Consider the following 72,089-nt stretch of genomic DNA (forward strand, 5'->3'; position numbering starts at 1 on the left):
CCAGCTTTTACAGATGCACCATAGAAAGCATTCTTTCTGGTTGTATCATAGATTGGTATGGGCTCCTGCTCTGCCCAAGACCACAAGAAAGGTCGTGAATGTCACCCAATCCATCATGCAAACCACTGACTCCCATCCATTGACTTTGTCTATGCTTCCCGCTGCCTTGGCAAAGCAGCCAGCATAATTAAGGACCCCACGCACCTTGGACATTCTCTCTTGCACCTTCTTCCTTCAGAAAAACGTTACAGAAGTCAGAGGTCACGTACCAACGAACTCAAGAACAGCTTCTTCCCTGTTGCTGTCAGACTTTTTGAATGGACCTACCTCTGCACAGACAGTAACCCAAGCCAGGAATGGAACCCAGATCCCTGGTGTTGAGGCAGCAGTGTTAACCATTGTGCTACGGTGAGGTGGAGGGTCACTGAATATCTTTAAGGTAGAGGTAGATAGATTCCTGTTAGGCGAGGGAATCGCAGGCTGTCAGGGCTACAGGCTAATGGGGAATTTCATCCATCAGGTCACTCACCTGATGGAGGGGCAGCACTCCGAAAACTCATGCTACCAAATAAACCTGTTGGACTTTAACTTGGTGTTGTGAGACTGCTGACGAGGGGAGAGAAAGCACAGGATGAGACTGGTTTCGGATGCTCCCTGCCGATGCTCACTCATGGTTTACACTGGAACAACATCCATCTCGTGAGAGCTCTGAGAGTTGTCGTCACCCATGGAGCTGCATACAAACAAGGCATTAGGGCCTTGCGAGGAGAGGGGAAATGTAAAACACAGCGCTGCTTAATGAGGAGAAGCCACTTGCGAGGTTTGCTTCCTGCTTTTACTAATTTGCCACCGATGGGTGCGTGTGAAGACTCGTCTAAGTCACAGCATGCTCATTTACAAGACGGTCATGTCGAACAGAGGAAATCGGCTCCTAATCGAACAAGCCATTTTCTGTTATTAAGATGCTAAATCGGAGCCTGGGTGCAGATATTTGTGAACAAGTATTGAGTCTTAACGTGCCAATCATGCAGAGAAGCTGCCTCTGAATAAGACAGGGAAGCGCAAAGTAAAGCGATGCACTTGTCTAAGGGAATCGGCTCCGTGTTTATTCTCTTCTGTTCAAGGTTATCATCCAGCGAGCGTTTTCTCGGGACGAGAAGATAAATGTTAAGATGTTTTCGGTCTATTGAGAAGCAGCAAAGGCGTTTTGCTCCTGTGCTCCGGTGGTTACAGATCTCTCTGTGCACTAACAGTCTGTCCACCCATGCACAAATGGGAACTTAACCGAGATCCCATGAGCTTTGGGAAACATGTCAGCAGAGGGTAAAATGCCGATTAATAGGGCCAGTTAATTACCTCAAATGAACACCCACCTCTGAATTGACAGGCAGCTGAGTCACTGCCGCTCCCATCTTTTCAGAGAATTCAGTGCAGAAGGAGGCCATTTGGCCCATCGAGTCTGCACTGACTCTCTGACAGAGAGCATCCCCCCACACTATCCTCATAATCCCATATATTCACCCCATTAATCCCCCAAACTGGCACAGCTTTGGACACTAAGAGACAATTTAGCAAGATCAATCCACCTAACTTGCACATCTTTGGACTATGGGAAGAAACCGGAGGAAACCCACACAGACATGGGGAGAATGTGCCTCAAGACATCGCCCTAGTCCAGAATTGAACCCAGGTCGCTGGCACTGTGAGGCAGCAGTGTGAACCACTGTGCCAGCGTGTTGTCCCTGGTGGGACGGTTCTTGCAATATTCCATGGCAGGTTAGATGGTGTCAATCTTCCTTCCAGACGTCTTCTCCCATTCTACCTGCCCTCTGTCCTCCCAGAGGATTGGTAAAACCCCTGCCTCAAGCTCTTTGCAGCACCAATAATTTCCCTCTCACCACAATAAGGGTTTCTACCCCTCCAAGATTGTCCGCAAGTCTCTAGAGATGAAAGGTGAATCCCCTGGAGACGCTCTGCTGAATAAAAGGCTGTTCAACATTTGTTTTTGTTTATTCTTTGATGGGAATGCGTGGATCACTGGCAAGGCCTGTATTTGCTGCCCATTCCTTTGAACACTGTGGTTTTCTAGGCCATTTCAGAGTCCACCATCTTGCTGTGCCTCTGGAATCACATATAGGCCAGACTGGGTAAGGGAGGCAGATTTCCTTCCCTAAAGGACATTAGTGAATGGGATGAGTTTTTGGAACAAAAAATTAAAGCTGACATGGTCACCATTACTCATAGAATCCCTACCATATAGAAGAAGGCCAGTCAGCCCATTGAGCCTGTACTGACCACTGGTGAGATAGGTTTACTAATTCCAACAGCTGTCACAGTGGGAGTTGAACCCCCATCCCTGAAGCATTAGTCTGGATTACCAGTCAGTCATGATGTGGGTATGCCGGTGTTGGACTGGTGTAAACACAGTAAAAAGTCTGACAACACCAGGTTTTAGTCCAACCTATTTATTTGATAATATACTCGCAAGCTTTCGGGTTAGCCCCTTCGTCAGGTGAATGGAGAGTTCTCCATTCACCTGACGAAGGGGCTAACCCGAAAGCTTGCGAGTATATTATCAAATAAATAGGTTGGACTAAAACCTGGTGTTGTCAGACTTTTTACTGTGTTTACCAGTCAGTGACATTATTAATACGTCACTATCTTGTTGATGAGCTAAGGGCGACACGGTAGCACAGTGGTTAGCACTGCTGCTTCACAGCACCAGGGACCCGGGTTCGATTCCCGGCTGGGGTCACTGTCTGTGTGGAGTTTGCACATTCTCCTCGTGTCTGGGTGGGTTTTCTCCGGGTACTCTGGTGTCCTCCCACAGTCCAAAGATGTGCTGGTTAGGTTGATTGGCCATGCTAAACTTGTCCTGAGATGCGTAGGTTAGAGAGATTAACGGGTAAATTTGTAGGGATACGGAGGTAGGGCCTGCGTGGGATTGTGGTTGGTGCAGACTCGATGGGCCGAAGGGCCTGTTTCTGCACTGTAGAGTCTCTATGATTTGTATGGTGTGAGGAGATGGTGTACTTGGTGAAGATGAATGTGGCCATTGACCAATCGAGGGAATACTTGCGGTTGCGCGTAACCTTGGCCAAGTCACAAAGCCTCCAGGGATACCTCTAACCAGAGAAGTTAACCATTTAGCCATGACCAACATGGCTGAACAGAGACTCTTTCCAAAGTTCATTTATTAGTGTCACAAGTCGGCTTACATTAACACTGCAATGAAGTTACTGCGAAAATCCCCTAGTCACCACACTCCAGTGCCTGTTTGGGAGAATTTAGCATGGCCGATCCACTTAACCAGCGCGCCTTTCGGACAAGGGAGCGCGTGGAGGAAACCCACGCAGACACGGGGAGAACGTGCAGATTCCCGCGCAGCCAACGACCCAAGCCGGGAATCGGACCCGGATCCCTAGCGCTGTGAGGCAGCAGCGCCAACCACTGTGCCACCGCGCCGCCCATTCCACCGCGGCTGGGATTCTCTGGTCGTTCACGCCCCACCACCGACGACAGAGAACCCGGCGGTTAGCCAAGCCACGGCGGGGTGGGGGAGAACCCTGGCCACGGGCGAGGTGGGAGAATCCGGCTCTGTGACCCGGAGATGGGTAACTGTCATCGAGCAACGGCCGAAAGGAACTAAACTCAAGCGATGAAAGTGGAGTAGCAACAGTAGATTGTCACTCCAACGGCTCGTAATTTTCTTCAGGGCACCGTCTGGAGTGTATCATTTTGCAGTGAAATCGCTATTGAATGAATCAGTCGCTTGTTCCACTTGCTGATAATGCGGTTTTTGTGGAGAATTTCATTATTCTAACTGTTCATGGGACACTGCTACTAAATTTATCTGACTGCGAGGAACATGAAAATGATCAAGTGCTTCAGTCTATGATCTCTTTAGCACTGATGGATTGTGACAATAGGTAGACGTTTCAAATAAATAGTCGCATTGCTGGTTGGAAATAAATGGGAGCCACCGCAATGAATTGTGAATGTAAAAAGCCGGAGGGGTGATAAAAGATGACAATCAGCAAACAACTATTTATCTAATGAGGTACAAGTTGAGAAGTTCTCCAAATATTTGCAGAGGATTCTTGGTGACGTATTGAACAACCCCTGGTTGTGTGCAGAAGCGATCTGAGGGAATGCTGTACAGTTTCTGATCTCTATCACGGCCCATCCACGTGCGAAAGGTGGCAGCAATTTACCCATGTCTCCAATGCAACAATAACCTGCATTGACCTAGCGTCTTCAGCATGGTAAAATGTCCCAAAAGTAGTTAAAAAGCAGTCCGCAGCAATGGGATTCGAACCCTTGTCCCTGAAAGGGATTAATCCACGGCCGTTAACCAATCGTAGCTACCTTATAAAAAATGTTTATGATTATAGAATCCTTACAGAGTAGAAGGAGGCCATTCAGTCCATCGAGCCAGCACTGACAACAACCCCACCCAGTCCCTATCCCTGTAACCCCATACATTTATCTTGGTAATCCGTCTAATTTAAGGGTAAATTTATCATGGCTAATCAACCTAACTCGCACATCTTTGGACCTTGGGAAGAAACTGGAGCACGCAGAGGAAACCCATGCAGATATGGGGAGAACGTGCAAACTCCACACACAGACAGTGAGCCGAGGTCGGAATTGGACCCGGGTCCCTGGCGCTGTGAGGCAGCAGTGATAACCACTTTGCCACCGTGCTGCCCACTATAGAAACCCTACCGTGCAGAAGGAGGCAACCCAGCCCATCAAGTCGGCATCGACTCTCTGACGGAGCACCTTACACAGTTCTTCTGCCCCACCCTATCCCCGTAATCCCACACATCTCATCCCCATAACCTACACATCTTGAAACACGAAGGGGCAATTTAGCACGGCCAATCAACCCAACCTGCACATTTTTGGACTGTGGGAAGAAACCGGAGCACCTGGAGGAAACCCACGCAGACACGGGGAGAATGTGCAGAATCCACACAGTGGCTGGAATTGAACCAGGATCCTTGGTGCTGTGAGGCAGCAGTGCTAACCACTGTGCCACCGTGCCTCCCCTTGTCAATGGGAACATTGGCATGGACATATCAAAACTCTAACTCCACTTTGAATGTATTCAATGACCCAGCCTTCACTACTTTCTTGGGAATCAGAGAACCCTACAGGTTCGGCCCATCGAGTCTGCACTGACCACAATCCCACCCAGGCCCTACGCCAATATCCCTACATATTATACCCACTAATCCCTCTAACCTACACATCCCTGGACACTAAGGGGCAATTTCTTAGCATGGCCAATCAACCTAACCCGCACATCTTTGGACTGTGGGAGGAAACTGGAGCACCCGGAGGAAACCCACGCAGACCCGAGGAGAACATGCAAATTCCACACAGACAGAGACCCGAGCCGGGAATCGAACCTGGAGCTGTGAAACAGCATTGCTAACCACTGTGCTACCATACCATGGGAAGAGGATTCCACAGAGAATGTTATCTTCTGAGAGAAAAAAAACCTCCTTATCACCATCCTAAAAGGAAAACCTCTTATTCTGAAACTCTGACCCCCTATTCTAACCTCCTCCACACCCTCCTGGTATCTACCCTGCCAAATCCCTTTAGGATTTTATATGTTACTTGCAACTGTGCAGCAAGTTAACTGAATCAATGCACCCCATGGGTGACCAGGAATGAATATATTATTGAACTAATTGATACAGAAAGGCACAGAGTCAATATAATAAAGTCAAAGACAACTTTGGCTTCAAGTAATAATTAAGTAATAATTAAGTAAGAAAGGCTTCAAGTAATAATTGATTTATTAACAATAATATATATGCAGAAGATGAGGGTCTGACAGAATCGCAACACTCTCTACTCTCTTCTCCTCCCTGGCTCCAGTTAAGTTCTTCCCCATTCTGGGAAACGTGTCAAAGAACAAAGAACAGTACAGCACAGGAAACAGGCCCTTCGGCCCTCCAAGCCTGTGCCACTCATTGGTCCAACTAGACCATTCGTTTGTATCCTTCCATTTCCAGTTTGTTCATGTGACTATCCAGATAAGTCTTAAACCATCCCAGTGTGTCCGCCTCCGCCACCCTGCTTGGCAGTGCATTCCAGGCCCCCACCACCCTCTACGTAAATACGTCCCTCTGACATCTGTGTTAAACCTCGCCCCCCTCACCTTGAACATGTGACCCCTCGTGTTCGTCACCTCCAACCTGGGAAAAAGCTTCCCACTGCTCACCCTATCTATAACCCTCATAATTTTACACTCCCCTATTAGGTCTCCCCTCATCCTCTGTCTTTCCAGAGAGAACAACCCCAGATTATCCAATCTCTCCTCATAGCTAAGACCCTCCATAACAGGCAACATCGTGGTAAACCTTCTCTGTACTCTCTCCAAAGCTTCCACGTCCTTCTTGTAGTATGGTGACCAGAACTGGACACAGTACTCCAAATGTGGCCTAACCAACGTTCTATACAGCTGTAACACCAGGCACCAATTTTTATACTCTACACTCTGTCCTATAAAAGCAAGCATGCCATATGCCTTCTTCACCACCTTCTCCACCTATACTGCTACCTTCAAGGACCTGTGGACTTGCACGCCCAGGTCCCTCCGTGCATCTATACTTTTGATGGTTCTTGTTCCCAATTGGCTCGCCTTCCCATGCGACCTCTCCATAGGGTCCTTCCCAATCATGTGACCCACAAAAGCTCGGTCCCTTAAAGGAACCATGTTACCACAGTCAAGAATCAGCTTAAAAACCAAGCAACATCTATTTGAAAAGTTGCTCTGATCTTTGGACCTGGAGTAGGCCCAAGCTGTCCATAAGCAGCGTCCAAACTGGCTCACCTTGTGGACCGGTATCCCTTTTTTTCGAAGGAAGATGGTTGTCCATCTGGTAACCGTCCTCACCCTCCATTCCCTGACCCGCTGTGAATTGTTTCCTGTGTCACAGGGTTTACAGAGTTCTCATTTGCCTGGCTGTCAGGCCATGGAAGCAAAGTCTGAGACTTTTGAATTCTTTCTGGCATTGCCTGCCTGCCCCAGAGGAAACCCATCCACTGTACATTCCCCAGAGCACCCCTTTAGCTCCCTCTTCGTATTTTTGCTCAATGCTGTCCATCATTACACAACAAAAACAGAAATTGCTGGAAAATCCCCTGAGTCATTGTTTTTTGCAGACACACTGCGGACAATCTTATGTAAAAATTCTAAGTCCAGAATGAATATGAAAACAGGACAGTTCAGGTCTGTTTTTCTTTTGGGTGAGTTGGTATCTTATGCACTTAATGCATGAAAAAGCCTGAATTCAGCTTTCCGCCTGTAGGGGAAGGTGGGTGGGACTTAAATTGCTAAAAGCTGGTTGATAGCAGCAGAGGGCACAATTGTGCATGTGCAGGTCTCCCTGCAGTGAGAGCAACAGAGAGACCTGTCACACAGCGTCTGCTGGTTTCAGCTGGCCTCTGTGGCCTAAACCTGGCACCCCCACTGCCCTACTGCAGGACCCCATGGCCGACAATGAGCCCCCACCCCCCCCTTCCCAACACCCCAGATTGACTTGCCCTGATTAGGCCCCTCCCCCAATAGACCCTGTCCCCTCAGGCCCCACTCTCTTGGCACTCCACAGAACCCAATGGGCAGTGCCAGGCTGACACTGCTCAAGGGGCAACCCCTTTTCCTCTGACCTCTCGGGGGTGGGGACCACAATAGCCTCTGGTTCTACTGGCAAGGCCTTCATGACTAACCCCCATTGCAGGGGTCCAGCTGTGATTCTCACCAGAGAGAACCTCCCATGGCAAGGTCACAGAGGCAGATGAGCCTAGACCATTGAGTCCTGGGCTCACTAATTTCATTGACAACTTATTTCAACTTAATTAACTTATTCAGCCTTGTACAGGACATGGGTGCGAGGCTGATCACACCAAATGCCAGGTAAGATCGCAAGAAGTGAGAAATTGGGCGCAAAGCTGATTTCTCAGCTCTCTTGTGATATTACTAGCTCACCCTGCCTAATAGCCAATGGGGAAGATCACCCCCACAGACTCTGCTAGCAAATGTAGCTCATCCAATGCGAAAGGCCCACCAGTAGCTCCCTTTCAGATTGGGATGTACAGTCCCCAGCTGATCTGGTAGAAGCTCCTTAGTCATAATGAGCTGTGACATTCCCGAGAGTGAGGTGTGAATTCTCTTGTTCTGGGGTTGGGTCACTGATGATAACTCGCATACAGAGGGTCAGCCATCTTCATCGCTTTCCCTCAGCCAAGAAATCCAATTAAAAATAAGGAATAGCAATAAGAATGACTTTTTAAAAATGTATATACCGTGTTGGGTTCAGTTCTGTAGCAATGGGGTGGATACAAGGAGGCTATTTCCACTTGTAGAGGAGAGTAGCACAAGTGGACACAGTTTCAATAGCTGGTGGCCGGACAAGGAAAACTTTTATATCAATCTGGCAGTTTCATGTGCCAGAATTTTACCACCTAAGACATGCTGAATGACATTCCATTGGCTTTGGACAGGATCTTACAGGATGGACAAGGGGGACGGTAAAGCTCCCGCAATGGTCTCCAAGAGTCTCATTTTTTAATTGGAACATTTAGGAAATCTGGGTGGGTTTTAACAAAACCTTGGCATGCTCAGATCATTGGTGGATCCTTTGAAGGTCCTGCAGTATATCAGGGGAGGCAGTGTGGGAATTAAGTTACAACTGCCAAGGCAGGCAACTCTGTCAACAAGAATGCAAAAAGCTTATCATCAGACAAGACCCCACTGAGGTCAGGAAAGAGACTAATCTAACCTTGTGTCAGTTTCATAAACACTGCACTCCTGGCCTTGGCCACAGGACGAAACAAAGACAAGTTACCATGACAAATGCCAAAGAACAAAATGTATTGACATATTATGCTAATGATGGAGAGAGCTTTCTATTTGATAAGAAAGGGCAAAAAGCTATGCTGTGATTGGTAAGCTATGTATGTAAATGAAATGGGCAATGCCAAAGCACCCACAGGGCAGTGCCAAGGTGCCAGGCTGGTACTATCAATATGGTACTGCCCAAGGAGTACCCCCACCCTTGTGCTCAACTTCTCCGGGCGCCTCAATGGCCTTCAGTTCTACCGGCATCTCCACATCATCTTTGGTCTTGATTCTCATTTGGTGTAATTAACTGTAACTGTTAATTATCTGTATCAATTGACAGAACACCTAACAGTGCACTGCGTTGAATTTGTGTTCTCCTTGCTAGCACATAATAAAGCTCGGGAGATTAAGTACTCATCGTGCGTTGTCTGGTTAATCCTCAACAGCAGTGGTATTCTCTCTGGATTAGTAACCTAATAATCAAGGGTAATATTCCAGGCACCGGGGTTCAAATCCCACTGTGACAAAAGGCAAAATTTAATTCAGTCAAAAACTCTGGAATTAACAGCCTAATGATGACCATAAAACAATTGTCATAAAAAAGTATTAATTCCTCGAATGAATAAAGAAAACAATGGGAGGTCTAAGCTGGAGATGAGGGGAAATATTTCCTCCCAGGGTCATTAGAATGTGCAATTCTCCTCAGAAGGCAGTGAGTCAGTGCATTTATTCAATATTGAATTAGACAGAGTTTTGACAGACAAGGGACGTTGGGCAGACAGCAGAGTGGGACTGAGACACAGTCACGTCACCCATGATCTTATTGAACAGTAGAGCAGGCTCGATGACCTGCATGGGAGCTCGATGGGCAGCATGATGGTTAGCACTGCTGCCTCATAGCGCCAGGGACCCGGGTTCAATTCCAACCTCAGGTCACTCTCTGTGCTGAGTCTGTACATTCTCCCTGTGCCCGCGTGGGTTTTCTCCGGGTGCTCCGGTTTCCTGCCACAGTCCAAATGTGATGTGGAGATGCCGGCATTGGGTTGGGGTGGGCACAGCAAGAAGTCTCACAACACCAGGTTAAAGTTCTATTTGGAATCACGAGCTTTCGGAGCGCCGTTCCTTCCTCAGGTAAGTGGCTCACCTTGTTCTATCCGGCGAGGAAGAAACCTCTTCCCCATTAATGGGGAACAGTCGTGTTGGTTTTGCCAGTAGGACTGAAGGCCGTTAAGGTCCCCCCAGCGAGGTCGAGCACAAGGGTGGGGCAGTCCCAGCTTGGCAATGCCAGCCAGCACCTTGGCATTGCCCTAGGGGTGCTTGCCCACTTGCCTGAAGGCATCAGGGCCTGAAAGGAGCAGGTGCAGGCCAGTGCAATTGGTATGGGAAGAGAGGGGAGGGGGCCCCATTGCTGCTGTGCTTGTGATTGGCATGGGGAAGGAAAGGGGGCCCACTGTCATTCTGCAGGAGATCTGTGGGTGGGGAACAGGGTACGTTTGGTCTGTGCAGCAGGGTCAAAGAAGGTCATGGGGGCAATATTTCCAAGTGGCGTGGGGCTCATGGTTGGCCGTGGTAGCTGTGGGCACTGCGTTGAAGATGGCTGCAACAGCAGAGGTCTGATAGCTCTCTCTCTCTATCAGACTTCTGCTGTTGCAATTGCGCATGTGCAGACATAGAGGTCAGCACATGTGCAATAGCTCCCTCTGCTGCTACAGGAGTGTTGCTGGCACGCTAAGCCCTGCCCACTCGATCTAGTAGCTGGACTATGAAAAGCACCACACCTTAGGCAGGCTGGTGAAATGGACAGTCACACAGTGGAGTAAAGATTTGCCCAAAAATCGGATCTGAAACTCTCCCATGTTCACACCAGCTGGACACTTCAAATTTTTCTCTTAAAATCATTCCTGATTTGTTTTAGTGCATTATAAATCAAAGGACCTTGCGTTCTTTCATAGGATCCCAACAGTACAGAAGGAGGCCATTCAGCTCATCAAGTCTGTGCTGACTCCACTACAGAGTATCTTACCCAGGCCCCATGCCTGTAACCCCACATATTTACCTCACTGACCCCCTGAACCTACACATTTTTGGACACTAAGGGATGATTTAGCACGGCCACTCCACCTAACCTGCACATCTTTGGAGGAAACCGGGGCACCCAGAAGAAACCCACACAAGACACAGAGAGAACAGGGTCATAGACAATGACTCAAGCTGGGAATCGAACCCAGGTCTCCGGCGCTGTGAGGCAGCAGTGCTGACCACTGTGTCACCATAACTTTATGAGCAGCCTGAGCGACTATCTTCGAAGCGTTGCCTGTGTGAACCTCCTCAGGCCTCACTGTCCCTGCAAACATTCCAAAATTGTGCCATGTTGCATTTCTTTGTTTTCAAAATGCATCACTTCACACATCTCAGCATTAAAATCCATCCACCATGTGATCACCCGCTTTACCAGCCTGCCTGAGATCTGGTGTAATCGCCTCACTATTTCCTACTTTTCCAAACGACCTGTTGTCACTGATGCCTCCTCTATCCAAGTCCATGTCATTCACGTATATCAGAAAATATAGTCATCCTCATAATGATCCCTGCTAGACAGCACTTTACACTTCATCCCACTATACAGGGAGCCAGTGGACTAGTGGTGTTATCACCAGAAACTCAGGTAATATTCTGGGGACCCAGGCTCGAATCCCAACACAGGTGATGGTGGAATTTGAATTCAATTTTTAAAAAAATCTGAAATTAAGATTCCACTGATGACTATGAAACTGTGGTCGATGGTCAGAAAAACCCACCCGTTTCAATAATGTCCTTTAGGGCAGGAGATTATAGAACCTGCCGTGCAGAAAGAGGCCATTCAGCCCATCAAGCCTGCACCAACTACAATCCCACGCAGGTCCTATTCCCATAGCTCCCCATACCCTCCTAATCTCCCTGACACTAAGGGTCAATTTAGCATGGCTAATCCACCTAACTCACGCATCTTTGGAGTGTGGGAGGAAACCGGAGCACCGAAACCCATGCAGACACGGGGAGAACGTGCAAAGCCCACACACCATACACACAAGGCTGGAATTGAACCCGGTTCCCTGGCATTGTGAGGCAGCAGCACTAGCCACTGTGCCACCGTGCCACCCTATCTGCCATCCTTACCCAGTCTGGCCTACATGTGACTCCAGAGCCACAGCAATGTGGTTGACTCTCAACTGCCCTCGGGCAACTAGGGATGGGCAATAAATGCTGGCCTGGTAGCGACACCCACGTCCCATGAATGAATTTAAAAAAAACTTGTTTATGAACAATGAGATAAAAAGAATCAAATTTACTCTTTACAAACCAACAAATGAAAGACTGCGATAGAGCAGGAGTTACACAAATCTTGCAGTTTAATACAATCTGCTAATGAAATGCTTTAAATGAAAAAAACTTTTCTCATCTGAGACGAATCTACACTCTGAAACTTATTTGAAAGTAAATACACTGTCAACAATAATTTTCAATGACCTTTGGATTCTTTTTTCGATAAGATGAGATACTGTGACCATGGAAATTCCTATCAAAACCTTTGCTTAAATCTATAAATCCAATGTCTGCTGGGTTTTATCTTCTTGAGAGAGCTTTCCAGTTAGACATCCCTTGTCATTCCTAACTCTCTTTCTATTCCTCTTACTTTCTCTGCTTTTCTGTTTCCTTGACTTTCTTTCTGTTTCATTTCTCCTCCTGGGTCTTGACGTTAAGCTCCCACTGCACTGGGAATGGGGTAGGAAGGAGTAAAACTAGGACATCAGAACAATGTGCCTGTCATTGGTTATTCACCTAGATCCTGTGGATATCCCCCTGTTACCAAAAGATTACCATTAGTGGGTGTTAGAAAAACGTAAGTAATAGGAGCAGGAGTTGGGCCCTCGAGCCTTGTCAATAAGATCATGGCTAACCTGATGTGGTCTTATTTCCACTTTCCTATCTGTCCCCCATAACCACTGACCCTCCCTTGTCTGTTGTGTGTGTATGTATGGTGGGAGCATTTTTTGTGTCGGTATACGGTGAGCGTATGTGCTATGAGTGTGTGTAACTGGTGAGTGTATATGGTGTGAGCATGTATTTGTGTGTGTATATGGTGTGAACTTGTATTCGTGTGAGCATGTGGTGTGTGTATATGAAATGAGCATGTATTTGTGTGTTTATACACTGTATATGATGTGAGCTTGAATTTGTGTCTGTATCTGGTGAATGTATATGGTGTAAGTGTGTATTTGTATGTGTATATGGTGTGTATATAAGGTGTGAGTGTGTAATTGTGTGTTTATATGCTATATATGGTATGAGCATGTGTTTGTGTGTGTATATGGTATATGTATCTGTGTACATATAAGGTGTGTGTATGTTGTATATATGGTGTGTGTATGTGGTGTGACTGTGTAGATATTGTGTGCATATGGTGCGAGTGAATGTACATACTGTGTGCATATGGTGTGAGTGTGGATATACTGTGTGTATATGGTGTGGGTGTGGATATACTGTGTATATATGGTGTGAGTGTGGATATACTGTGTGTATATAGTATGAGTGTGGGTATACTGTATATGTATGGTGTGAGTGTGGATATATTGTGTGTGTATGGTGTGACTATGGATTTACTGTGTATATATGGTATGAGTGTGGATATACTGTGTATATATGGTGTGAGCGTGGATACACAGAGTAGGGAAGGTGGAAGAGAAAATACACGTTCAATTTGTTCAATATTTTTGATAATCAGTAGCTCCCCTTCAGCAAGAGTGAATGAAAAATCACACAATACTGGAAACATTTATGTTCTTCCTGGTTAGGTTTACAATTACTCGATACTAAAGAGTCTGACCTTGGCTATCAACCTCTTTAATGTATCGAGTGAGAGGAAAGAAAGGTAGTTTGAGCGGCGAGGTTATTCAGTGCTGTAATTACATACAGACCTCTGGCATGCCGGTCACATCCAGACGCACTGAATGAAAGCGGCTAATGAAGGGGCAATGCTTGATTCAACTACTTTGTCCCTCACTCCCGGGGAAGCTCATTTGTGCCTCCGAATAAGTAAACTATGAGTTAATGGAGTCTGTGTGCGTGTGAGAAGCGACAGTATTTGGTCAGAACATTGAATACAGGAGCTGGGACGTCTTGTTGAAGTTGTACAAGGCATTGGTAAGGCCACACTTACCATAGAAATCATAGAAACCCTACAGTACAGAAAGAGACCATTTGGCCCATCGAGTCTGCACCGACCACAATCCCATCCAGGCCCTACCCCCATATCCCTACATATTTACCCACCAATCCCTCTAACCTACACACCTCAGGACACTAAGGGCAATTTATTTTTTAAGCATGGCCAATCAACCGAACCCGCACATCCTTGGATACTTGAAATATTGTGTACAGTTCTGGTCACCCTATTATAGAAAGGATATTATTATAGGTAAGGATGACAGATCTCATTTCCTATTGGACATTAGTGAAGCAGATGGGTTTTTGGCCTGACTAATCCAACACCTTCCTGGCCAATCTCTCACGTCCTCCCCTCAGAAAAATTGAGATCATCAAAACTCAGCTGCCTGTGTTTTAACTCTCACCAATTCCCAACCTCCTCCAACCCTCCCATGTTGGCTGAACCCAAATGGTTCCTGGTTGAATAATAGCTCAGTCTTAAAATTCTCATTCTTGTTTTTAACTATGGCCTTGTCCTTCCTTATCTCCATACTCCCCTCCAACCCTCCCAAGAATCTGCACCCCTCCATTTCCAGCCTGTTCCAATGGTGGGCCATGCCTTGCCTAGACCCTAGAAACTCCAGAATTCCTTCATTCAACCTCTCCGCCTCTCCCTTCTTTCATCCTTTAATTCACTCCTTAAAGCCTACCTCATTAATCAAACATTTGGTTTGGTAACACTCTGGAAAAACGACTTGAGACATGACTTATAAGTGCCACAATTAGGCTTACATTAACACTGCAATGAAGTTACTGTGAAAACCCCCTAGTCGCCACACTCCGACGCCTGTTCGGGTACACTGAGGGAGAATTTAGTATGGCCAGTGCAGCTAACCAGCACGTCTTTTGGACTGTGGGAGGAAACCGGAACACCCGGAGAAAACCCATGCAGATACGGGAAGAACATGCAGACTCTTCACAGGCTGGGAATTGAACACGGATCCCTGATGCTGAGATACAGCAGTGCTAACCACTGTGCCACTGTTCCGATGTTAAAACTTATTGATGGTATTTTAACACGTCCCTTTTGATTATCGGTCTAATTTGATATGAATTCCACTCTGTGGTTAAGCCTCAGGGACACATAGTTCCCCAAAATAACATAGACTAAGGGTAGCATGGTGGTGCAGTGGTTAGCACTGCTGCCTCAAAGCACCAGTGACCTGGGTTCAATTCCAGTCCTGAGTGACTGTCTGTGTGGAGTTTGATGTGGAGATGCTGGGGTAAACACAGTAAAAAGTCTGACAACACCAGGTTTAAGTCCAACTGATTTATTTGAGAGTAAACTCACAAGCTTTCAGGGTTTGCCCCTTCGTCAGGTGAATGGAGAGTTCTGGCCTCAGACAGAGCATATAACAGCACAGACAGTTTACAGATTACTGATTAGAATGCGAGTCTTTACAACTAACCTGCTATTCAAGTCTTAAAGAGGCCGACAATGTGAGTGGAAGGAGCACTGATCACAGGTTAAAGAGATGTGTATTGTCTCCAGACAGTACAGTAAGTGAGGTTTAGCAAACCCAGGCAAGTCATGGGGGTTACAGATAGTGCGACATGAATCTTACCAACCCCGAAAGCTTGCGAGTTTACTATCAAATAAATCGGTTGGACTTAAACCTGGTGTTGTCAGACTTCTTACTGTGTGGAGTTTGTACATTCTCCCCATGTCTGCGTGAGTTTCTGTGTATCTCTCATGTAGAATGGGGTTGCATTAAAAAAGTTCAGCAAGAACACATGACAATATAACTTCTCTCTTTTTTTTGTTAATGTGATATGGGTGTCGCTGACTGGGCCAACATTTATTATCCATCCCTGACAGCGACTACACTGGTTCAAGAAGGCAGCATATCACCACTTTGTCAAGGGCAACTAGGGACGGGCAATAAATGCTGCTGTGGCCAGCGATGCCGTCATCCCATGAATGAATTTTTAAACAATCACTCTGGTAAAACCCCAATACATCCTTGTCAATGACACCTAGGGTGGCACGGTGGTTAGAACATAACATAAGAAATAGGAGCAGGAGTAGGCCATCTAGCCCTTCGAGCCTGCCCTGCCATTCAATAAGATCATGGCTGATCTGTCGTGGCTCAGTTCCACATTCCCGCCCTCTCCCCATAACCCTTAATCCCCTCTCTTATCAAAAACCCAACAACCCGCGTCTTAAAAATATTTAGCGAGGCAGCCTCCACCACCTCAACGGGCAGAGAATTCCAGAGATTCACCACCCTTTGAGTGAAGAAGTTCCTCCTCAACTCCGTTCTAAACCTCCCCCCCCTTTATCTTGAGGCTGTGCCCCCTAGTCCTATTATCCTTTCTGAGCGGGAAGAGTCTCTCCACCTCTATCCTATCCATCCCATTCATCATCTTATACGTCTCAATGAGATCTCCCCTCATTCTTCTAAACTCTAACGAGTACAAGCCTAGTTTATTCAGCCTCTCCTCATAGCTCAACCCCCTCAACTCCGGCATCAGCCTAGTAAACCTCCTCTGCACTCCCTCCAAGGCCAAAATATCCTTGCGTAAGTACGGCGCCCAAAACTGCACACAGTACTCCAGCTGCGGCCTCACCAATGCCCTATACAGCTGCAGCAAGACCTCCCTACTTTTATATTCAATCCCCCTCGCTATGAAGGCCAGCATCCCATTCGCCTTCCTGATCACCTGCTGCACATGCAAGCTGGGTTTTTGCGACTCATGCACAAGGACCCCGAGGTCCCTCTGCACCGTCGCCTGCTGCAGTTTTTCGCCCCGTAAGTAATAGTCCTTCCTACCATTATTCCTACCAAAGTGGACCACCTCGCACTTGCCAACATTAAATTCCATTTTCCATTTCCTGGCCCATTCGCCCAGCCTATCTAGATCCTTCTGTAGACTCTCCACACCCTCCGCACAATTTGCCTTTCCTCCAATCTTGGTGTCATCAGCAAATTTCGACACCCTACACTCGGTTCCCTCCTCCAGATCATCTATATAAATGGTAAATAGCTGAGGCCCCAGCACTGACCCCTGAGGCACTCCACTAGTCACCATCCGCCAATCCGAATAGCACCCATTGACCCCCACTCTCTGCCTCCTATTTGACAACCAATCCTCTATCCACGCTAACACCCTACCCCCAACTCCCTGTCCCCTGACCTTCTGCAATAACCTCTTGTGAGGTACCTTGTCAAACGCCTTCTGAAAATCCAGAAAGACCACATCCACCGGCTCTCCTCTATCCACCACCCTAGACACATCCTCATAGAACTCCAGTAAATTTGTCAGACACGGCTTCCCTTTAACAAAACCGTGCTGCGTCTGCTCTATCAAGCAATTCCCCTCAAGATGCCTCGCTATTTCCTCCTTGATGACGGATTCTAACATTTTACCTACCACAGACGTTAAACTAACCAGCCTATAATTCCCTGCCTTTTGCCTGGCACCCTTCTTAAACAACGGCGTAACATTAGCCGCTTTCCAATCTTCCGGCACTTCCCCGGAATCCAGCGAGGTCTGGAAAATAACCACCAAGGCATCCAGTATCACCTCCGCCATTTCTTTCAGGACCCTCGGTGATCCGGTCCTGGCGATCCGGTCCTTCCATCCATCCTTAGCACTGCTGCCTCACAGTGCCAGGAACCCTGGTTCAATTTCAGCCTTGGGTCACTGTGTGGATTCTGCTCGTTCTCCCTGTGTCTGCGTGGGTTTGCTCCGGATCCTCTGCTTTCCTCCCACAGTCCGAAAGACGTGCTGGTTAAATGCCTTGGCCGTGCTAAATTCTCACTCAGTGTACCCAAACAGGTGCCGGAGGGTGCCGACAAGGGGATTTTCACAGTAACTTCATTGCATTAATGTGTGACTAATAACTAAAAAAATAAATAAACTGAAGCAAAGTCTGTGTGAGAGAAAAGTGCAGCTAATTTTCCATGAGATGGAAGAAATAAAAGACAAACTTAGGAAGAGTGGATGGATGGATTGGAGGCTCAGGAAGTGGTATGGTGTGATAACTCGGAGAGTTATATCAAATGAAAGCAAATAGTGGAAATGACAAGTGAAATGTTACATTATCGTTGCAGTTTAAGGTATTGGACTATGAATAGAACACTGCACATCAACCTGATGAATGAGATGAACGAGCTATTGGGTTCACTGCCAACTGCCAACTCCTTCAAAACGCATCTTCAAACCACCAAACGGCCCAACTAGGGTCAAGATTGGAAAGGCTACATTCTGCCTGAAAAAACTTCAACCATCATTTGCAGTCAAAAAGAAAATTGAAGGGGATCGAGTGCCGCCTCGTTGATGTTGATAGACAATGAAAGGTAGTTGCTGGTAGGAATGAAGGTTTAATAACACACACCATGGCAGTAAGGAACCTCAGAAAACCCTGACAACCAACATTGAAATGCTCCAAATTGAACAGCACTTTGATCGCCTTGGGGGGGGGGGGCGGGGGGGGGTGTAGCAGGAGCAAATCGCTCTGTAAATGCCGGGGGGGGGGCGGATTTATTGATTTATGAACATTCGCCTCAGGAATGTAATGATTAAATAGCTTCAAAATAATATGGCATTAGTAACTGCCGGAGCACTCAATGTTGGGCGAGTTTTGGCTTTGGGGCTTCCAGTTGCAGTGTCTGTGCATGAGGCCCACACGAACAGGCCACAAAGAGGTGTTTTATTTCATGGGATATGGGTCCCACTGACAAAACCAACACTTACTGCTCATTCTTGATACCCCCTTGGCAAGTTGATGGAGAACCACCTTCTTGAACCACCACCATCAGAGTGGTGAAGATACCCCCTCGGTGATGTTAGGAAGAGAGTTCCTGGATTTTGGCACAGCGATGGTGAGGAAACTGAGACATATTTCCACGTGGGGATGTGGTGTATGATTTAAAGGGGAGCTTGTAGGTTAGTGGTGGTCCCAAGAACCCCCTAGTATTATCCTCCTAGGTGGTAGAGGTCATGGGTTTGGAAGTTGTTGTTGAAGGAGGATTAGTGGACTGCTCCTGTCTATCTTGTAGGCGAAGCACGGGGCTGCCACTGGTACAGGGGGAGTCAGTGTTTAAATTGATGGCTCGAGCATTAATCAAGCTTTGATTTGTTTTGTCTTGAAGGGCGCCGCATTTCTTCAGTGCTGGGGGAGTCGCCCAGGCAAACAGAGTGTGAGAGTATTCCATCATAGTCCTGACTCCAAAGTGTGCTTTGGAGAGTCAGGAGATGCATTACTCATTGCAGAATTCCCAGCCTCTGATCTGTCCTTGTATTTATGGGGCTGGTCCAGTTCGGTGTCAAGCCAATGACAATGTCCAGAATGCTGATGGTGTGAGGGGTTGCTCAGTGCTTGTCACGCCATTGAAGGTATGGGGAGATTCTTTCTTGTTGGAAATGGCTATTGTCTGACACTTATCTGCTGCAGCCATGTCTGAACTGTACCATGATCTTGCTGTAGACTACTTCAGTATCTGAGAGCATACTTCTTTTTATATTCATTCATGGGATATGGGCGTCCAGCATTTATTGCCCATCCCAAGTTACCCCGAGGGCAGTTGAGAGTCAACCACATTGCTGTGGCTCTGGAGTCACATGTAGGCCAGGCCAGGTAAGGATGGCAGATTTCCTTCTACAAAGGACATTAGTGAACCAAATGGGTTTTTCTGACAATAGACAATGGTTTCATGGTCATCAGTAGATTCTTAATTCCAGATTTTATTTTATTGAATTCAAATTTGACCATCTGCCATGGTGGGATTTGAACCCAGAGTTCTAGCTGAGTTTTTGGATTAATAGTCTAGCCATAATTCCACTAGGCCGTCGCCTCCCCTTCTGATTACCGTGTCAGGATGGTGAGTGCTGTTAGCCTCCTGCCTATTCACACTCGCCATTATTCTTAGCATAAAATTGGTTCCATTGTGCCTGGACAGGAAACAGGTCTACATTTGATTTGCTTCACAACTGTGGAGAGTGAGCGGATTCGGTTAGAGAGCGTTGACAGAAGCAAAACAATTTGTCTTGTTGTAACAGTGTTGGCAATCTGGCCTCAGTGTGACAGAAGCTTAACAAGTCCTAATCCCAAAGAGATTCACAGACATGGTTGATTTACAGGACTTGTATTCAGACTGCTGCTGAAATCAATAATGTCAGTAATTACCCAACTCCAGTCCAAGTCTGTTTGAGCCTTTCTTTGCTCTCAGTTTTGATTTGATTCCATTTTTACCTTTATTATTATCTTTCAATCATATCCAGTCCCAGTTTCATTCTAAACCACCTCATGCTGCCCCTGCTGTATTCCTGTTCACTGCCAGGATGTACACTTAAATATTAATCGTTTCTACGTAACCAGACCACGCAACACAAGATCTCCCTGCCTCCCTTTGCTTACACGTTTTGGATGTCGCTCCAAACCATCTATTCAGGATCATAGATTCCGTACAGCGCCATTCAGTCCATCGAGCCTGCACCAACAATGATCCCACCCCGGGCCTATCGCTGTAATCCCACATATTTACCCTGCTAATCCCCCTGACACTAAGGGGCAATTTCGCATGGCCAATTAACCTAACCCATACATCTTTGGAGTATGGGGGGAAACCGGAGCACCCGGAGGAAACCCATGCAGACACGGGGAGAATGTGTAAACTCTACACAGACAGTGACCTAAGACGGAAATCAAATCCAGGTCTGTGGTGTGTGAGGCAGCAGTGCTAACCACTGTGCCACCATTTTGATTCTTTTTACCTTTTTTATTTATTTGTCAGTCCTAGGGCCCTGTCTCTCATCATCATGCCTCCTCTTCACTCAGGTACTCTGAGTGCACTCATGACCAACGCACCTTACCAGCGCGTCTTTTGGACTGTGAGAAGAAACTGGACCTCCCGGAGGAAACCCATGCCGTGAGTTGGAAAGACTTTCCAAGAATAGTAGAATGTACGACTGGAATCTAACCAGGAACCCAGACACAGAATAAACAACCAAGCCCATTAGGGAAATATATTCCAGAAGCTCTTGTCAGCAGGTCAAACCAGAGTACTTGTGGTTATCTCACTGAAAGGGAAAAACTGTCAATGGAGCTGAAGGCAAGACTTTGTCAAAGGACAAATTCATAAAAAAGTACACAAAACTTTGACATAAATAGGAAGAAGAAGCTTGTGAATAAGAATATGTTGATGTGGCAATAAGGCCATCAGATGTCTCCTCACGATCTATAACACCGTGATAGATTCCTTGGCTTCTGGAATTCAGTGTCTCTATGGAGTCCCATGTCACCATTAACGTCAAGTAGATTGTCTGTGTTACAACTGCAGTTGTAGGTTTTTGATTTGGCTCTGGCATCTGAAGGCAAGCTTGTGTGTTAGAATTGTTCCACCGTTCTGTTCTGTGAGGGACAGAGGGCTAAGACTGTTAACACAGAAGCAAGCAATGTCAACAAAAATATATTATTTTGTCTTTTCCAATTGCAAGGAGGCATTCTAAAGCATTATAGTCACATCTATGTTCTAATGACTTTGTACTGAAAATGACAGTGTTTACAGGAGAGATGTGATAGACTCTGTCACTTTAACAGATAAATGTACAAGTTTTCATCGCTCTTGCCTATTGCCAGGTTTATATGGAGATAAAATATATATGGCGCATGTCCTCACTTACAAATTCCACACAGATAGTGACCCAAGCCAGGAATCGAACCCAGGTCCCTGGTGCTGTGAGACAGCAGTCCTAATCACTGTGCCACCGTGCCGTCTTAAAGGTAAAGTCACCATTGTCTCAGATGACCATGGACTGACTGGTGGTGGTGTAACCTGATCACACCTCAGGCAAGGGACAAGATTGAGAAGACAAGGCTTTCATGAATGATCTCAGTCAAAACAGGAACTGGATCCATGCTGTTGGCTTCACAAATCAGCTGTCCAGTCAACTGAGCTAAACCAACTGGGTGAAAATAATGGCTTACCACATGGACTTGTAACAATCATTGGGCGCTATCTCATGAAAAGAGTTTTAAGCAATGAATGAGCGAGAAAAATGGGAAGAATGGAACTGGGTTTTTGGTGAGCAGTGATTCACAATCTTATGGCATTTCGTGTAAGAAAAAAGCCAGGATGCAATTCCCGCCAGTGGCAAAGGGAGGGGGCACGAAGGCGATTTCGCTGGCAGAACGAGGCTGGTAAGATCGGGTGAAGTGGGAAGCCAGGCACAGACCCCTCACCCAATCTCACCCAGTCTTACCACCTTGCCGAATGATGATCAGGACAAGGTCATGAGGTCTCGCCCAATATTTTATTCACTAGGTGAGCTTTGCTTGTGCTCCAGAGGAACTCCCGCGCTCCCAAAATGTGACCTTACCTGGAGTCACATCATCATGTGATCATTCGGTCCACAAAATGGTCAACGACTCTCTTGCTGATATTATCTTACACCAGTTAAGTTCAATCTTTAAATTGTGTAGTTTGTTTTATCCCCCCACTGGCTGGTAAAGTAGACATTTATAGACAAATCCTCCCTGAATAATTGTACGTGATAACATGAGGACATGCGCCATATATATTTTATCTCCATATAAACCTGGCAATAGGCAAGAGCGATGAAAACTTGTACATTTATCTGTTAAAGTGACAGTCTCCTGAAAACACTGTCATTGTCAGTACAAAGTCATTAGAACATAGATGTGATTATAATGCTTTAGAATGCCTCCTTGCAATCGGAAAAGGCAAAATAATATCTTTTTGTTGACATTGCTTGCTTCTGTGTTAACAGTCTTAGCCCTCTACCCCTCACCGAACAGAACGGTGAAACAATTCTGACACACAAGCTTGCCTTCAGATACCAGAGCCATATCAAAAACCTACAACTGCAGTTATAACACGGCCAATCTACTTGACGTTAATGGTGACATGGGACTCCATAGAGACACTGAATTCCAGAAGCCAAGGAATCTATCACAGTGTTATAGATCGTGAGGAGACATCTGATTGCCACATCAACATGTTCTTATTCGCAAGCTTCTTCGTCCTATTTATGTCAAAGTTTTGTGTACTTTTTTATGAATTTGTCCTTTGACAAAGTCTTGCTCCATCGACAGTTTTTCCCTTTCAGTGAAATAACAAGTACTCTGGTTTGACCTGTTGACGAGAGCTCCTGGAATATATTTCCCCAAGGGGTTTGGTTGTTTATTCTGTGTCTGGGTTCCTGGTTAGATTCCAGTCGTACATTCAATGATCCTTGGAAAGTTTTTATTACTCACCATGCCATATTTTGAGTCTCTGGCCCAACTTGCTCTAAACATCCCCCCCACTAACACCCCCAAACCCCCAACCCCATCCCTCCCCCCACCCACCCCCACTCAATCATTCAACATCAACATGGGTGATCACTTTGCGGAACACCTTCACTCAGTCTGCAGCCTTTCAGTCGCTCTTCAGTTCAAATGAGAATCTCGCTCCCATGTCTGTCCTTGGACTGCTGCAATGTTCCAGTGAAGCCCAACGTAAACTGGAGGAGTAGCACCTCATCTTCCGATGAGGCACGTTAAAGCCATCAGGACTCGACGTCGAGTTCAACAACTTCACACTCTGAGCTTTCTCTTCCATCTAAATCCCTTTTTTCAAAAATATCCCATTTGTGTATTGTCTCAGTGTAATCATCCCGCCTCCCTCCGCGCCCCCCCACCTCCCTCCCCTCCCCCACCTCCAGCACTTCCTCCCACACCAGGCCATCTGTCTCTTGTTCTTAAGGTTGATATATCTTCTTGCAATCTCTCCCAGCTACAGTTTGATATCCTCACCACATCTTCCTTCTCTTTAGTTCTGATGAAGAGTCAGACTGGATCTTACCAGCTCACCACACCGGTTGACAAATGAGGGGAGCCGGTAAGATAGGGCGAGAGGTGGAAAATCAGGTTCACCCCAGTTTCTCACCTTTCCCGATCACACTAGCACTGTTTTGCCGGTAAAATCAGTTTTGCGCAATATTAACTTAAATGCCATTAGTGAGTGCCAGACCTTATTGTCCAGGCTCACTTGTATTTAAACCCTCACCAGTTGATGTCCTCACCAGTGGGAATCACAGATGGTCCCCACTAACAAAGACCTGACATGATGTCCTTACTAATGGGACCGCAGGCCTTTAAAGACCCCTGAGTGGTCAAGGCAGGGCCAGACAGTGCCCATCGAGCAGTGCCAGCTGAGCACCCTGGCACTGCCCACCAGGCACCCTGGCAGCGCCTGGGACAGTGCCAAGGGGGACATGGCCTGAGGGGGCTTGGGGCCTGAGAAGGGATTAGAGCTGAGAAAGTTTTGAGCTATGATAGAGGATGTGGGGGGAAGCTCCACAGGTCGGAGGGAAGGGGGGAACTCTGCAGGGGTAGGGTGTTGATCTGAGCGATTGTGGGGTGGAGAAATTCTGCACGGCGGTGAGTGTTGGTGGGGGTAATATCCAGGGCGCGGGGTTGGGGGGGTGGGGTGCAAAGACAAAATTGGCTAAATGCTGAGTAATTGGTGGATTTCCACTTTGGGACCTGCTTCCAGGGCTATCCAACCTGTGCGTGCAGAGTTACTGACAGACCAGATGATGAAGATGTTCCTATGAGTACGTTCCTCCCCATTACACCAACTGCGATCGTAATCATCCCTTCCTTCTAATCTGTGCACAAAAGCGATTCACAAAGAGACAGGACGGAGGCTGTACGGTTAACTCCAAATCCAAGTGGCATTTAGAATGTCAATTGCCTCTCTCAGACTCCAATTAAAAGAGACCTGACACTGACCCACAGGTTAAACCAGCTGACCCAGAAGCAGCCAGTTGACGCCCCAGTGTTATGTTGGTGCCTGGCCCACTTACTAACTAATTTACATTCCAATGGAAAGATCACTCACGCTCAATGAACTTTATTCTTAATGTGTCTCTGCCAGAAATCTTATTAACACACTCGTTAGCACCAATCTCCAAACCAGGCTATTTTAAATTCTTTACTCCAGTCATCCTTTCCCTCCGCCTCGCAGTCTGGCACTTCCTGAGGTACAGTTCCACTGGTGTGAAAAGCTCTGATGGGGAAACTGTTTCCATTGGCAATCAAAGCAAACTGACTTCAGATAATCAGCCGAATCATAGAATCCCGGCACTGCAGAAGGAGGCCATTCAGCCCATCGTGCCTGCACTGACAACAATCCCACCCAGGCCCTATCCCCATAGCCCCACATACTTACCCTGCTAACTCCCCTGACACTAAGGGGCAATTTAGCATTGGCCAATCCACCATAGCTTGGGACTGTGGGAGGAAACTGGCGCACCCGGTGGAAACCCACGCATAAGAAATAGGAGCAGGAGTAGGCCATCTAGCCCTTCGAGCCTGCCCCGCCATTCAACAAGATCATGGCTGATCTGAAGTGGATCAGTTCCACTTGCCCGCTTTCTCCCCATAACCCTTAATTCCCTTGTCTATTCGAAACATATCTATCCGTGACTTAAATATATTTAGCGAGGTAGCCTCCACCACTTCAATGGGCAGAGAATTCCAGAGACTCACCACCCTTTGAGTGAAGAAGTTCCTCCTCAACTCTGATCTAAACTGCGCCCCCCTTTATTTTGAGGCTGTGCCCTCTAGTCCTGCTATCCTTTCTAAGCAGGAAGAATCTCTCTACCTCTACCCTATCCATCCCCTTCATTATCTTACATGTCTCTTTAAGATCCCCCCTCAGCCTTCTAAACTCTAACAAGTACAGACTCAGTCTATTCAATCTCTCCTCATAAGCTGACCCCCTCATCTCCGGTATCAGCCTGGTGAACCTTCTCTGCACTCCCTCCAAGGCCAATATATCCTTTCGCACGTGATGAGAGACATGGTGAGAGCGTGCAAACTCCACACAGGCAATGACCTGAGGCCGGGAAGCAAAGCCGGGTCCCTGGCGCTGTGAGGCAGCGCTGTGCCACCGTGCTGCCCTCTGATAAGCAGAGAGAAGATGAGCCTGTTTTTGGTTTTACACAGTGAGTTATTGCAATCTGGAATGAACTGAGTGAAAGAGAGTTGAAAACAGATACGACAGTAACTTCCAAAACTGGAATTGGATATATACTCCCCCTCCAGGTCCCAGGGTGACATCTGTGGACTTCCATTGGATTTGAAATAACTCCTGAGAGGCCGGTGTCCCTTCACACATTCCCTTTATTTACAAATTCCATACTTAAAGTGCTTCAGGTACTCAGTCGGAATACTCCCATATGGATTCCCAGGAATACCTCAGTAGATTCAGTGGAACCAAGATCTGTTCAACCAGTAAGAACATGCCTGATCCTTTTATAAAGACAACCAGCTACTTCATCAGATGAATCCATCAATGAAAAAGATGAATGACTCCCTAAGACCTCAACACCCGAGAGATCACTCAGAACTGCGAGGGATTCTTCCTCATCACTCTCTAGGACGTGCTCATTCAGGTCCAGCAGATCCTCGTGGGGTGGTCATACTGTATTCACCCCCTCTGGACGCAGTGGTTAGCACTGCTGCCTCATAGCGCCAGAAACCCGGGTTCGATTCCTGGCTTGGGTCACTGTCTGTTCGGAGTCTGCACATTTTCCATGTGTCTGTGTGGGTTTCCTCCGGGTGCTCCGGTTTCCTCCCACAGTCTGAAAGACGTGCTTGTTAGATGTATTGACCATGCTAAGTTCTCCTTCAGTGTTCCCAAACAGGCGCCGGAGTGTGGAGACTCAGGGATTTTCAGGCTCCCTGATTAGACTGGCAATTATGACCTCAATTTGGGACATCTTTTGGAGTCCAACCAAATAAACGAAATCAAACGAACTTCAGAACAACTCAAACAGGAATAGCTCCCTAAAAGAAGAGGAACCACCCCCCACACAAAAGACAAATCAGAAAGGAAACTTAAAATGTGATTAAAGGGGGTCCCCGTGGGTGCCCAGTGGGCACAGAAGGCATTAACAGTGCCCTTAGACACCACATGTTCCCCATCCAGGGACACCTGGCCGCGAATGTAGCCAGGTAGAGGGGCAGACAGTCAGGTTGGACGACCCCCCTCGATCGCCTGAACTTGTCGATGGGACCTCAATCAGGGAGTTCATACTCCAAAAGGCCAACTTCATGGGCCTGGTCGAAGTCATTGCAGGACTGGTCCATGATTAAAGTACAGCAGTGGCCTTCTGCAGTCGAGCTGACCAGGAAATACTCCCACTCATATCAGGCAGACTTACAGACTATTAATCAACCCTTCCGGCCACTTTCTGAATGCACTTACCTTGGCCTAGAGTGGGACTTAAACCAGGAACATCACTCCCAAGACTATCAGCTGCAACACAAGACCACTGGGGTGCAGACTAGAACAAGTAAAAAGAACAGTGGAATGTGCTCAATTGGGTAGCTCCTTCAAAGAGCTAGCATAGATGCAACAGGCTGAATGGCCTCCTTGACTTATTGGGTCAAATTGGATTCAACCTGAAAGTAAATATTGTGTTGCAGGCAGCACAGTATTTTGTGTTGCTGGCTATTTTACATGAACTTTTCTGCACACGGGCTGTATTACTTGGCCTGTTTATGGACAGCACCCAGCAGCAAGGGAGCTGCCATTGTGAGTGGCTAGCATTACTTAAAGGCATCCTTAAAGGGGAGGTGCATCGTAGTGGAATAGGCGGGGGGGAATAAGTGTTGTGAGAGACTGTAAGAAGTCTCACAACAGCAGGTTAAAGTCCAACAGGTTTATTTAGTAGCAAAAGCCACTAGCTTTTGGAGCACTTGCTGACCCTTCGTCATCTGATGAAGGAGCAGCACTCCGAAAGCTAGTGGCTTTTGCTACTAAATAAACCTGTTGGACTTTAACCTGCTGTTGTGAGACTTCTTACTGTGGCTACCCCAGTCCAACGCTGGCATCTCCACATTGTAAGAGACTGAGCAGTTCTAGGTGAGAAAGACCATGTTTAAATCATATACTGGAAAACCTTGGTGGAAAGGTGAAGAGATGCCCTTTATCCATAGTGGACTAGAGGCATCCCTGCCATGTATTCAGGACACAGCCAGAACAAATAGCGGTGTGGTCAGCGCCAGGAGTATTTGCTCCTCAAACTTTGAGCACTAAAATGTTTAATGGTCACACAAGAATGTTCAAGGTAAGTGAGTTCATCTTTAAGTTCCATATCCTACCCACTGCACTATGAGCCTCATCTACTTCTTAATTCACTAAACCCTCAACACTCAACTACCAGCAATATCTAACAATCAGCACTCAATTGTTCACACACTTCACATTGCTGCAAACCTCCTACTGCTACCTTACGGTTCACGCATACACACCAACGACTCAGCCATGACAACCGCATTACCAAACACTTCCCTCTTCCTTGCAACAGAAGGTGACACGTAACAAGAAGCAACGGGGAGTTGGATAAACCTGCCAGCATATTTTAATCCCCAAAGATTAAATTAATTCCATCATGGGAAGGGACATCACTGAAAGTGTAGCCGTTGACGGTGCTGATGTAATCAATGATGAGGATATCTGCACAACTGATCCTGTTTCTCTCGTCCCCCCTTCCCCCTCATCCAACCATGCCTGAGCTCGTCTTCTGCTGAGACATTGATCCGTGCCTTCTAGGCTTCACCATTCCAAACCTCGCCCGGCCAGAGTCCCACCTTCCAGCTGATCTGTATTTTCACTCATCCAAACTTCCTGTCCATATCTTAAGCCACATCAAGCCCTGTTCAGCCATCGTTCCTGTGCCTGTAGACTTCCCGGTCCGACAACAACCCCATTTGAAAAACTTTGCCATTGTTTTCAACACCAATCCACCATTAGCCCCCCCACCCCCACTGGTCTACTCTCTGTGCTAAGCTAAACATGGAAGTGATGAATCTCCCAGTTCTTCACCAAGTTTAAAGTTTATTTATTAGTGTCACAAGTAGGCTTACATTAACACTGCAATGAAGTTACTGTGAAAATCCCCGAGTCGTCACACACTGGCGCCTGTTCGGGCACACTGAAGGAGAACTTAGCATGGTCAATACATCTAACCAGCATGTCTTTCAGACTGTGGGAGGACACCGGAGCACCCGGAGGAAGCCCACGCAGATACGTGGAGAATGTGCGCAGACTGTGACCCAAGCCAGGAATCGAACCCGGGTTTTTGGCACTACGAGGCAGCGGTACTAACCACTGCGCCCAGAGGTGGTGAATACAGTATGACCACCCCACGAGGATCTGCTGGACCTGAATGAGCGCGTCCGAGAGAGTGATGAGGAAGAATCCCTCGCAGTTCTGAGTGATCTCTCGGGTGCTGAGGTCTTAGAGAGTCATTCATCTTTTTCATTGATGGATTCATCTGATGAAGCAGTTGGTTGTCTTTATAAAAGGATCAGCCATGTTCTTACTGGTTGAACAGATCTTGGTTCCACTGAATCTATTGATGCATTCCTGGGAGCCCATAAGAGCTAGGAGCAGGAGTAGAGAATGTTGTTCACTGTCTGAATTGGTGATCGAGGCTAAAACACTCGACTCACTTTGAAGGTACCTGGATCTGAATCTGAGCACTGGAACCTGCGAGGCTATGAACCAAGTGGTGAAAAGTGGAATTAAAATGAGCAGTTAGTTTCTTTTATCTCATTTTTGGTCAGTGCAGACATGATGGGCTGAATGGCCTCTTTCTGTCCCATAACTTTTCCATGATTCTATGAGTCTCTGTTCTTTTTTCCCTTCTTGAGGAATCCAGTTTGCTTTGCTGGACTTTTTTTCCGCCACTTAGGGTGGCACAGTGGTTAGAACTGCTGTCTCACACTTCCAGGGACCCGGGTTCAATTCCAGCCTCGGATCACTGTCTGTGCGGAGTCCGCACGTTCTCCCCGTGTCTGTGTCAGTTTCTTCTGGATGCTCCGTTTTTCTCCAAAGATGCGCAGGTTAGGTGGATTGGCCATGCCAAATCACCCTTTAGTGTCCAAAGCTGCGTAGGTTAGATGGAATAGCCATGGGAAATGTGTGAGGCTAATGGGAATATGGCAGGAGAGAGGGCCTTGGTGAGCTCCTCTGTCAGAGAGCTAGTGCAGACTCAATGGGCCAAAGGGCCTCTTCAACACTTTAGGATTCTATGGCTTCTCAATATTCCTTTGCTCTTCCAATAATGTGTCAAGGGTTAATTCTGACTGCCCCCATCTGGTATTAACTGGGCAGCAACAGTCTGGGAACGGGATGGGTTAGAATTCCCACCCTGTACCTAGCAACAGGCGCCATGAAATGGACCCCCCCGTCAGGTGTCCAGGCAGCCTGCCTGATCAGGAGACGGGCTGTGTTTAATACAGAATCCTAGAAATTCCCGCTTGAAATTCAAAATTAATTTTGTCGAACGGAGCAGAAGTTAAAATATTTTTGAGGAAATTGCTGCGTTTGTAAAATCTTTAAAATATACCCGTGGAGACTTACCCGAAGGCTGGTACCTCTGAATAATGACCTGGTGGTTTGGCCAAATAAGAGGTGAACAGGGGTCAAAAATTAGTGGAGCGACACCGCGTGGTTTCGAAATTCGGAAACCGTTAAAATTCAGTCTCTTCCGTCTGAAGCAAACGTATTTATTAGCTGCGCGAAAATGGAAAACCTTATTTGGAGATCTGCTGTGCATGGGAGTTAGACCGTAAATTGTGTGAGAGTGTAAAATGGGTCATTGCCAATTAACAGTCCATTTTGCAGCTTTCCGACATTTATTCCTATTAAAGGGAAGGGAAATAATAATAAGTGGAAGAGACGGAAAATGGGCTCTCCGTTCACCAGCCCCTTCCGCACCACGATGCAGAGTTGAAGTGAATCTCCCTCCTGTGGAAGGAACAGGTTCTGGTTTTTTTTAATCATGTGTCTGGGTTCATCAAGGCTAGCACCTTCCCTCCTCCACTGCCCAAGAGTGTGAACATGGGACGTAAAGCGTGCTCACTATTTGGCTGCAGAGGGCATCGCGGCCCAACCTGAAACTGTTAAGTCTGCGGACGCACGCTTGTCGGCAAGGGAAGTAGGATCCATGCAGAAGGAGGCCATTCGGCCCATCGCGTCTGCACTGACTCTCTGACAGAGTACCTTACTCAGTTCCTCTCCCCCCACCCTATCCCTGTGACCCCACACATTCACCATGGCCAATCTTTCTAACCTGCACGTCTTTGGATGATAAGGGGCAATTTAATTTGCCCAATCTTCCTAACCTGCACATTGTTGGGCACTAAGGGGTAACATGGCATGGCCAATGCACCTAACCTGCACATCTTTGGACTGTGGGAGGAGCACTCGGAGGAAACCCATGCAGACACGGGGAGATCAAGGAGGAGACTCCGCATAGACAGTCACTCGAGGTGGGAAATGAACCCGGGTGTCCAGTGCTGTGATGCAGTAGTGCTAAACACTGTGCCACGGTGCTGCCCACACTGGATAGCAGTTAGTATTCGGAATAAGAGGGGCCAATGATTGCCCATTGCCCAAATACAGAGCATTGGCATCAGTAACTCTCCAATCCCTGCGTTGGCTGATCCTAGTTAACGCTGTCAAATGAACCCACAGCTGAAATCAAAGCTGGGACCATTATTCAAACTGACTTAATAGCAGGATGACAAATGCCTCTTACCTACTAAACTAGTGGGTTAATCCCAAGTGACAAAAGGAACACTGACAGGGAGACTATGTTTTGCCTTTCAACATCAGGCGTCCCGAGGGAAGACGTAACCTTTGGCCCTGAATAATGAGATTTCTTCGCTAATTGGGATGATTTCCATGAGTAGCTTTTTCTGTTCCAAGGGAACAGTTGCTGAGTGGTCTGCCCACTTTGCCATGTCCTCCCTGAACAGCACTAATCACATTTTAATTAGTGAATGTGGTCATGTCATATGCAGTCCCCACTGCCAATGTTCAGCCAATGTTACTGTCAAGATGCCCTGAGGCAGCACTGGAGGTGGCAAGAGTGGGAAGTACACAGGGATGTTGCTTTGTGCAAATTCTCTCTCTGAGAATTGCCAGAGCTGGACTAGCTCCAAATGTATAATTTGGATATCATTATCTCCTCACACCTCAAAGCTTCACCGGTGTCAGACAACAAGGCAGATTCCAGGTCCTCAACTATCATTAAACACTTTCAGCAATGCATAAACCCTTCCATTTTAACCCATTACTAACCGAATGCTCAAACATGGTGTGTTTATAGAATAAAACTGAAGAGAAATCCTATATATGCAGTCTATATATGATGTGCTCTTAGGCTGATTGGTGTAACAAATTGTCCCTAAATTAGTCTCCCCTCAATCTGGTTTCCAATGTGGAGTGCCATAAGCGTAGACAAGGGTCATGGGTTGAGAGGGGACTCACAATGTTAAAATGGTGGCGCAGGCTCGTTGGGCCAAAGGGCCTGTTTCCCGTGCTGTGTTGTTCTTTGTTCTTTGTATAAACTGGCAGGGAAGATGCCATTTATTGGGACATGTAGACCAGAGTGCATTTGGGTGTTTGCGAGTTCGGTGAGGAAGGGAGTTTGGTGGATATGATATGGAGATGCCAGCGTTGGACTGGGGTGAAAACAGAAAGAAGTCTCACAACATCAGCTTAAAGCTTTCGGGACAGGCTTTCCCTTCGTCGGAGGGGGGGTGGTGAGAACTCCCACCCACCTGACAAAGGGACAGCCTGTTCCAAAAGCTTGTGGCGTTTGCTACAAATAAACCTGTTGGACTTTAAGCCAGAATTGTGAGACTTCTTTACGATCACAGATAGAGTGCTTTTGTTAGAGAAGGATCATGGGGGAATCTTCCCATTCTATCTGCCACAGGAATCGAGCGGGAAGGGTTGGGGGAGGGGTGGGGGTGGGGGGAGGTGGACAACGCAAAGGTCCATTAACCTTAGGCAGGATTCTCCAGTTTTGGGGAAGAGTGTGGCCAGACAGTCCCAACCTACATCTGAGTAACTTAATCAAATTTTTTGAGGGAGTACTAAGGAGGATTGATGAGGGTAGTGAGGTGGATGTTGTCTACATAGATTTCAGTAAGGAATTTGACAAGGTCCCACATGGCAGACTGGTCGGAATAGTCAGATCCCATGGGATACAGGGGAAGGTGTAAATCGTAAATTGGTTCCGTCACAGGTAAGGAAGACCAATGGTGGATGGATATTTCCGTGAATGGAAAATGTTTTCCAATGACTTTACGCAGGGGTTCAGTCTGTGCCCTTGTTGTATATTTTAATGATTGAAGCTTATATGTGGGAGGTATGCTCAGGAAATTTGCAATGACGTATGAATTGGCTGTGGGTGGTGGTGAAGAGGATATCGGTCAACTCCAGAATGATGTCAATGTTTTGGTTGCAGAGAAGTGGCAAATGGAATTCAATTCAGGAAAGTGTGAGCAATGTAGTTGGGAAGGGTAAACAAAGCAAGGGAATTCTCAATAAACAGGAAAATATCGAGCGGGGTTGAGGAAGTGAGAGACCTTGAAGTGCATGTCCACAGGTTCCTGAATGTGACAGGATAGAGAGATGAAGCAGTAAAGAAAGTGAAATAGCATCCACCAGACCGGTGTCCCTTCACCCAAGTCCAGATTTATTTACCAGTGTTAGTAATACTCAGCCAGGTATTTCTTGGTACAGGGTATACACCCTGAATGCCAGTATCATAGAAAGCCTACAGTGCAGAAAAAGACCATTTGGCTCATCAAGTCTGCACCAACCACAGTCCCAAGCCCCATATCCCTACATAGTTACCTGCTAATCTTTCTAACCTACACATCTCAGGACTCTAAGGGACAACTTTTAGCATGGCCAATCAATCTAACCCACACATCTTTGCAGTGTGGGAGGAAACCGGAGCACACAGAGGAAACCCACACAGACACAAAGAGAATGTGCAAACGCCACACAGACTGTGGACCCAAGCCAGGAATCAAACCCAGGTCCCTGGAGCTGTGAAGCAGCAGTGCTAACCACTGTGCTACCGTGCCATGCCGGACACTCCACCTTATGGAGCTCTGCATGACTCCCAGTATTTACTGCCTGAATAAGGGAGCTCATCTTCTAACAGGTCCACCTAGTGGTCCTTATTAGAGTCACCACAAGAAAGCATGTGAGTGCTTTCATTCATTGGGTGAGGTATTGAATACAAAAGCAGGGATATAATGATGGAACTGTATTGAACACTGGTTAGGCCACTGCTGGAATTTTGTGTACAGTTCTAGGTCACCCCATTATAGGAAAGGTATCATTGCTCTGGAGAGAGTGCAGAGGAGATTAACAAGAATGTTACCAGGGCTTGAAAATTGCAGCTCTGTGGAGACAATGGATGGGTTTCCCTGAGTATAGAGGAGGCTGAGGAGGAGACCTCATTGAGTTGTATAAAATTCTAAGGATCAATTAATAAGATAGACAGAAAAGAGGTGTTTCCCCTCACTGAGATGTCAGGTAACAGAGGGCATAGATTGAAGGAGAATTAGGGGGGACATGAGGAAAAGATAGTCACCCAGAGGGTGGTGGGCGTCTGGAATTCACTGCCTCAGTTAGTGCTTGAGGCTGATACGTTCAAATCATATAAAAGGTGTTTGAAATGCTAAACCCTGCAAGACTATGGGCAAGTTGGTGAAAAGTATGATTAAAAAGAGCGGTTAGTTTCTTTTCTCATCTCTTTTGGCTGGCACAAGCATGATGGGCTGACTGGCCTCCTCCTGTGCCATAATCCTTTTATAGTTCCATGGTACCTTTACTGTTCCTGTCTTGTGTGGGTGCTCCACATACAGTGAGACTGCGGAATTATTGGACAAAGGAAAACTAAAGTTTAACTAGCATCCTGGTAATTGCTATGATCACCTTAGAATTATTTATTAGTGTCACGAGTAGGCTTACATTAACACTGCAATGAAGTTACTGTGAAAAATCCCCTAGTCGCCACACTCTGGCGCCTGTTCGGGTACACTGAGGGAAAATTTAAGTAGTAAACCTTAAGTAGAACCTTCCACACACCTGACAAAGGAACAGCGTTTCCGAAAGCTTGTGAGATTTCTATCAAATAAACCGGTTGGACTCTAACCTGGTGTTGTGAGACTTCTTACTGTGCTTACCCCAGTCCAACGCCGGCATCTCCACACCACGGAAAATTTAAGCACAGCCAATGCACTTAACCAGCACATTTTTTGGACTGTGGGAGGAAACTGGAGCATCCAGAGGAAACCCACGCAGACAACATGCATGCTCTGCAACGACACTGACCCAAGCCAGGAATCAAACCCGGGTGCCTGGCATTATGAGGCTGTAGCGCTAACCACTGTGCCACCGTGCCACCCCCAAATATTTAATGTTTTGTCTTCAGTCTGTTGAGTATCCATATGATTATATTGATGCTTAGCCAAGGCGATAGTTCTCATTCATATTGTTTCTTAGTGATTGTTTCTGGCAAGGCTTTCCAGGTAGATCAGCTTCATTTAGTGGCATTGAAATGCAGAATGTTCAGCGATGCAAATATGTAGCCACCTTGGATTTCAAATCAGTGAAAAGAGGCTTTAGTCTTCCTAAACATTAGTCTAGCAGCAATACCACTAGGATACCGCTTCCCATGTCTTATGTCATGCCTGGTTCTGCTGCAGACTAATTGGTGGAGATTGATCGCTGAGTAATAAATAACTCCACGATCCTTGTTCAGTTCAGAGACATTACTCTACTCATGAAAGAGATTTGCCCAGACATGATCTAATCCTGTAAGCCAGGCAGCTGGAATTTCCTGAATGGGTAAACTGGTCAGTTAGAGGGAGATGGAATTATGGGCAAGCTCACCCTCTTCTGTGTTTAAGAAACTGTTTTTTTTTGTCAGAACATAGTGTGCAAGCACATGCGGCAGTGAAGAAGCAAGACCCCTGTGTGGGTCTCCCCCTCTCTCTCTCTCTCTCTCTCCCCCTCTCCTGACGACCTTTTGAATCCTGTCTGCTGTGTTTTTGACACTCGATGTGCTTGAGATTCTTAAAAAGGAGATCAATCCTGCAGTTGCTATCTTCAGAACAACAGATGAATTGACCATTTACATTTTAAACACCTCAACACCAACCCAAAAAGGAACGGGTGAGACTATACTGGCTGCTTTTCAAAGGTAGTGGGAAGTGTGGATAATCAATGGATGGTTGTCTTTCTTATTAATCTGTGACGCTCCTTCTGTGTCTCTGCCCCTCTCAGATCCCTTTGTTCCTTGACCCTTTTCAGACTCTTCCAAAAAGAAAGCAGCTTCCTTATTCTGCACATTCCACCAACTCACACTTAAGTACATTTTCATTTGCCAATTAAACACCCACGCTGCAAGTTTATCGACACTTTCTTCCGTCGCATTGTGCCTCGACATTAACTACCTGTTCCAACTTGATGTCAATGGGACAATTGCACTTTGCACTAATTTAGTAATTCTACTTCTGTCTCCTGAGACCAGTTTGTCAACATGAATTGGGAACTCAATCTCTGCCACAAATCTGGCACTTGTGGTGAAATCAGATCTTAGGAGAGAGGATGTCAAACACTGCTCACTGTACTTAGAGAGAGCCCAAGGAGAAATTAGAACCTCCAGTTACAAAAGAGGCTTTTAATTTGGCTGATTCTCACTAGTGATTAAACAAAAAGTTTTTCTTGTGTTTTGATGGCCCATTCTAGATTCTGATGAAGTGAGTCAGTTCTATATTTCAGCGTGCTGCCTGAAGTGTTTCCTCCCTTGTTGGTATTCACAACTAGTCACAACCACCAGTGCAGAAGTTTCCAGGTTGATTGTTTTTTACATTGATTTTTTTGGCATTTTGGCATCTCCCGTTGTCCTGAGAAGGTGGGGTATTGATGGTAAACCATCTTCTTAGATCATAGAATCCCTACTGTGCAGAAAGAGACCATTCAGCCCATTGGATCTGTACTGACTCTCCAAGAGAGCATTCCACCCGGGCCCTCCCCTCTGCCCTCTCTTCATCCCCCCTTGCATTTACCATGGCTAATCCATCTATGTATCTTTGGACACTAAGGGACAATTTATCATGGCCAATCCACCTAACCTGCACATCTTTGAACTGTGGGAGGAAACCGGAGCTACCGGAGGATTTTGATTTGATTTTTGATTTGATTTATTATTGTCACATGTATTAACATACTGTGAAAAGTATTGTTCCTCGCGCGCTACGCAGACAAAACATGCCGTTCATAGAGAAGGAAATAAGGGAGTGCAGAATGTGGTGTTACAGTCAAACTCTGCACAGACATCACCCAGGGCCAGAATTGAACCCGGGTCCCTTGCACTGTGAGGCAGCAGTGCTAACCAGTGTGGTACCATGGCGCGGTTTTATAAAAATGAAATGAATGCAGGGCCACTTCAGAAGGCAATTAAGAGGTATCCCCAATAGTGTGGGACTAGAGGTCACATACAGGCCATATCAGTTGCGAACGGCACATTTCCTTCCCTGAATTACATTAAAGTTTAAACTTTATTTATTAGTCACAAGTAGGCTTACATTAACACTGCGATGAAGTTACTGTGAAAATCCCCCCTAGTCGCCACACTCTAGCCCCTATTCAGGTACACTGAGAGAGAACTTAGCATGGCCAATGCACCTAACCAGCACGTCTTTTGGACTGTGGGAGGAAACCAGAGCACCTGGAGGAAACCCAAATTTACCCAGCTGGATTTTTAACACAATCCGACAACCCTATTTTTAAAAGCTAATCAATTACCTTGGAAAGCACAATGTAGGAAACGCTGTGATCTACAAAGCGAAACATCAATCCAATCATGACCAAATAATTGGTATCAGTATTTCTGAGAGATATTGGCTGACATGAGAGTTAGGTGGATTGGCCATGCTAGATTGATTAGATTTGATTTATTATCGTCACACGCATTAGCATACAGTGAAAAGTATTGTTTCTTCCGCGCTATACAGATAGAGCATACCGTTCATGGAGAAGGAAGTGAGAGAGTGCAGAATGTGGTGTCATAGCTAGGATGTAGAGAAAGATCAACTTACTGCAAGGTAGGTCCATTCAAAAGTCTGACGGCAGCAAGGAAGAAACTGTTCTTAAGTCACTTGGTACGTGACCTCAGACCTTTGTATCTCTTTCCTGACGGAAGAAGATGGAAGAGAGAATGTCCAGGGTACATGGAGCCCTTAGTTATGTTTTGCCGAGGCAGTGGGAAGCGTAGACAGAGTCAATGGATGGGAGGCTGGTTTGCGAGATGGATTGGGCTACATTCATCACCTTTTGTAGTTCCTTGCAGTCTTGGGCAGAGCAGGAGCCCATACCAAGCTGTGATACAACCAGAAAAAATGCTTCCTATGGTGCATCTGTAAAAGTTGGTGAGAGTCATTGCTGACAGGAGACTAGCAAGGGTAAATGCATGGGGTTACAGGTGAAGGGTCTAGGTGGGATTGTGGTTGGTGCAGTCTCGATGGGCTGAATGGCCTCCTTCTGCATTGTAAGATTCTATGAGAGAGCCTTTTATCCTCTTCAACTCATACTTGCGTGGGTTTCCTCCAAGTGCTCCAATTTCCTCATATAGTCTGAAAGATGTGCAGGTTAGGTGGATTGGTCATGTTAGATTACCCCTTACTGTTCTACACTATGTCAGTAGTCGGACTGGCCTTAATCAACGTGCGGGGTTACTGGTTTAGAGCAGGGGATTAGGCTTGGGTGATCTGTACTTTCTGAGAGCTGGTGCAGATTTGATGGGCCGAATGGCCTCTTCTGCACTGTAGGGACTCTATGATTCTAATCGTATGCAATGCATTGGATGTAATGCAATCCTTTTCCAGAGAGAGCAGATGATGCTTCACACTGGACAATATGGGAAAAATAACACTTCTGACAGTGCGGCACGGTGGCACAGTGGTTAGCAATGACGCCTCATAGCGCCGGAGACCTGAGTTCGATTCATGGCTTGGGTCACTGTCTGTGTGGAATCTGCACATTCTCCCCGTATCCGTGTGGGTTTCCTCCAGGCGCTCCGGTTTCCTCCACATTCTAAAGATGTGCGGGTTAGGTTGATTGGCCATGCTAAAATTGCCCCTTAGTGTCCTGGGGTGCAAAGGTTAGAGGGATTAACGGATAAATATGTGGGGATAGGGCCTGGGTGGGATTGTGGTCGGTGCAGACTCGATGGGCCGAAGGGCCTCTTTCTGCACTGTAGGGCTCTATGATTCTGAAATACTCGCTGGTTAGGGTGCATTGACCCGAACAGGCACCGGACTGCGGCAACTAGGGGAATTTCACAGAAACTTCATTGTGGCGTTAATGTAAGCCTTACTTGAGACTAATGAATAAATTTTGAAAATGTGCAGCACTCTTTCTGTCCTGCTGCATAGTATGAGCCTGGATTATGTACGGGGGTCTCTGGAGTGGGCTTTGAACCCATGAACCTTCGAATTCAAAGGCTCAGGCGTCACCCAGCAAGCATTGGGTCATGCCTGACACTCGGAAGGTGACCAAAAACAAGACACAAGACGTAGATTTCAAACGCTTTTCAAAGCCAGGAGGTAACAAGATCAAAGGCAGGGGAGCAGGGCAGGGGATTGGGGAAGGCGGGAATGTGGGCTGCAGAGGGGAGTGCGGAGGAGAGGGATGTGACTGTAGAGGGGAGTAGGATGTGTGGGAGGGGGATGTAGGGCAGTGGGCTGTGATATGGAGGGGAGGTGGTGCAGGGGTGGGGTGCATGGCCTTTGGGGAGGAGGGTGTATAGGGGAGGGAATGAAGGGGAGGGGAGGGGGAGAGGGGAGTGTGGGTGCAGAGCAGTGTGGGGGGGGTGCAGGAGAGGGGGACATGGTTTACAGAGGAGAAGGGGGTGTGCAAGGGAGAGGGGTGTGCGGGGGAGAGGGGCGTAGGCTGTAGAAGGGGATTGGTGGTAGAGACAGTTCCACAGTTTAAGACTGAGAAAGCCACACATGTCCAACTCCAATAATCAAAGAAGCTGAGAAATATTGTGCAGCGAAAATTCAAGTTGAATAAATATATCAGATCAAGGCCGTTGCTTCAAGGTGACTGAATATATTAAATCCCTCGAGTTTATATTGGATCTGTGGATGCTTATTAATGTTTCAAAATCCCAGCCTGAGATATGGTTTGCTTTTCCATGGAAACTAAAGCCCAATTGTCTCACATAAGATTTAAAAAACAAATAGCTACAACAGGAGTGTACTCGTCACAAACAAGGTGCTTTTGGACTTAATATTCCATCCTTTTGACTTTTAGAGGGTATAAAGGACAGAGGGATACGGAAAGACATTTTCAGCAATATTGGATTTCGAATCTTTATGTGGGTGGAGATTTTAATCACTTGTATTTTTTGTGGGCTTATTTCCAACATTTTGAATTGTGATATAATTCCAAGTGCTCAGGAGAGGGACGGTGAGAAAGAGGAAGCGAGCGAGGGAGCGAGCGGGGTGGCAAGTTAGAGGGGTCAGGGAGGGAAACGGTGAGTGGGAGGGGGACGTGGCAAGTGGAGGGGTGGGGGGAGGGGGGAGTGAGAGTTGCCGAGGGTGAGAGTCAGCGAGCTGGAGATCCAGCGGCAGGGGGGGATGGCGAGTGTAAGGCTCAGTACACGGGCTGCAGGACAGAACGCACGTGGCTGGAATGGACCCAAGGGCTGTGTGGTGAATCCCATTGCTATCGATAGGGCACAATGCTGCCACGATGTGCCTGGGGAGGTCAGAGTGAATATTTAATATGGTGGATGGGATGCTGATCAAGTGGGCGGATTTGCCCTGGATATTGTTGAACTTTTCAAGTGTTGTTGGAGCTGTGTTAATCCAAACAAAGAGTATTCCATCACACTTCTAACTTGTACCTTATTACAATGGTTAGCACTGCTGCCTCACAGCACCAGGGATCCAGCTTTGATTCCTGATTTGGGTCACTACCTATGCGCAATCTGCACATTCTCCCCGTGCCTGCATGGGTTTCCTCCAGGCGCTCTGGTTTCCTCCCACAGTCCGAAAGACGTGCTGGTTAGGTGCATTGGCCAAGCTAAATTCTCCCTCAGTGTATCTGAACAGGTGCCGGAGTGTGGCGACTGGGCAATTTTCACAGTAACTTCATTACAGTATTAATGTAAGCCTACTTGTGACACATAAATAAACTTGGGATGTCATGGTGGCGCAGTGGTTAGCCCTGCTGCTTCACAGCGACAGAGACCTGGGTTCGATTCCCGACTTGGGTCGCTGTCTGTGTGGAGTTTGCACATTCTCCCCATATCTACATGGTTTCCTCCGGGTACTCTGGTTTCCTTCCACAGTCCAAAGATGTGTAGGTTCAGTTGATTGGCCATACTAAATTGACCTTAGTGTCAATGGATTTGCAGGGTAAATATATGGAGTTATATATGGGGTTACAGGAATAGGGCCTGGGTGGGATTGTGGTCGGTGCAGACTTGATGGACTGAATGGCCTCCTTCTGCACTGTCGAGATTATATGATTCCATTAAACTTAGATGGTGAACATGCTGTGGGGAGTCAGGATGTGGATTCCTCGTGTCTGACCTGCTCTTGTAACCACAGTATTTATATAGCTAGTCCAGTTCAGTATGTGGTCAATGATGTTGATGGTGGGAGATTCCGTGATAGCAATGCCATTGATTGCGAAGGGGCAATGGTTAGATTTTCTCTTGGTGGGCATGAGTGCTTGTGTGGCAGGCATGCTTATCATTTACCAGCCCAAGCCTGGATGTTGTCCTGGTCTTGCTGTACTGGGACATGAACACTTGAGGAGTTGCGAATGGTGGTGAACATCGTGCAGTCATCAACGAACATCCCCATTTCTCAGCAGCAGGTCCAATGGGCCGAATGACCTACTCCTCCTCCTGCGCCATATAATCTACTGATCTGTAACCTTAGGGGAGGAATTGACAAAGCAGCTGAGCATGGTTGAAGACTAGGATACTACTCGGACAAACTCCTGCACAACAAACAAGATAAACTTCTAATAAAGTTAGTTGGTCACCGCACTTGCGGAAGGATATATTGGCCTTGGAGGGAGTGCAGTGGAGGTTCACTAGGCTGATACCGGAGATGAGGGGGTTAGCCTATGAGGAGAGACTGAATAGACCGGGTTTGTACTTGTTGGAGTTTAGAAGGCTGAGGGGGGATCTTATAGAGATATATAAGACAATGAAGGGGATAGATAGGGTAGAGGTAGAGAGAATCTTCCCGCTTAGAAAGGGTAGCAGAACTAGAGGGGGGGGAGCAGTTTAGATCGGAGTTGAGGAGGAACTTCTTGACTTAAAGGGTGGTGAATCTCTGGAATTCTCTGCCCGAGGAAGCTACCTCGCTGAATATATTTAAATCACGGGTAGATAGATTTCTGATAGACAAGGGAATTAAGGGTCATGGGGAGAAAGCGGGAAAGTGGAACTGATCCACTTCAGATCAGCCATGATCTTATTGAATGGCGGGGCAGGCTCGAAGGGCTAGATGGCCTACTCCTGCTCCTACTTCTTATGTTCTTATGTTCTTACAATCAATACAATCCAATCTGGGACAAAATAAACCATGTTCTGATCTTAAGAGAATAATACCACTGAAGAACAACCATTGAGAGAATTAGTGACTTGGATTAGTGACTGATTAATTTTGTAACCCAGGAGGATGAAGGAGGGTTTTGTTTACGCTGTTTGATGTTCCAATCTGGAAGCATTGCCGGAGGGGATGTGGGAAGCAGAATTTTCAAAAGGGAATTGGATATAAACTTGGAAAAGAAAAAAAAAATTTGCAAGGCTGTGAGTAAAAGGGCAGGGAGTGGAATTAATTAATTGGATATCTCTTTCAAAAGGCCAGCACAGATACAGGTGGCTGAATGGCCTCCTGCTGCCTCTATATAACTCTATGAGTTAATTCAATTATGAATTTGTGGCTTTTATTTTCACTGCTGAATGTCTCTAGCTTCAATTTCTTTGCTCTTTTTGGCAGCCTCGCGTTTTTAATAAAATAAGTTCATTTGCTGGCATTTTTCCACTGCATCTTCAATTTGAGTATCTGAAAATTAAACAAAGGCATCTCCACAAGTATCCGTGAAATCCTGTGCTCAGGGCCGAGATTGGCAATGGAGCTCATGTTATACTGAGTCAATAAAACGCCAACTGCAAGGAAACCATGCCCCCCTGAATCCTTATATGTCCAAATGTCCGGGAGGAATTTCCAGCCTCGCCCACAGCTGGGGTTCTCCAGTGCTGCTGCAGTGAGTGGGGGTGGGGTTCACTGATTTCAACCAGTCCCGCCTGCCACTGCCAGCAAGAGTTTGGTACTGAGCCAAAACTCCATTCATGGCAGCGGCACTGGAGAATCCCAGCCACGGGTGAGGTCGGAGGCTGCCCTTGTGAAGTCTTGGCTGAGCGCCAAATTCTCCATTCTCACCAGGAGTGGGGTGGAAACAGATGAGATTGGAGAACCCAGCCCATAATTTATATTTTGGTTTCTGTCCTTTGAAGCTTTGTGTATTTGTGTCACATCATGAGTGGGATTATGATATTTGAAGATTCCCTAAATTTAGAATTATAGAATTCCTACAGTGAAGAAGGAGGCCATTTAGCCCATCAAGTCTACACCAATTACAATCCCACCCAGGCCTTAATCCCGTAACCCTGCATATTTCCCCTGCTAACGCCCCTGAAACTAAGAGGCAATTTTACAGAGTTAAAATTTACAGTTTATTTATTGTCACAAGTAGGCTTACATTAACACTGCAATGATGTTACTGTGAAAATCCCCAAGTCGCCACCTCCGGCGCCTGTTTGGGTACACTGAAGGAGAATTTAGCACGGCCAATGCACCCAACCAGCACATCTTCCAGACTGTGGGAGGAAGCCGGAGCATCTGGAGTAAACCCATGCAGACACGGGGAGAATGTGCAGGCTCCGCACAGACAGTGATCCAAGCTGGGAATCGAACTGGGGTCCCTGACGCTGAGAGATAGCAGTGCTAACCACTGTGCCACCCACACCATAGTTAAAGGATACAGGCAAAGATATGAAAATCATGGGTAAGTGTGAAGCTGATAGGCCACCCACCCTGTCTCTCACAATTGTGGGATCTTGCTCTTCACGTCCCACATCACTCAAAACGACACCTTGGCCTGGGAGAGGTCAAAACAGCTAGAAACCCAAGACAGTTCCAGAGAAAAACAAAGGAAAATCTCGTCACCAAACCCACTTATTGAAGCCAACCCAAGGGGTCACATTAACCCTCAGGTAAGCAGTTTCTAACCCCTGTGTGAGGTGGTCTCCATCCCACCCAGAAACAGATTCCATTCTGACCGGACAGAGTGCGGGATCTTTCGCCTTTCCAGCAACAATCAATGTGTCCATTATTCTGATGGACAAGCAACATTTTTATTTATTTATTAGTGTCACAAGTAGGCTTACCTTAACAGTGCAATGAAGTTACTGTGAAAATCCCCTAGTCGCCGCACTCCGGCGCTTGTTTGGGTACAGTAAGGGAGAGTTTAGCACAGCCAATGCACCTAACCAGCACATCTTTGGACTGTGGGAGGAAACCGGAGCACCGGGAAGAAACCCACGCAGACGTGGGGAGAATGTGCAGACTCCACACAAGAGTGAACCAAGCCAGGAATCGAACCTGGGTCCCTGTGAGGCAGCAGTGCTAACCACTGTGCCTTGATGTCATGTCACCATTCTCAGAATTCCCTGTTATCGCTCAGGATATAATCATCAATAGAAATTTTTATTTTTGTGTTGAAATGTCCCTTCAAGACATCTGGAGAATTTGTCATAATGATGGAGAGGTCTCAAGAGAATACATTGAGAACCAAATCAGGAGATAGGATTACAGAACGCAGTAAAGAAACACGTCTGTGGGCACACACAAATTATTTTATCCAATATTTTAACAAACGCATTAGTCACTTCATTTAATTTTTCTAAATAAAGAAGTGACTAAAAGTGCACAGAAAGAAAGATCTGCATTTGTATAGCACCTTCCCCCATCTCATGGCACCGTAAAGCTAATAAAGTACTTTCTAAAGTTGCAATATGTGGGTATCAGCTTCTGAATTTGAAGATTATGGGTTCAAACCGTGTCCCCCCCCCCGCCCACACAACGGACAAAATTCAGGCTGATTCTCCCATGCAATACTGAGGGTTTACAACACAGTTGGAAGTGCTGTGTTTCAGATGAAGTGTTAAACCAACTTGAATGGATGCAAAAGATCCCACAGTGCTATTCACTATTCATGGAACAGCAGAGTAGTACTCCCTGGTTTCGTGATTGTTTCAGTGGACCTCCTCCAACTAACCACAGGAAACTCAGGGACAGGTGACCATTGTTTATTCATGATTCCAGCACTGAGGGCTCTGCCCCAGAGGAACCTCTGAGGCAGCATTCTCCTCTAAAATATCATTCTCCTAATATAGTTCTCACAGGGAGAGCAGTCTAATACAACACTCTCAGCTCTAAGTCACAGATAGGCTGTCAATCAGTTTGACAATGCAGAGAACATTGTTTTTAATTCCAATCTTGCCTAAATAGGTTTATTGTTAAATGTTCACCCAAAGCAAAACTGTTATCAGCTCCTTGCTGGAGGACATACGAGTCCCACATAAATAACTAAGGTCTTGCAAGAGGGTTCTTAGTGAATACAGATCCTTGGGGCGTGTAAAGTTCACTCAGGGTAAAGCATTTGACTATCATGTGCTCTTATTCTGATGCTTGGATAATAGCTCTACCCACTTCCCACCCTCCTCTTCCCTAACATATGGAACATCGTGTACAGTTTTGGTCTCCTTATCTGAGGAAGGATGTTTTTGCTATAGATAGAGTGCAGAGAAGGTGTACCAGACTGATTCTTGGAATGACAGGACTGGCAAGTGACGAGAGATTAAGTCGGTTAAGATTATATTCACTGAAGTTCAGAACAATTATAGACTGTTTTATTATAGAATCCTACAGGGCAGAAGGAGGCCATTCGACCTAGAAAGTCTGCACTGACCACAATCCCATCCAGACCCTATCCCCGTAACCCCATGCATTTACCCTAGCTAGTCTCCCTGACACTAAGGAGCAATTTAGCGTTGGCCAATTCACCTAATCCACACACGTCTTTGGACTGTGGGAGGAAACTGGAACATCCAGAGGAAACCCAAACACAGACAGACACGGAGCGAATGTGTAAACTCTACACAGAGTTTACACATCTCTGTATGACCCAAGCCAGGAATCGAACCCGGGTCCCTAGTGCTTTGAAGCAGCAGTGGCAACCACTGTGAGGTCTCAATGAAGCCTAGAAAACTCTAATGGGACAAGACAGGATAGATGCAGGAAGGATGTCCCTGATGATGGGGGAGTCCAGATAGTTCAAGGATATGGAGTGAACCTTTTAGGACAGAGATGAGGAGAAATCTCTTCACCCAGAGAGAGATAATGCTGTGGAATTCCCTACCACCGAAAACAGTGGGTAGAATTTTCTGGCTGCGCTCGCCCAAGGTCAGCAGACCTTTACATGACCCTGTCCCACTCGCTACGATTCCCGTGGCAGACGGGATGGATAAAGGGATAGGAAAATTCCATCCTGTATCTTTTCAGGGAGGAGTTAGACAAAGCTGTTGGGGTGAACGGGGTCAAAGGATATGAGAGGAAGGTGGGATTAGGCTATTGAGTTCAATGATTAGCCGTGATCAGAATGCAGGCTCGATGGGCCAAATGGCCTCCTCCTGCTTCCAGTTTCTATGCTTCTGAGGTCACAGATTATCTTATGACCAACCTCACTGCAGCCTTTCCTACAGCACAGCTGTGTGTACAATAGAACATAGAACATTACAGCACAGTACAGGCCCTTCGGCCCTCGATGTTGCACTGACCAGTGGAACCAATCTAATGACCCTCTAACCTAAACTATTCCAATGTTATCCATATGCCTATCCACTGACCATTTGAATGCCCTTAAAGTTGGCGAGTCCACAACTGCTGCAGGCAGGGCATTCCACGCCCTTTCTACCCTCTGAGCAAAGAAGAAGGAACTTACAAATCCAGTCAGGAGGAGATATTTTGTGTTTTTTTCACGTGAGTTAAGGATTGGATAAAGCGAATACTCACACAACAAAATACTTCCAGTTTATGCTCAAGAAATGCATCAAATCTCTTCAATAATGCTGTTGGTTACCTATAGCAACCACGGGCTGAGGAAACAAGTGCAACAATAATGGAGAACATTATTTAAGATGGTTTTGACAAGAGCTTTCAAAGTGTTGGTATTGGAGAGACATCACAGTGAAAACTCGTAGTAGCCCGGGCATCCTGGAGGGAGGACGGATTTTAGGAATTATTTATATCCTTCATACTTTGCACATTGGGTCCTAGGCAGCGGTCCATCGACCGGAATCCACCTGAACAGAAGCACACAACGTCTCCAGGCGCGATCTTACCCGCCGTTCACACAACACACTCCCGCTGCAGTAAAAAGTCGGAGAATTTGGTGGCCGGCTGAATCTCTGTTCGCTGAGGAGCAACGGGAAAATCCTGCCGGAGTGAACAGTGGTAAGATTCCAGCCTCCCTCTCAGGCACAGACCTTTCATTTAACACATGGATTAAATCAGAAACAGAACTTCTGAAGTTTTCGAATGCCCATTTGGCCAAACCGACGCTTGCTTGCATTCTGCTGGATATTTAGATGTCTTCTCATCTTTAGATCAGAAAATGTCCAATCTTGGATGACTGCAGTCAAGAAAGATTGATGCTGTATTAGTTAGTCATCCTGCTAGGACAAAACGTGAATATTTCTTAAAAAAGATTCAAGCTGTCAAAGCTTTTTGTCTTGCACTCATCAGGACACATGCAAGAGTGCCAAATTTCAAAGGGAATAGCAATTTAAGTAATGTACTTCAAGTATTTTATTTATTCTGTGCCCACACCTCCTTCATGATTCTCACATAGGCCACTCATTTACTCATTCCTTAAGCAGCAAGAACTCCAATGTTCCTCTGACCTCCCACCAAAAGGCCACTGCCAAGGAGTTGCTGAGCACAATGGGGAATGATGCCATGTTGGCAAAGTAGGCTTGCTGTGCAAAAATGGCTCTTAACTGAGGCCTCCATTGTCTTGATTAGCTGTCTCCCTCTATCGTGTAGGCTGCTGACTCCAATGGTAGACATCGTTGGGAGTTTCAATCAGGGAGTGTTAGTCCTGCTGCCCCACAGTGCCAGGTACCCGGGTTTAATTCCACCCATGGGTGACAGCCTGTGCGGAGTCTGCAGGTCTAGGTTTCCCCCAGATAGAAGTCTCACAACACCAGGTTAGAGTCCTTCCACACACCTGATGAAGGAACACCATTTCCAAAAGCTTGTGGGATTACTATCAAATAAACTGGTTGGACTCTAACCCGGTGTTGTGAGGCTTCTTACTGTGTTTACCCCAGTCCAACGCTGGCATCTCCACATCATCATTTCCTCCGGTTGCTCCAGCTCCCTCCCACAGTCCAAAGATATGTGGGATAGATGGATTAGCAAGGCTTTGGAGATAGGGCCTGGGTGGGACTGTAGTCAGTGCTGTATGGCCGCTTTCTGCACTGCAGCGATTCTATGTTTCTATGAGTCCATGAGAGGCGGAACAGCTTTGAAGAACCATCGTGATGAGGTTTTCCACGAATGTTCCAACCACCTCGTTGCCTGTAAGCCCACCCCTCCTGGGCCAGGGCTGTTTTCTACCATGGTATACACTCAGCTTCCTTCATACTCCTGTTTGTCAGCTTGCACATTAACGTAACAGCAAAATACTGCAGATGCTGGAATCGGAAACACTAACGGAAAATGCTGGAAAATCTCAGCGGGTCTGACAGCATCTGTGGAGAGAGAATAGAGCCAACGTTTCGAGTCTGGATGACCCTTCGTCCAGAATAATGTGTTTCAGCCCTCATTGAAGTTATTTTCTGTATCAAAGTTCTTCTAGCTTTTTGGGAGAGTTAAAAACAGATTGTTTTGTTCAAAGCAGACTTTTCGATCATGATTCTCACATTCTGCTCTATGCCACTGTCTGGCAGGTCTGCATTATGGCCAGTACGGGTGCTTGGGGACAGGCAGTGCAACAGCTATATCAATGTAACCTAACGCTACCCCTGCTCCCACTCCCACAGGAGCAAACAGCCATGGCCTTCATGATGGTCACTTGCTTAACTTCAACCACTGACATAGGAGGCAAGAGTGAAGAGACAAGAGAAATCCAGCTAAACAAAAGGCTAAATTGTTATCCCCTGCTCTATACCAGTGCACAACAGCAGAATCGACCTCATGTAGGCAAGCGAGGTGGAATGGAACAAAGAACAATAAGAATAACAATTTTAACATGAACAGTGTGACTGAGCGGCCTAAGGCTTCGGTCTCCTTGGAGGCGTGGGTTCGAATCCCACCACTGCCCAGGGTTTCCTGTCATCGCAACTTCCTCTGGGTCAGCACAATGGTAGTCATGATGTGGAGATGCTGGCATTGGACTGGGGTAAACACAGTAAGAAGTCTCACAACACCAGGTTAAAGTCCAACAGGTTTATTTGATAGTTTACTGACCTGGTGTTGTGAGACTTTTTACTGCAGCACAGTGACACAATGGTTAGCACTGCTGCCTCGCAGCACCAAGAACCCGGGTTCAATTCCAGCCTTGGGTCACTCTCTGTGTGGAGTCTGCGTGTTCTCCCCATGTCTGCGTGGGTTCCCTCCAGCTTCGGGTGCTCCGGTTTCCTCCCACTGTCCAAAGACGTGCAGGTTAGGTGGATTGGCCATGCTAAATGGCCCCTCAGTGTTAGGGGGATTAGCAGAGTATACATGTGGGGTTATGGGGATAGGGCCTGGTTGGGATTGTTATTGGTGCAGGCTCGATGAGCCAAATGGCCTCCTTCCTCACTGTAGGATTCTATTCTGTGCATACAGCACAGGAACAGGCCCTTCAGCCTGCTAATACATGGTTTCAATCCCTCTGTTTGCCTCTCGTTCATGTGTTTATCAAGATATACCTTGAACATTGTTAATGTGCCTGCTTCCACCACCTCCACCGACAGTGCATTCCAGGCACCCACCACCCACTGCGTGAAAAACTTTCCCCATATATCTCCCCTAAACTTACCCCATCTCACCTTAAACCTGTGCCTTCTTGCAGTCGGACCTCCCACCCTGGGAAAAAGCCTCTGACTGTCCACCCTACCTACGCCTCTCATCATTTTGTTGACTCCTATCAGGAAGAGGTGAATGTGGATGGCAGCATTGACTGGGGAGAGTTCCTGAGGTCATTCTGCAAACACCCGGAACCAAACATGGATATAATGGACTGTTTGACTCTTTGTCGCGTTGAATAATGTCTTCCTCTTTATAAACCCTCAAGCAAGCAGAGTTTGGGAGGAAAGGTTTTAAGTTTGACTTTCCATGTCCTCAGCACTTCCCAAAGTGCTCAACAACCTATTAATTACTCCGGAAATGTAGGCGCTGTTGTTCTGAGGGCAGACGAGGCAGTCAGCTTGTGAGGAGTTAAAGCATCGACTAATCTGTTTCGGTAATACTGGCTGAGTGAGGTCAGGACATCGGGAAGATAGTGCTATTCGTGGGGAACCGTGAGATCTTTAACGTCTGCGTCAATGTGGGGGACAAAGCCTCAGGTTAACATCTCATCTGAAGAGTCTGACAGCAGTATGGCCTCAGTGTTCTGACTGCTAAACTGTACTGTCAGCTTGGAAAAGATATTCAAATCCTGGAGTGGGTCCAGAACCCAGAATCACTCGCTCAGTGTGAGCACTGAGCCAACCTCACAGTTTACCATGAAAAGTCTGATGATTATTTATTTTTCAACTCGTTATATAGTTGGTGTTCAATGTCTAAATCTACACTGCCGTACCGTCTCTGTATCTCCCTGTCCCATCTCTCTTTGTGCACCCACAGATAATGTACCTTTTATTTACTGGTTTAGTTTATTTGTCAGTCACGAGTAAGGCTTACATTAACACTGCAATGAAGTTACTGTGAGAATCCCCTATCTGCCACGCTTTGGCGCCTGTTCGGGAACGCCATGGAGAGTTTGGCACCTAACCAGCATGTCTTTCAGACTGTGGGAGGAAACCAGAGCACCCGGAGGAAACCCACGCAGACACGGGGTGAACATACAGACCCCACGCAGATAGTGACCCAAGCCAGGAATCGAACCTGGCTCCCTGGCGTTGTGAGGCAGCAGTGCTAACCCACTGTGCCACCATGCCATCCATCAAACTGCCCATTCATGGGGGTAACTAGGAAAGGTGTAACTGGAAAAGTTGGCAGAAGAGAAAACTGGCCATGCTTGACTCTAACGCTGAGGGAATCGCAAGTTAATACCCTGTAACGGTGCACGCTATGGACTTCACCAGGAACGCAAAAGGTATTTATTAATAGGGAAAAGCTTGTACTAAGGCTTGCAGCCTCATTGGTTGCTCCAGTCCACATGGCTTCGAGATGCCTTCTGCCTAAGAGAGAGCTCCATCCTCTGGGGCGATTTCCCATTCTCAGTTCCAATTGGTCCCTCAAGCCAGGTGACCCTCTTCTGCTGTGACCCTCTTAAAGAGGCAATCACCACAATCGCCCAGCCACATTGGCTACCCTGGTTGGGGAGTGGGAGTGGGTATCTAGCTGCAGGTCGGACTCGAGAAAAAAGTACCCGCCACTCATTGAGACAGAGGAGACGGATTTGGGCAGGATCGGGTGAGGGAGAAAGCTACGGGCAAAGATCAGAAGTGATGGGGTTGAGGTAAACCCAGCACAAGAGAGGCCTGAGATTCCCTTGTGAGGCCTGAAGAGCATTGCTACATCCCATGACCCAAAAGAAAACTAAAATAACCTCCCGGGCCTGTTCTGTGCCAGGAATCCCCTCCCATTAGGGTTTGTCCAACAGGGAAGCTAATACCATGCTCCCTCTCAGGCCTTCCCTGAAGTTGTAGCCTGGTGGCTGGAATGGTGGCACAGTAGTTAGCACTGAAGCCTCACAGCGCCAGGGAACTGGGTTCAATTCCAGCCTAGCCTGCCTGTCTATATGGACTTTACACATTCTCCCAGTGTCTGTGTGGGTTTCCTCCAGGCACTATGGTTTCCTCCCACACTTGGGGCAGCACAGTAGCACAGTGGTTAGCACTGCTGTTTCACAGCTCCAGGGACCTGGGTTCAATTCCCGGCTTGGGTCACTGTCTGTGTGGAGCTTGCACATTCTCCCCGTGTCTGTGTGGGTTTCCTCCGGGTGCTCCAGTTTCCTCCCACGGTCCAAAGATGTGCAAGTTAAGTTGATTGGCCATGCTAAAATTGCCCCTTAGTGTCCTGCGATGCTTACGTTAGGGGGATTAGTGGGTAAAACATGTAGGGATTTGGGGATAGGGCTTGTGTGGGATTGCAGTCAGTGCAGACTCGATGGGCTGATGGTACTGTAGGGTTTCTATGCTTCCAAAGATGTATAGGTTAGGTTGATTGGCCACGCTAAATTGCCCCTTAATGTCAGGGGATTAGCGAGGTAGCTGTGTGGGGTTACAGAGATGGGACTGGGTGGGGGTGTTTTTTGGTGTTTACAGCAATGATGCTTCAAAAAGTATTTCATTGGCTGTGAAATGCTACAAGACATCCAGTGATCATCGGGTGTTCAAATGCAAATCTCTTTTAAATTCGTGTGGTCTTCTGATAAAAGCCAGATAATGTTCCCTCAGGAGTAGTAAATGCAACTCTCTTGAAGTTTTCTGTGTTGCTGAAAGCATAAAAGAAGATTTATGTGTCATGAGTCTGAAGGATCTATTAAATTTAACTTCTTGGTTTTCAATGTAAATCAACGCTAGAATCAATGTAAAAGTATAGCAGTGTGTGGTCATAGAATAGACCAGCAAGTGACCCAGAGGTGAAGAAAGATTTGCCTCTGCAGAGCATCTTAAGATTATCCCTAAAGACTTCACGAGCTATGGAGTAGGCACTGTAAAACGGGATTAGAATAGATAGGTGCCTGATGGCCTTTGCAAACGCAATGGGCCGAATGGCCTCTTATTGTGCTGTAAAATCTTTGGGTGGGATTTTCCAGCTGTGGACACCCCAAGACCAGGAATTTCCATCCGAGGTCAATGGATCTTTAGACAGTCCCTCAGATCCGCTACGATTCCCGTGGTGAGTCGGAAAACGTACTCTTTTAACTCTACGTTTGATTGAAAGACATTGGCCAGGATCACTGGCCTCCCCCTCCCTATCGCTAGTCTTCCTCGATTCCTTCCCTGGAACCCCCTGTTGGGCAGGCTTCCCGACCACCACCCACATCCCCCCACTCCACCCCCCCACTGCCGATCGTTGGCCTTCCCAACTTCCCTCTCCCCCGATCGCTGGTCTACTGGACCCTATACTGGGCCAGCTCCGATCTCCTCCTGGGGCCATCCCTGAGATACAACCCCTACAGATTGCCAACCTGCTGCCCTCCCAATGGTCAGCCCTGACTCCGCCCCCCACAGCCAACCATGGCCAACCTTGACCTCCCCAATAACCAACATAGATCATCCCCCCTCACTCCTTCCCCCAACAATCCCACTTGCAGAGTGGCAGCGGGCCTCCTTCACTGCCAATCGCCACCTCCCATATACGCCACCCCCAGTATGTCCCACCCCTTCAGCAGGCCCCACCTCCTTGGCGCTGCCTGGTGCCTAGTGGGCAGTGCCAGGGTGCCAGGCTGGCACTCCTAGGTTGGCAGTGCCCAACGACCTCCCGAGGGGGAGGGTTTTAATGGTTGTGTCCCCACCAGTGGTGTGAGGATGCCTGTTCCCCATTATTGGGGAGCAGTTGTAAGCCCCACTTGAGAGAATCACCCCCAGTGGGTGGGGATGCTAGCAGCCATGTGACTACCATCCCGGGCCTGTGAATCATATGGAATTATTAATTTCTATATAATAATCAGCTCCACACCAATCTCTGGCGCAAAGCAAATTAGGCTAAAAAAAAGCACCTCGGAGACTCACGACCAGCCAGACGGAGTCACAAATCTTGCAAAAGGACCCTGACTGTTGTCTCCCAGCCTGGGTTAAGCTGCTTGGCTAACATTTCAACCAACCTTGGCAATTAGAGGTGGCACAGTGGCACTGTTGCCTCACAGCTCCAGGGACTTGGATCTGATTCCTGGTTTGGGTCAGGGTCTGTGCAGGGTCTGCACATTCTCCCCATGGCTGCATGGGCTTCCTCCAGTTGCTCCATTTTCTTCCCACAGTCCAAAAATGTGTGGGATAGGTGGATTGGCCATGATAAATTGTCCCCCCCCCCACCTTTGGGGGGGCTAGCTAGTATAAATGCATGAGGTTACGGGGATAGGGCTTGGGTGGGATTGTGGTTGGTGCAGACTCAATGGGCTGAGTGGCCTCCCTCTGCAGTGTATGATTCTATAATTTCCACAGTTAACTGTCAGTCACCTGGTGCACTCTCCATGGCAATGCCTTGAGCAACCAGTGCCAACGAATCAGCGCCTTCTTCGCAGACACTCTAAATTGTTGTTTCTTACAAAGTGTCCTGATGAGTGCAAAACAAATAACTTCAACATGTCTCTCTTTTCTTCAGCAATACTCAAGTAATGTTGAAATGTCAATCTGATTGGGCTAACCAATTCTGTCAGGTCATGCCCAGTAACACTGAAATAAGCGTTAGCATCACTTGGCATGGAGAGTGCAACAGGTGACTGACAGTTAACTGCAAAGATTGTTTGAAATTTAAACCAAGCAGTTTGACCCTGATTGGCCCAATCAGTGCCCTGAGGAATGAATCAGCGAATTGCTGTCACTCAACCTACTGCTGGTCTAACAGATGCCAAATTAGTAAACTCATTCTGCAAGATTCTTAATTATTCATTGAGCCTGTTCCTCTGTTTAGGGATCTGGTCTGAACAGCAACTCTAGGTTTGAGTGGAAACAGCTGCAGGAACTGGTACCAAGGTCACACGGCATTTTATTGGATTGTGGAACAACAATGCTGAACAACAGCTTGAAGCGATGCTCACAGCAGTAGATAACGATTCAGAAAGTAAATTGGCCAGATCATCACACTGGAGAGGGCTGTGAGTGTCTGCATGATCAATTCTCCCTCATCTCCATCTTAAGCCTCTCTCCTGATGATAGCTCAGTGTTTCTTTCCCCCTTGCTTGGAGGCTAGCCCGGTCGATAACTTTTAAAGCTACATTCTTTGTCTGAATCTTTCCAACCCCCATAAAGGGATTTATTTTGTCCTCTTGCTAATGTTGTGTCCACCGGGTGACACTGCTATCTCGCAGCGCCGGGGACCCGGGTTCAATTCTGGCTTTGGGTGACGGTATGGAGTCTGTACATTCTCCCCGTGCCTGCGTGGGTTTCCTCTGGATGCTCTGGTTTCCTCCCACAGTCCAAAAATGTGCGGGTTCGGTTGATTGGCCATGCTAAATTGCTACGAGAGGACACAGGTTTAAGGTGCTGGGGAGCAGGTACAGAGGAGATGTCAGGGGTAAGTCTTTCACTCAGAGGGTGGTGAGTGAGTGGAATCGGCTGCCATCGGTGGTGGTAGAGGCGAACTCGCTGGGGTCTTTGAAGAGACTTCTGGATGAGTACATGGGGTTTAATGGGATTGAGGGTTATAGATAGGCCTGGTAGGTAGGGATATGATCGGCGCAACTTGTGGGCTGAAGGGCCTGTTTGTGCTGTAGTGTTCTATGTTCTATGTTTAAATTGCCCCTTAGTGTCAGGGTGATTGACAGAGTAAATACTCTGGTGGATTGGCCATGATAAATTGCCCCTCAGTGTTAGGGGGGGAGCTAGCTAGGGTAAATGCATGGGATTATGGGGATAGGGCTTGGGTGGGATTGTGGTTGGTGCAGACTCAACGGGCTGAATGGCCTCCTTCTCCAGTATATGACTCTATAATTTCCACAGTTAACTGCCAGTCACTTGGTGCACTCTCCAGAGTAAATACTTTGCCTATCACCCTGACACTAAGGGGCACAGGACCTGTGTGGGATCGTTGTCGGTACAGGCTCTGATTGGCCTCCTTCTGCACTGTAGGGACTCTATAATTCCAAATAGTGTCCATCTACTCAGTGCCTCTCTCCTGGCTTTTGTTCGGAGTGAGATGAAAGTGTGCGTTTTGCAGTTAATGGACAAGTTCTCTTCAATGACATATCAGTTGATCTTTTTTCCATTAGCAATAGAATTCAAAACTTTAAATTTTAACAAAAAAAAAATCTCTTGTGCCTCACACTTCCTGCAGAGGTGATTACTGTCAATTCTCAACATTTTCCTGAGGGATCTCTGCAATCTCACACCATAACCTCAGCACTGGATCAATGGACAGTTCAGAGCAACGCTGTAAATGGCTGTTTACACCAAAATCTCTGTCTTTGTGCCCATTTCTCACCAAAGGGAAATCAGGAGGACTGCGGGGAAATACTGTTCTAGTTCCCATCAGATTTAAAACTGCAGATATTGAGAAGACAGAGGGAGTGTGATGTGAGATGTTCTTTTGTCTGCCTTGATTTTAACTGCAATCAGAGTGTTGTGTGTGTATGTGCGTGTGTGCACGGCATGCGTATGTGAGTATGTGTGTGTGTGTTGTGTGTGATCGTGTGTGTGCGCGTATATTGGCGTATGTTTGTGTTCATGCATGTGTGTGTGTGTTGTTTGTGCATGCATGTGCGTGCATGTGTGTGCGTGTACACGTGCGCACACATGCGTATGCACACATGTGTCATAGAGTCATAAAATCACAGAGGTTTACAGCATGTAAACAGGCCCTTTTAGTCCAACTTGTCCATGCCACCTCTTTTTTTAACCCCTAAGTAGCCCCAGTTGCCCTCGTTTGGCCCATATCCCTTCATCCCCATCTTACCGATATAACTGTCTAGATGCTTTTTAAAAGACAAAATTGTACCCGCCTCTACTACTACCTCTGGCAGCTCATTCCAGACACTCTCTGTTTCAGATCTCTCCCCAGCACCCTACCATTAACTGAGTGAGTCTTGCTCTGGCTCAATCTACCAAAATGCATCACCTCACAATTATCTAAATTAAACTCTATCTACCATTCATCAGTCCACTGGCCCATTTGACCAAGATCCTGTTGCGATCCTAGATAACCTTCTTCATTGCCCACTTTTCCACCAATCTTGGTGTCATCTGCAAGCTTACTAACCAGGCCTACTAAATTCTCATCCAAATCTTTAATATAAATGACAAATAGCAGCGAACCCAGCACCAATCCCTGAGGCACACCAGTGGAGTTCGCACATTCTGCCCATATCTGCATGGGTTTCCTCCGGGTGCTCCAGTTTCCTCCCACGTTCCAAAGATGTGCGGGTTAGGTGGATTGGCCGTGCTAAAATGCCCTTTAGTGTCCCAGGATGTGTAGGTTCGGGGGATTAGCTATGGTGGATGTGCGGAGTTACAAGGGTAAGGTGAGGTGTGAGCTTGAGTAAGATGCTCTTTTGGAGAGTCTCAGTGCAGACTCGGTGGGCTGAATGATGTCCTTCCGCACTGTAGGGATTCAATGGATCCTATGATCCTAAAAATAATCTGAAATTTTAACCCTCCCAGAAGCATAATGCTTGAAAGAACATGTAAAATAGCAGCAGGTATAGTCCATTCAGCCGCTCAAGCCTCTTCTGCCATTTAATACGACCATGGCTGATCTTGAACTTCAACTGTCCTTTCCTACCTGTTCCAAATAACCCTTGATTCCCTGAGAGATTGAGGATGGGATATTCCAGCCACACTCCTCCCGACACCAGAAATTCCCGCTCGATTTTAACGGAGCTTTGCATGGTCCATCCCCACCCATAGAACATAGAATTCTACACTGCAGAAACAGGCCCTTCGGCCCATCGAGTCTGCACTGACCACAATCCCACCCAGGCCCTATCCCCAAATCCCTACACATTTACCCGCTAATCCCTCTAACCTACACATCCAAGGACACTATCTCCTTTGGAGTAAAACTTGGGTAAATTACTTTTTCCACCTCTATTCATATTACTTCATGTCAAGTCTAAAATTAAAGGAACATTGAGGATTTCTAAAGTCCTTTCAAAAAAGTTACCTTTGTCTCCGAAAGACTGAATGTCACTGAGGATGTCGCAAACGAAGAAAAGGGGGGTGATGATGAAAGAAGTACTGATAAAGTTACACATCTTTGGACTGTGGGAGGAAACTGGGACATCCGGAGGAAACCCACGCAGACACAAGGAGAATGTGCAAACTCCACACAGATAGTGACCCGAGCCGGGAATCAAACCCAGATCCCTGGAGCTGTGAAGCAGCAGCCCTACACATCTTTGGACTGTGGGAGGAAACTGGGACATCCGGAGGAAACCCACACAGACACAAGGAGAATGTGCAAACTCCACACAGACAGTGACCCGAGCCAGGAATTGAACCCAGATCCCTGGAGCTGTGCTAACTGCTGTGCTATCATGCCGCTCTTGATTCCCGCAGCAGGTGGGCCAGGAAAATTCCATCCTAAAGCTTCATCTGTCTCAAAGTGTGTTCAACAACATCCACAACCCTCCAAGGTAGAGAATTCTAAAGGTCGATAAAGACCAGAAGTTTAACAGTCCAATTACGAGCGCAGGCGGATGAAGGTGAGATACTGATTAGCCATGATCTAACGGAATGGTGGGACAGGCTGAAAGGGGCTGAATGGCCTCCTCATCCTCCAGGTCTATCTGTTCTGATCTGGTTGACCTTAGCCAGAACGACAAGGAAGAGGCTACAATTGATCCCAGTGCCGCAGGGGGCAAAGATAAAGTCTTATGAATTGTGGTGACGTTTTCACAATTCAATGGCCCTCACTAGAGAATGACGGAATCTGGCTGTGATTCTCCCCAAGTGGGCGAATACCGTGAACATACTGCAGGAGGTCGCGCACAAAGAGAACAAGGCGTGAGACGGTGCTGACAACTTCGTACCTTGGCCAGACCCGATTCCCCAAGGGGACGGGGGAACTTTACAAAGAGATGCAGTAAGATGGCAAAAAAAACGTTGCTCTCCGTCTGGCCCGTGGAGCCCAATGATTTAAGCAGATCAAACTGCCGGGTGACATATTTTGCTGGAGATCGATCAATGCAAACAGAATGAAAAGGTCTGGATTGAAGTAATGGCTGGATACAACCTCTCTACAAGGCTGCATGTGTTTCTGGAATTACTCCCAAAAGGTCACTCGGAGCTGATTGTGGAATAGATCAGTCACTGTAAATGATGGAAAGGATATCCAGCAGTAAAACACCATGTCTCAACATTTGAATGGAAATGAATTTCATGTTCTAGCGTCAAGAACACGGCAAGGCTATTGATCCCTTTCTCAAGAGGGAGATTAAAGGAGTAAATTACAAAGGCTTTTTCACATTTGTCTCACACCTCCAGGACTGAGCTGGTGAAATCACACCAAACTGGTGGATTGGCCATGCCAAATTGCCCCTTAGTGTCAGGGGGATTGGCAGGGTAAATGCGTGGGGCAGTAGGAATAGGGGCCTGGATAGGATTGTTGTTGGTGTGGGCACAATGGGCTGAATGGCCTCCTCTTGCTCTGCAGGGGTTCTATGATTCTATACCATCTCCTGCTTGGGAAAACTTCCCGGCAGTATTGGTTTAAAAAGAAGAAACCATAAAGAAAAGAATATATCCATGTGGGCTGATAGCTGGCCGGAATTCACCCAAAGGAATTCAAAGTGTTGAATACATGGAGAAATGGAGTAATTTACATTGTTTTTTCACACTAGAATCTCCCACATTCTGTGCAATGCAGAGACAACCAGCATATCATTACATTTCAGGTGCAGGGATCTATTCACACTGGAAAAGGTCAAACCAGCAAACTTCTGCACATGCGCAGTGATCCCAAACTGTTAGCCTCCCACTTGCGACCAACACGATCGCTGGCCAGCCCGGGACCTCCACAGTGCTGCCCCCCTCAACCCCTCCCATGGCCTGATCGCGGCCCCCCCCCCCAAACATTCCCAGGCCAACCTCGACCCCCCCCCATCCCCGTCTCAGCCAACCCCTCCCACCCATTCCCTCCCCCCCAGCAGACAGAACCTCCACCCCCAGCAGACACCCCCACAATCAGACCCCACCCTCTGGCTGACCACGCCCTTCCCCCGACAGGTCCTCCACAGCCTGCCCCGATCTCCTCACCCATCCCCCTCTCGCAGTGCAGACACCCCCTCCGTCGGCCCCCTGCCACCACCAGGCCCTGCCCCCGTTATGCCCGGCCCCTATCAGGCCCTGCCCCCTTGGCACTGCCCTATGCCTGATGGACAGTTCCAAGATGCCCCCCTGGGCATGGGCACTTTGCCCCTTGGGCAGTGCCAGGGGACACCACCACCCCTGCCGCCCGACCCTCTGGGGGCCCTGACTGACCCCCGCCCTTCACTCCAGCGGAGTTGTCACGACAGTTTCCCATAAGTGGGGGCCTACTGTGAACCCCGCTGGAGTCAACCACTCTGGTGGGATGGGAGAGGCTAGCGGGCCTGGAGAAATCCATCCCAGGCCTGCTAATTACATTATAATTATATTAAAAACGGATTAAAATGACATACCTAGTCTTCCTGCCGGTTTCCAGTGCAGATCTGACAGCTCCAGAAATCCGGCGCTGGGAGATGGGAGCACAGTGGGAACACACACGGCAATCAGGCACATTCTCCACAGCGAGGTTCCCCTACCCCACTGCAGGAGAAAGCTAGCCCGGCGGAGTGGGAGAATCACCCCCCAGCATTTTGTTCGGAATCATCACCAAAGTGTTTTGAGTGAAATTTGATGACCGTTGGTATGTTTGCAAAACGTAATCAAAGTATGAACATCTCAAGGTGAAGCTGAACGGCAACGATCACGGTATTGTTATAGCCACAGTGTCCAGCGGTGTCCGAGGGACGGCACGGGGTAGCACAGTGGTTAGCCCAACTTTACCAGCATTTCCCCCTCTTAGCATCGCGTTTGCCCATCCAGTGCGAAACCGGCAGGGCCCCGCGAAGATCTGAATCCAGCTCCTGAAGAGGTGAGTTCAGAGCTTCCAATGGCTCTCTCACTCAGATCGGCAGTGGTGGAAGTGGGGGGGGAGGGGGGGGTGCAGTTAGATGACTCACTGGTTGAGGATAGAAGGGGGCAAAGCAGGTCCACTGCCAGTCTGTGTGTGATCAATGGGGGAGGGGGGGTAAGGTAGGCAGGAGGCTGCGATCATTCTGGGTAGTAGGTGGGTAGAGGGACAAGGGGGTTATGTTGTGGGGGTGGGATAATATATGTGGGAGCCGGGGGGAGGCATTATCCAGCCTGGGAACAATGTGGCAGGGGAGCATTTTTCTACATTTGTTTCTTCACGTGCGCAGTTGGAGTTGCCGATTGGAGCTATAGGGTTTTGGGTGCATTGAGCCCCACCCACAGGCTTCTGCAGCATGATTTAGAATTGCTGATATTTGTTCAGGCAAAGTGTGTTTGGGGGCGCCTGAGAACAGGTCTAAAAGTCAGATCTAAAACACTCCCAGTTTTGAGTCCATCCAGCACCAGCACTTAGAATCAAAATGGTACAGCAGGGCCCTAAATCACACACCCACTCACACACCTCTCCCATCTCCATCTCCCCCCAACACTGCTCCACACACACACACACACACTGCTCCCACGTCGGTCATCCAATTGCACCCAGGCCTCTTTCTTATACCCTGTCCCGAGGCAAATAAAATAAATCAAATAAAGCAAGGGGCAAAAACAGGTGACGACCCCTTAAAGGGCCATTGGGCAAACAAAATGCAAATCACAAAACTTAAAACGTCAAACCGAAACGTGATTAAGAGGGGCAATAAGACATCCCAGTCCTTGGGTGCCCACTGGTCACTGAAGGCCTCGAGGGTGCCGGTGGACTCCGTGTTCTCCCTCTCCAGGGACACCCAGCTGTGAATGTAGTCACAGGAGAGGGGCGGGCAGGCAGGTCAGTTGGTGCCCTCGGTCACCTGCGTACTGGACCTGGTATTGCCCTCTTTCTCGTACACACGCAAATCTAACAGGCTAGGATGATACCCATGCTATTGGTATAAATATGTATAGAAATTGTTTCTTTCTTGTTTAAGGGGAATATTTAAAATTTCAGATGTATTCTGCAGGTAGCCAGTGTATGTAAGGAAAATACTTAGCTCCCAGGTGTAGAAAGCAAGATTAATTATTCATTTCCACTCAGAATTTGTTACTTTGGTGTGGCTTATGGGTTTTTGTTTATATCAAAAGATCCTTTGGTAAGTTGATTGACAGGGCCATGTGATCATGTAGGCACTGGGTCTGTTCACAGAGAAAGGGGGTTTTATAGTTTGGAGTTGCTACTTTGCTGAAGTCAGATGCATGTGCAGGCTGTACTCACTACCTTTCCACAAAATCTCTCCAAAAGCTTCAAGACTGTTAACTCAATATATAGCAAGTATAGCTATGGTTGCTAACTGTATTTAAAGTGGCACTTAAATCTCTAAGAGGAATGTTGCTTATTTGGAACTGAAATCGTGATGTTAGAAATTAAAGTTGCTTCCTTTCATTTTTAAATATTATTCACCTGTTAATGATTAAGGTGCTTCATTTGTTCGAGTTATATTTAAATTGTGTTATTAAATGAAGTTTGTTTCATTGTAAAAGATCCATAATGAATATACACCAGAGGGTGGTGATTAGGGGATTTTCACAGTAACTCCATTGCAGTGTTAATGGAAGCCTACTTGTGACACTGATAAATAAACTTTAAACCTGTTGGCGGAATTACTCCTGGAATCCTCACATTTAGGACAAAATAAATTAAAATTGTCCGGATCTACTCTGGCTGCCTGATGTAAGTTGGGGTTCTGGGCCAGGACCCTAACAACGCCTACCTGCAAACACACACAAACACAAGTTCAATAGTTAAACACATGCTCTGCTTGCCGTCCAGCTCAAACAAAAACAACACGGCTTCCCCAACAAAAGGCCGAGGAATTTGCCTTTAGCTGTCGAATGTAATTTGGAAAACCATAATTTGCATTTTTTTTCTCAAACTAATTATACCTATGAAAGGGACATTGTCTCTTTAATGTATTCAAGCGATCTTATCTTGGTGAATCAACGCTCAAGGACACCTCTAACACGATGGGATTTCAGGCATGCAATATTGAATCTGTTTCATCGTCTATTTTTGGCATGTGTTCCCATTACTGTGTTGTTCTTGGTTCAGTAGCAACATTGTACAGTTCTGGAGACCAGCAAAATCCTCCATCTCATAAAGATACGTGGAAATCAATCACTTTTCTATTATTCCTTGACAACCAATTAACATTTTTTTTAAAGAATCCATCATACAAAATCTTTCAGGACTCCTGTTCCCCCCCCCCACTTAACTTTATACCAGTTTTAGGACCATATTCTTTAGCTATTTTGCCTCATGTTATTTCCAAGGTATAAATCAGATCCCGTGAATCTATGGGCAATTTGAATATATCTCTGGATCTGAGGATGCTGAGCCTTTTAAGGGTTTTTGTTTGAAACCCAACCAGATTTTCTAAACGTTTCAGTGAAAGAAAATTATTCTCGTGGAAATCATGAAACCGCCAAATTGTCGTAAAAACCCATCTGCTTCGCTTATGGATTTAAAGGAAGAAATTTCTCCATCCTTACCCGGTCTGGTCTGTGTGCTTCCCCAGGCCCACAGCAACAAGTTTGACTTTTAAGTGGCCCCCAGAAGCCAAGAAGCCAACGTAGTTTTGCACAAGAAGTCTCACCACCATCCTGGCAATGCGGGATGGCTTTGCCAGCGATAGTGATGGCTTTCTCAGCATTGAATGGTGCAGCAGGCTCGAAGGGCCGAATGGCCTGCTCCTGCACCTATTTTCTACGAGGGCGGCACGGTGGCGCAGTGGGTTAGCACTGCTGCTTCACAGCTCCAGGGACCTGGGTTGGATTCCCTGCTCGGGTCACTGTCTGTGTGGGGTTTGCACATTCTCCTCATTGTCTGCGGGGCTTTCCTCCGGGTGCTCTGGTTTCCCCCCCCACTGTCCAAAGATGTGCGGGTTGGGTTGATTGGCCGTGCTAAAATTGCCCTTTAGTATCCTGAGATGCTGAGGTTAGAGGGATTAGCGGGTAAAATATGTAGGGGTATGGGGGTAGGGCCCTGGGTCAGTGGGCCAAATGGCCTCCTTCTGCGCTGTAGGATTCTATGATTTTCTATGTCCACGTCCTGGAGGCAAAAGTTGCTTTACCACGGTGAAGGAGGGCAGACAGTGTAGACATTTGTGGGGGGGTAATTTTCCCAGCACTCCTGCCACAGAAATAGTAGCAGCGGGGCTGGGTGGTTGTGGGGGGGAGAACATGCAAAGGTCCATTGATCGTGGGCAGGATTTAATGGTTTTGGGGTGAGCGCGGCCAGACATTTTTAAGTCTTGAGATATTTTCATGCAAAGCAGCAAACTTGGTCCACGTTTAAAGCCAGATCCGCAATGATAATCAATGGAACACATAGCATCACAGCAGCATGGAAATCCCAGCAAAAGTAATGAATAGAAATAAAAGGATGAACTGGAGTGGACCACAGTCCCACTCTCAAGACGATTAAAAATGGTTTTGCTGCCCGCTTGTAACTGCTTTTTGGTTTGATATTGAGGGGAGGTTTCTGATAGAACAAAGGTCAGCGATGAAGTAATTGGGCTGAAGACACTAGTTCGGTAAATTTGATTCGCTGGCTCACAAGCAGAAGACGGTTAAAGGCACTAATAATGCTCAGGAGATCACTCCGACTAAGGGGCTTCATCACCCCGGGGTCGCCATCTTCTCAAATGCAGATAGGGATGAGCAATAAATACTGCCCAGCAAGACACCCACATCCATGAAAGGTTTCTTTAACAACACAACCTTACGAGATGCCTGTGCCATTCTAATTCTGCTCTCTTGGGCATCCACTGATTTTAATTCCTCCATCATTTGTGGCTGTTCCTTTTGCTGCATTGACTCAAATTTAGAGCTCCTTCCCAACCCTCCCTGAACCTCTCTTTCCTCCTTTAAAACACTCCTTAAAATCTCCCTGGACAAAGGTTTTGGTCAACTGTACTAATAGTTCCTTATGGAATCATAGAGTCATAGACTTTTATTGCACAGAAGGTGGGAAGCAATGTGGGAAGGTGTTGGCTTTATGGTATTATCCCTAGACTATTAATCCAGAAATTTAGCTCATGTGCTGGGGACCTGTGTTCGAATCCTGGAATTGGAAGATAGTGGAACTTGAACTCAATTTTAAAAAAATCTGAATCAAGGAAATACCGATAACTATTGTCAATCATCAGATTCACTAATGTCTTTTAGAGAAGGAAATCATAGGAACCCTACTGTACAGAAAGAGGCCATTTGGCCCATTGAGTCTGCACTGACCACAATCTCACCCAGCCCAGCCACCATATCCCTACATATTTTACCCACTATTCCCTATAACCTATACAACTCAGGACAGTAAGGGGCAATTTAAGCATGGTCAGTCAACCTAACCCACACATCTTTCGACTGTGGGAGGAAACCAGGGCACCTAGAGGAAACCCACGCAGACACAGGGAGAACATGCAAACTCCACACAGACAGTGACCCGAGCCAGGAATCAAACTCAGGTCCCTAGAAGCAGCAGTGCTAACCACTGTGCTACCGTGCCACCGCTGCTACTGTGCCATCTTTATCTGCTCTGGTCTACATGTGACACCAGAACCAGAGCAATATGGTTGATTCTAAACTGCTTTCCAAGGGCAGCTAGGAGGTAGGCAATAAATGTTGGCAGCCAGTGATGTGCGTTCTCCCCATGTCTGCGTGGGTTTCTTTCGAGTGCTTCTGTTTCTTCCCTCACTCCAAAGATGTGCAAGTTAGGTGGATTGGCCATGCCTTTTAGCATCCAAAGATGTGTAGATTAGGGAGAATCAGCAAGGTTATGGGAATAAGGCATGAGTGGGATGTTCTGTCAGAGAGTCGGTGCAGACTCGATGGGCTGAATGGCCTCCTTCCACACTGTAAGGATTCTTGACTTCATATGTAAGTCCCAACCTTGAACTAGCCCCAAATAAACATTTTAAAAATGATTTTATTTTACCGTTTAGTTGGTTCCTGTTTGTGCTGCTGAAAATTGTGACTGGTTACTTGGGCAGTCTGGTGCTGTCTCTCCAGGCTAGGATACCCAGTACCATCAGTTACGGTACAGAGAGAGACAGCTGAATTCCTTGCTGAGAGCTGCCTGGCACTACAGTTGGCTGGCATGGTTGCAACACTCTGCCGTTGGCTACGCCCAAGTTAATTAAAAATCTGTCCTTGGCATGACAGTGGCAAAACAGGCGACAATATCCACTCAATAGTTGTAGATTCTGTTTGATCAGCAACTCGGCTGGCACTGTGGCACAGTGGTTAGCACTGCTGCCTCACAGTGCCAGGGACCTGGGTTCGATTCCTGGCTTGGGTCATTGTCTCTGTGGAGTTTGCACATTCTCCCCATGTCTGTGCAGGTTTCCTTCGGTTTCTTCCCACAATCCAAAGATGTGCGGGTTAGCTGCATTGGCTGTGCTAAATTGCCCCTTAGTGCCCTCAGAGGTACAGGTTAGAGAGATTAGTGGGGTAAATATGTGGTGTTAGAGGGAGACTGTTTGTCGGTGTAGACGCAATGGGCCTCCTCCTGCACTGCACCAAGACTTTTTACAGCACAGAAGGTGGGCGGCAACATGGGAAGGTGATGGCATAATGGTATTATCCCTAGACTGTTAATCCAGAAATTTAGCTCATGTTCTGGGAACCTGGGTTCGAATCCTGGAATTGGAAGATAGTGGAACTTGAACTCAATTTTTTTAAAAATCAGAATCAAGAAAATACTGATGACTATTGTCAATCATCAGATTCACTAATGTCTTTTAGGGAAGAAAATCATAGAAACCCTACAGTACAGAAAGAGGCCATTTGGCCCATTGAGGCCTCCTTCAGCACTGTGGGGGTTCTATGACTTTTTCTCTATGAAAGTGAACAAGGCCCTTCCATTGTGAGATGCTCGGAGATCAGAGACGGGAGGAAGCTCAGCAGGAGCCCTGGCTGCTATGGGGACTTCAGTCTCTCTGACTAGTCAGCCCAGCGGGGAGCTGGAGAACTTCAAGCGCTGCTGAAGCTAAGAATGGATCAGTTGCCATGCATGTTACAAAGACAGTGACCGTGCTGATCCTGCCCTACTTTGATATTCTGTCTTTTCCTCACAACATTGCTGGCAGCAAGCACAGGCAGTGTGCGTGTGCGTGTGTTGTTCTGCTGCTGAACAATTGTATCTGTGAAGATCTTACAAAATAACCCCTTCGCGATTCAATAAAGTGGTTTTCCAGAACAGTTCCCATCAGCTAATCAATGTTAGCCCCCAGCTAATTATTGACTTTTATTTTTGTTAACTTCCAAAACAGATATTTATTTTAAACAGGGATTGACTTTCAGGGAAAGGATGGGACTGTCTGCAAATCGGTTCGCTCTTTCAAAGAGCTAGCATAGACCCAATGGGCCAAATTGCCTTCTTCCGTATTGATGGAATGTTTAAGCTGGCAGGGTTTTCCCATCCTGCTGCCCACTTTTGCTGCGTATCCCTTTGATTAACAAAAAAATCTCAGAATTAAAATTCACAGTTGACCCAGTATCAACTTCTGTAAGAAAATTGCAAACTTCTATCACCCCGAGTGTGTTTGGATTGTTTCCCTAATCTTCACACCAAGGTTGCGGCTGTAGTGTTTTGGACCTTGTCCCGTAGCGCTACACTTCCCAACAAGTGGAACTGGTTTCTCTCCACCTACTCTCGCTGTTCCTTTCCATACATTGAAAAGTTTGTTCAGTTCATCCCTTGTCCATTTCAATTTCAGGGAACGCAATGTTGAGTTGTGTCATCTCCCCTTGCAATTTAATCTTGTGAGCAGGATTTTACAGCCTCATAAAATCCTGGAAGTTCCTGCCCGATGTCAACAGAGATCCCCGTTGTCGGACACTCACCCGTTCCGTGGTGGCCAAGATGGTAGTGTTCCAGCCTATATGTTCAGATATCTGGCAAATCCCCCAAGACCAATGTATCCTTTCTAAGCTGCAGTGCTCAGAATTGCTCACAGTATACAAGGTGTGGTCTGAGTCTCTGGAATTTTGGAATATTAAGCGGTGATATCTCATCAAAACGTATATGATTCTGATGGGGCTTGACCGAGTGGATAACAGAGAGGTTGTTTTCCCCCTGACTGGAGAATCTAGAACACAGGAGCACAGCCTCAGGATCAGGGGCTGGAGACGAGGGAAAAAAACCTTCACTCAAAGATTTGAGAATCTTTGGAGTTCGCTACCCTAGAGGCCAGTTTCCTGTGGACAGTCTCTCAATCACCTGACTGAGGCCAGCAAACCCAAATCTCAAACTTTAGTCATTAATTTGTGCTTCTCATTTCAAACTCAATGTTCAACTTAATCAGTTACAATCACTATTAGATCAATGTTCACACGTCTCTTAAACTCGTTTATTCAGAGGGAGGCAATAGCATAGTGGTATTAGCATTGGACTATTAATCCAGAAACTCAGCTAATGTTCCGGGGACCCGGATTCAAATCCCACCACGGCAGATGGTGGAATTTGAATTCATTAAAAAAAATTCTGGAATTAATAATCTGCTGATGACATAGAACATAGAGAAACTACAGCACAATTGAAGCCCTTCGGCCCACAAAATTGTGCTGCACATGTCCCTACCTTAGAGATTACTAGGCTTACCTATAACCCTCTATCTTATTAAGTTCCATGTACTTATCTAAAAGTCTCTTAAAAGACCCTATTAAATCTGCCTCCACCACCATTGCCAGCAGCGCATTCCACACACCCACCACCCTCTGAGTGAAAAACTTACTCCTGACATTTCCTCTGTACCTACTCCCCAGCATCTTAAACCTGTGTCCTCATGACCATGAAACCATTGTCGGGAAAACCCATCTGATTCACTAATATCCTTTAGTGAAGGAAATCTGCCGTTCTCACTTGGTCTGGCCTACATGTGACTCCAGAACCACAGCAATGTGGTTGACTCAACTGCCCTCGGGTAACTAGGGATGGGCAATAAACACTGGCCAGCAATGTCCATGTCTCATGAGTGAATTAAAAGAAGGTGAGAATGTGGAACTTACAAGTAAAGTGGGTAGGTATGCTAGGCAATATACAGGCACTGGAGAGAATGAGATAAGCATGTCAGGGAAAGGGAAATAAAACTGAGCGAGGTAGCTGAGGAAGGCTGAGAGGAGATTTGAGGGGATGCTGACATCGATGAGTTGCGCCTGACAGAGTTATCCTGACTCGAAACGTTATCTCTGTTCTTTCTCCACAGACAGTGTCAGACCTGCAGTTCCTGTTTCTGTTTCAGATTCCAGCATCCACAGTATTTTCAACACCAAATTCAACAACTTCAAGATTTGCTCTACTTCGACCCCTTTGTTTTCATTCTATTTTATTGTTTACTGTTCTCTACTTTTTATTTCTTTATTGTCTTTCTTCATTTTTCTTCACCTCCCCACCACTCTATGCCCCATTCCTGTACATTTCTCCCCCTTTTCTAAATCTTCTGTCTACCCATTTTCCTGCCCCGCCTCCTCTCCCAACATCTCCATTGTAGCTTCTCTGCCGTTTGGCCATTTATTCTCTCTGCGGGCAGCCATTAGTAGCCTTTTCCCCTGGTTTCTGTGGCTGTGACTCATCTTTCACTCCCTCCCCCTACTGTATAAACATCACCAACTTTCTGTGCCTTTTAGCTTTGACAAAGGGTCACCTGGACTTGAAACGTCAGCTCTTTTCTCTCCTTACAGATGCTGCCAGACCTGCTGGGATTTTCCAGCATTTTCCCTTTTGGTTTCAGATTCCAGCATCCGCAGTAATTGGCTTTTACCAAACTAATACCAGGAATCAGAACGTTATCTTATGAGGGAAGCTTGGACAGGCTAGGCTTGTACATGCTGGAGTTTAGAACATAAGAACATAACATAAGAAATAGGAGCAGGAGTAGGCCATCTAGCCCTTCGAGCCTGCCCCGCCATTCAATAAGAGTAAGAAGCAACTTGATTGAAAGATATAAGATCCTGAGGGAAATTTGACAGGCTGGATGTGGAGAGGATTTTGTGGAAGAATCTAGAACTAGGGGTCACTGTTTAAAATAGAGATGAAGCAAAAGAAATGATGTCCTCAAAAGGCAGGGGAAGCAGCATCTTTGGATATCTTTAAGGCAGAGGAGGATACATTCTTGATTAAAAAGAGGGTGATAGGTTACCAGCGGTGGGTGCAATGCAGAGTTACTATCAGATCAGCCATGACCTTATTAAGTGGGGGAGCAGGTTTGCGGGGCTGCTCCTTGTTTGCCTTTATAGGATCGTAGAAACCCTACAGCACAGAAAGAGGCCATTCGGCCCATCGAGTCTGCACCGACCACAATCCCACCCAGGCCCTATTCCCATAACCCTACATATTTACCCACTAATCCCTCTAACCTACGCATCTCAGGACACTAAGGGGCAATTTTAGCACGGCCAATCAACCCAACCCACACATCTTTGGACCGTGGGAGGAAACTGGAGCACCCGGAGGAAACCCACGCAGACACAGAGAGAACGTGCAAACTCCACACGGACAGTGACCCAAACCGGGAATCGAACCCAGATCCCCGGCGCTGTCTTATTAATCAGTCAAAAGCAGTGCAAACCTACACTGCTTTACATTAGGTGTCAATGCCATACAGTCTCTAAACTACGACCTTGATCTCGCTGGGCTGCAGTGTAAAGTCGCAGCCCACACGAACAGTACCGGCTAGGGAATTCTGGAACATTCGGTATTCCATTATTTATGCATTGATGAGCGGCTGCTCAGCGAGACACCTGGAGTGGTGACCTTGACTATTCCACAGAGAAGGGCCCGCTCCGGCAGAGCCAGGCGATACTTATTTTTTAAATTCCTATTGAACTCAGAGATCTCCAGTGGTGGCCCTGTTACTGAAGAGAGAGGTCTCAAACTCTGCGGCTTGTCGGATTTGCAATCAATCATATATCACTAGTGCTCTCTGAAGCTGCAGTGAGGATGTTACACAGCCTTTAACCCCAAAACTGCAGGTTGTTTGTGTAAGATCACAGCAAATTCATCGAGGGGTGCATTAAAAAGCTACATTTGGCTGTGTAAAGGGTTAACATCCACATTCCTTGATTAGTCTCCAATGCTAACCCATTTAAAAATAAATGGGTCAATTTAAGCGATAGAGGGCGGATCTTATTACCAGTCCCAGCATTCCCATAATGTCCCTGGAATAATATTGATGGCAGCAATCAAACTATTCAGATGTCACAAGCATCTTTATTGATATAATATTAACCCCAAACTACTGCGATTAGCATTTAAACATCTATTGGGTCAAATCTTCCAGGCAAAGAATAAATAATAGTGTGCTAATGTCATCACAGAATGAACTAATCAGTCAGGGAGTTCAGGTAATTCGGTCATACTCCATAAATTGCACATCATTGCATTCCTGTGTGTTTTATGGCATTTGTCCCACAGCATCCAGTTGCTGCTTCGAGTTCCCGTTATTGACACTTGAACATTTCCTCCTGTAATGGCCTCCCTCTCTGGGGTTGACCGATACAATTCTACTTTCAAAACTCGCACACAATTGGACGACCAGGTCCAATCAGAAGGGTCGGCAATCCATCTCCGGCCAACCTCTCGAGGATGAGACAAGAGGTTGGGAAGATGTGACGGAATAGAAGAATTTGGAAAAACAATTGAGAGAGTTCACGTAAAATAATGTCGCAGAAATGTCATCGTCCCCATTTCTCCATTCTGGATTTTCAATTTCCCATCCAGGCACACACAGTCTCCCCAGACTCAGGGGAGGCGTTGATGTTTAGGACAAAGAACAGCACAGCACAGGAAACAGGCCCTTCGGCCCGTGCTGCCAATTCTAACACTCAGTGAGCGCCTTATTCAAGTCTTTCGTCGCTCGTCAACATATTTGTCTACCTCCAGTGGAACTCCACAATAAAGGGGGTGGAAATTTAGGGAATTATA

Source organism: Carcharhinus amblyrhynchos, chromosome 30 (assembly GCF_965287045.1).
Source record: "Carcharhinus amblyrhynchos chromosome 30, sCarAmb.v2.hapA, whole genome shotgun sequence".
Classification (NCBI taxonomy): Eukaryota; Metazoa; Chordata; class Chondrichthyes; order Carcharhiniformes; family Carcharhinidae; genus Carcharhinus; species Carcharhinus amblyrhynchos.